The following is a 72,089-nucleotide window of genomic DNA, read 5'->3' on the forward strand; positions in this document are numbered from 1 at the left end:
TAATTCAAAAATTAATATACATATATATAGTGGAGAGTTCAAATGAGAAGAGATTACAAATTAAGAATAAAAATAATAAAGGGTACAAAGGTAATTAGAACAAATCATTTAATGAGTTTATCCTTTATTTTTGCTATTTAAATTAATGAACCTTAATCATGTAATAAGTCATCCTACAAAATAATTTTGTACCTTACACAATAAAAACAATCATGTACATGTTTTTACAAATTCAACGTTTTTCCTACACCATTAAAACAATGTTTTGGTGTAAGGTATAGAATGTGTAGGACCCGAACACTTTTAAATAATTTGTTAACTCATAATAAAATATGTGTAGGACGCTACACTTTTAAACAATTTTGTCACTTCTAATAAAATTGGTGTAGGACAGACACATTAATGGTGGTGAAGGAGAAAATTATGGCGGCATTAATAATACTTGAGTAACCCTTTATAACATTTATGAATATTCTAAATGAAAATGTCTATCCTACCCTTATTAATTAAATCATTAATTAAAAGTAGACAAAAATTATATCTTGATTCAAAACCATTGATCAAAAAAATAAAGGGCCTAGATTAATTTATTTTTCTTCTTATAAGAAGATTCTTCTCAAATGAACCTCCCCCTATATATATATATATATATATATATATATATATATATATATATATATATATATATATATATATATATATATATATATATATATATATAATTGCGCTAAAATAAGAAACATCTCGAGTTGTAAGAACCGCGAGAACCACACCATCCGGGTCGTCGTTTACCATGATTTTTTTTACAACTAGATGTGTGTATTATAAACACAGCCGTAAAAAAAATTTTAAACGCCGCGGCCGAGGGGGTAGTTTTTTACACCACAAGTTTGGTGTAAAAAAAAAAAGAAAAAAAAAATAAAAACACCAAACTTGTGGTGTAAAAAACTACCCCCTCGGCCGCGGCGTTAAAATTTTTTTTTACGGCTGTGTTTATAATACACACATCTAGTTGTAAAAAAAATCATGGTAAACGGCGACCCGGATGGTGTGGTTCTCGCGGTTCTTACAACTCGGGGTGGTTCTCATTCTAGCAGCCCCATATATATATATATCTATATATATATATGTATATATATATATATATTAATATACACACATACAGCAGTTCATCATCCCCAACAATCAGTCTTCTCTCTCTCTCTTCTCTCTCTCTATATAGCACCACCACCACCGCCACCACAACCACTGAGACTCCTACACTCCCTCTCCTTCTCTCGATTACACTCAAACTAGCAAACACAGGGACTTCATCCTCTTCACATGATAAAAAACCCCAGACCAAGAACCCTCTCGGTCCGGTGACGGCAGCCGGTGATTCTGTGAAGCCGGCGGCTACCGGTGGGCTCCTTCGACGAGCCAGACACACCCCCCTCGCATCCCCTCTTCATCACTTTCATGTACCCGTTCACGCACACATCGGAATTTAGAGAGAGACTGTTCGGAAGAGAGAGAGAGAGAGAGATCAGGCGGCAGTGGCTTTGGTCGCTTTTCCGGCGACCCACCAGAGACGACGTTATGATTAGCGATGATGATACGTATAGTAACACCCTTCTTCACCTCCTTCTTCCATTTTAGTCTCTATCTTTGTTTTATTTTATTTTTTTAATCTAATAATGATGATGTTGGATGAAGATGGTGGTGATGACGAAGATGAATCGCTGAAGATGAATCGCTGAAGTTGAATCGCTGATTCTGCTGATGTGTTTGTTGAGACATGAAAGTTTTAGATCTGAATTTGTGTTGATAAATTGCAAGATCTGAATTTGTGTTCATTTACAGGTTCGATTATTGCAGATTGTTGTTCTGATTAAGGAGTATAGTTTACAGGTTCGATCATGTGGGTTAATGGGTTTGATGCAAAATTAGGGTTTGAGTTATGTGAGGGTTTTTGAGGGTTTTGGGTTTGGGAGGGTTGGCGGCAGTGGGATGGTGGTGGTGGGGATGATGCGGTGGTGGGGTTGGTGGTGGTGGGGGTAGAGGTGGAGGTGTGGTGGTGGTGGTGCTTGTTGTTGTTCTGGCAGTGGTATTATTGTTGTTTTGGCAGTGACATTATTATTTATTAAATTTGAGTTATAATAAATCTAAATGATCAAAATACTCCTGAGGATAAAGACAAAATAGGGAGGTTTAAGTTAAGGAATCTGGCCAAATTTGAAATTTGGACCAAAATGGCAACAAAATACAAACCATAGAAACCCAGATATAAAAAGTTTGAAATTTAAACTAAAATGACAAAAATGCCTAAACCAGAGGGACTAAAATGACAGTTTACTAAAATCTAAAAGAATTCGTTGGAAATATATGATTTAGGTCATTAAATGAGTTTGTTCTACTAGATACGATACATTGATTCATTGAATTCACCCCCACATGCCTACAGCCGTCTTCAATTTCTCGTCTCGTGTATCTATCTATATATCTCCTTTACCGATTCTTCTGCAACTTTTGTGTGTGAACTGAACTGAGAAATGGCGAGAAGACCGGATGACGAGTACGATTACTTGTTCAAAGTCGTACTCATCGGAGATTCAGGCGTCGGTAAATCCAATCTTCTCTCTCGATTCACTCGAAACGAGTTTTCTTTAGAATCTAAGTCCACTATTGGCGTTGAATTCGCCACGCGTACTCTTCAAGTACTCTCTCTCTCTCTCTCTCTCTCTCACTAGATTTGCATTTGTTTTATTCGATTATTTACTTGACGTTGTTGCTGATCAAGCATTGGTTGATGTTTATTGTGGCTTTATTGCTTGATTTGTTGATTTAGGGTTCGTTTCAGTAGTTAAGTTAGTTTAGTGTTGAATCTCAGGATGTTACTATTGTTGAGTGTGATTTTAGACTGTATTTGGATATTAGAAACCTAATTGCTGTGTATTTTATTAGCCTATGAAGAACAAATGAATTCAAGATTTTAAAAAGAATGAAAATGAGATTTATTCAACTTCACATAAAGCTTTTGAATTGAAAATGTTGTTTTCTGTGTTCAGAAAAACTTTTGAAGTAACATGGAGTGATGAATTTGTTTTTGTTTATTTCTTTATGGTTACGTTTTTTGTTTGCATTATTTTATTTAACTAGATATATTTCTTATGCTCAAAAAATTTAAACTAATAGTTTATATATCTTTAGTTGTATATTTTATATTTGGTTGTTCAACAAAGAACTGATTTAAAGTAGAGAACTACGAGAGCCGCATAAGCACGCGTATGTATTGCTTTAACTTTGATGCGTAAGGTTATATGTGGTTAGCGTTGTGTACAACTGATTATGTGGTTGGGAAAACGCTTCAGACGGTGCGAAGAAGCAATATGATTATGTGAGGGACGCATGTGAGCCTCCGGTCATGTTAATGGCTTCAGCTTCCTCCAACTTCTGTTCCTCTTTTTCTTCCTTATCTATTCAGTATCTAAGTAGTTAATGCGGTAAAATATCGGATATCAGTCAAGGACCGATATTTGAGATATCGGTTATCACGGTGGGATATCGGTAATTTTAATATCATGCTAAATTTATATATATAGCAATTTAAGACTAACAATTGTAACAAGTAAGAACTGACTAAGACTTAAAACACTAACATTTAACAGTAAAAACTAACAATTAAGACTTAAAACACTAATAGCAGCAATAAGAAGAAAAATGAACAGTAGAAATAAGAAAAATGGTACTGATATTGGGAAAATCGGTGATTCATTGATCAAATAGCGGTCCTATATCGGTCAAATATCGGACAATATCGGACAATATCGCTGATATTATCGGTACCAATATTTTGTACTGCTATCTCGGCAGGGGATCGATATATCACTGATATATCGGTTGATATGTCGGGATATTAACTACATAGTTCAGTATTTCTCTTCTTTCACTTTAACTTCTCTCAAAACTTTAAGTAATATTGTTGTACATATAGCTCACACGGTTGTACATAGAAGTATCAATCGATGATACTTATTACGGTTGTACCAATAACTCAAATGATTGTACATAGAGATAAATATAGGTCCTGCTTTTTTAAGATTTGAAGGGGTATGGTCCCAAAAGTCGCGCAAACCTCCGCCCAGGTTGCGCGCGGAACCTACTCCTTATTTCAGAAAACTTATTAACAGTATCCCCACGCGACTCACACGCGTTGAAGTTTACCCCGCGCGAGGCAAGGCTCACAAGAGGCCCAGATATCAGCACTTAGCATAAAACAATGAAAGAAATGAGCCACTCAGTAGGGAAGCGCGCGGCTACCTACAGTGGTACATAAGGTACAAGTGGCAGTAAAAGGAGCCAATGAGCGTCTAGCAGGCTCTGGTCAATCGTGCGCCACGATCGCCTGACGAGAAGTACACAAGGACGCCTACATGGCACCAATCAGAGGACGGAGACAACTGTCCCACGATCTCCACTCGTCTGCTGATGACAGAAGGACAACAAGGCCGACAACAATGACACGTGGCTCCAATCAAGGTGCGCCAGCACCAACGAGCATCTAGAAGCCACTAAGCGGTCGACGCCAGTGAGACAAAGAGCATATCCGTTTTGTTGTCCGCTTCTGGCCCAAGGCCCATCAGCCCATAACCCCTCACACCTCTCCGGCTATAAATAGAGACCTCATTCCACAGGTTAAACATTCTATTCTCTCGGCTCTTACTCTTTACACTTAATCACTCTCAAAGCAGTCGCTTATTCTCACGCCGGAGCCTGGTTAAGAGGGAAACCCCCACATTCCCCTCTTAACGAGTAACGGTGTTCTGTTTTGCAGGTTAGATCACCAAGTCGGAGCTCAAATATCCTTAAAGAAGATTAACCCTCATGAAAGGAACATAAACCAATCTAATTAACTCCCTAATTAGATCACTGTTTCTTCATTGGCGCCCACCGATTTTTTTCATAACCACCCTCATCTTCTTTTATTTGAGCCTTTGACACCTCTTCCTTCCTTCGACTATGACTGGTCAAGGAATCATCCCAGAGTTCGGTTTCGGAACCAACTCTAACACGGCGTTGGGCGAAGGAATCCAAAACTTCCAAGCCCAACAAATCGAAAAAATCGGCGAAGTTGAAATCAACAATACTGGGGGTCCGCGCGAGAGTTTCACCCGCATCACCCAAGTGGTCACCCCAGGGAACGGAGAAGGACCTTCGAACACAGCGCCACCTCAAAATGTATCTGCATTACTTGGCTTACCAGAAGGCGAAACCCCAGCCTCATGGTATGCCAAGAACATCGCCACTATCAATGCAGCATACCAATCGCTCATCGCGCAGCAGGCAGTTTTGACGGCAGAACCGTCCTTGGTCACCCCTCAGAGTCAGGGGGTGCGCCAAAGGCCCCCACCAGCCAATATACAAGGCAGAACCAACAGGCCTCCCCCTACAAGACGTTTCAGCATACAAGACACGCGCGATACAAGAGGGGAAACGGATAGTTACTATGAATATCCGTCGAATCTTCAACGAGGCCCTGTTCACAGCCGGCTCACGCCGCGCAACATGAACAATGAATGGGAAGAAACGGACCCATATTATCCCACATGGGAAGGTGACGAAGAATCGTCAGTCTTTAATCGTTTACCAAAAAACCATGAGTACTACAAGCCAAGACAACACATTGGCTACACAGAAGAAGCTGAAAGAGATTTCCGCCTGGCATACAGACCAGCGGAAGCTGCGGAACACTCCAAGTTTATCCCGAAAATTGCACTCGCGCCGCTTTCACGAGAAAAGCTACCCCCAACTGTTGGGAAATTCAATGGGTTGACTGACCCAAACGATCACGTCAGAACATTCACGAGTGTGGGCTGCATGGGTGGGTGGAATATGCCCATGTGGTGCCACCTGTTCATTCAAACTCTTACCGGAGCGGCTCGCGCCTGGTTTGACAGCCTTCCGCCTGGGAAGATTAAATCATGGACAGATTTCAAGACGCAATTCTTAAGCTACTTTAGCCAACAACGTCGCTACCAACGCGACACAGCTGAAGTAGAAGATATTTGGCGAAGAGATGGTGAAGGTCTGGAGGACTTCATCACGCGTTTTAACAAAGAGTGCCTGGAAATTGGCGGCGTCAGTGAGCAACTCATGCGCTGTCACTTCAAAAAGGCTATACGCTGCGATAGTCTCATTAGAACCATCACAGGCAAAGATGGAATGCCGAAGGAGTGGGATAAACTGATGGAAGCCGCAAAAATCGTCGCGCAAACTGAGGAGTCCCTTGCTGGTGGAAAGGGCTACTACCCAGAAGATCGATTTTCAAGAGGAAGTACGCGCGACAACAACAACAAGCGTAACAAATACAAGAGTCATGACTGGAAGTCTGAGAGACCAAGAGGCCGTGACGTGTAACACCTCGAATTTTTGTGTCCAATGATGTGTTAACACGTGTCATTTGTTTACACGTGGCATCTATAATAAATAAAAGGACTAATTTTGACAAACCTTGAAAGTATATAAATTCGAGGGTTATAAATGTCAACAAGGGTAAATATACTGTATAGTATCCCTAAATAATGCTTAAACCTTCAAACGAATAAATTATAGATCGTACAAATATAAAACGCGGAAAAAAGTGAGAGATTACAAACTACAGGGGTTAACTATGTCAACATGTTTAATAATACCTCTGAGTGACCCTTTAACGTTCCAAAGACTTTGTAACGGTATTATACCCTCACTAAAATAATATATATAAATTTCGCGAAGTTTCGATATGAAACGAGAAAGTTACGATCAAATTCGTAGAAGAAGGATTAAAAGCGTCAACAGTGAAAGTTAAGGCTTTCCAATATAATTAATAAATAAACCGGGGACTTAATAATGCGGGTAATTAACACGAGGCCCCTATCGGTAAATAACCGAGGGCCAAACCGCAAAGTTACCCCTTCAAATCCGAAAGGTCAGGCAAATCATTACGAAAGATTTCGATATTAATGGCCGATTCTGTAATCATTATAAAAGATTTGAAAAATTCAGAAAATATAACCTCACGCGACCCGCGTAAGGTTTCAACATAAGTTGAGGCGGGCCGCGAGCCTCCTCAATAACGCGTCTGAACTTCTAATCCCAAGCGACCCGCGTAAAAGTTGCATGGAATGTCCATGCGGGTCGCGTAAAGTGCCCAGATGCAGAAACTTTGTAACTACTTGGCTTTTGCAAACTTGAACGATCAAACCACAAACAAAGAGGCATGGGCACCCTACAAATGACCCATATCACTTAGGGGACACCTACCATTACCTCTGGTCAGATGGTAGTGCTTGCAATGATCAACAAAGCTTGGCATTGGCTATAAATAGCATGCCTTAAGCATAACAATTCACACAACTCAAAAACACTTATATCTGATCATTCAAGAGCTCTCTAGCTTTCCCTTCTGTTCTCTCATCAAGAGTTAACTTCTGTAAGTCGTTCATAACCATTTTGGTTTCACATTTCCATAGTTATAGCCTATAAACGCAACCGTCGTAACTAACGGTTGTCATTGCAATGTCTTGCAAATGGTTCAGTCTTATGACGAATCAAAAGTAGTTTTGAGTTGGTATTTATGTGGGTATTAAACCTCTAAAAGGGTTCCCCCTGATCACCACTCTAACTATGTCAAATATCGAGTCAAACGTGCGGTTAAAAAGTCAACAGAAAGCTATTTTGGCGATTTATGCATAATCTGTAAGATATATGTTATGGAACCTGTTTTGATAATCATAAAACATGATAATAAGTATATAAACATGTTTGCGCTCGTTTGAATCGATCATTTACTATATAGAACCTGTTCGGAACCGAATATCGCAAAAGTTTGACTTTTGCTTTGACTTCAGTTCTGACCCGTTTTAGTGAGGTATAAAAATACCTTAGGACTATCTTAGGACCAGGTCACATGTTGGTATAAGCCTCTGTGGTCGGTTCATGAGTTATCCGAGTCTTTTAAGTATTTCCGTCATTCGCCTAAAAGTTGACCGTAACGGCCTTTTAAAATAAAAACGAGTATTTCGGACACGTGAACGGACCAAAACCTTGCTTATTAAATTATAAGCATGTCCCTAAAGTTTCACGTCAATCCGAGGTCTAGAACGAGAGTTATGCTAAAAAGCGCACTTTTAAGAAAGTTTTGTAATTAACGGCGCAATTAGCATAACGCCCATCTAACCCAAGTTTTCGGCACCAAAACTTTTACCCACTGTGGTAAAATAATATTTTGGGAATTTTAAAGATTTTTAATAATTTTTACCTTGCTCATAACCTGCGGTTATGGCTACGGTTCGGTAAATACCGAATATGCCCTTTTTGGCCAAAACGGGAGTTCTACAAGGTCTTTTGACCCGATTCCAGTTGCTACTGGTTTTAAATAATAAATAAAGTATTTTAAGCTTTATAAGCTGTTCGGGAAACTCAGATTTCCTGTAGAACTCGAAAATCCCTTTTAAAGTCTTTAAAATGACCGAAAAGCCCCTACGGGGCATAATATAAACTTAAACTCGTTACGGGCATTACGGAAGGTATCCTACTGATACCAAAATACTTTTAAGGCATATTGACTTAGGAAATAAGCGTAGGACACTTATGGTTAACCGTTTCGCCTATTTGCGCACACGGTACGGCCCATGGAACTAGTTTTCGTGCAATAGCCGATATGGGTCAAATTATATTATTTGAACCCCAAAATCCAGAGTATGAACTATAAACCCATATAAAACAAGTCACTGAACTTGTTGGGTCCAAATCATACTCCATTCTCGGTTTTCGCCTTTCCGTGCGAATTAACCATATCTATATATCGGAATCAACCGGTTTAAGCTACGGCTAATACAAGGACCGTTAGGATTCTAAGAGGTTAATTAAAACCTTCGTTCCAGATTAGGAGCCCCAGTAAAAGCTATCGGTGACTTGATCTAAATTAAGGATTAATACTTGCAAAGGTAAATACTTTTGACTTATTTCCCCTATATGGGCTTGGGTTACGGTATATTAATACCGCTTGATTGAGCATTATATACTTCCATCGCTTAGGTGGTTAATTGATTAAATATGATCGGCTCATTTAAACAGTTTTGTTGCTTATAAGCCTTTGGGGGGTTTAATGACCGTTGTCCCGGATATCCTTGGCATCATTTTACGAAATGGCCACGACCATCGACATCCCGGTGTAGGCGTACACCCGGTATAAAGTGTCGACATTAAAACTAAAAGACGTAGCCGTTGGTTTCTGTACTACGGTTTTACGCAAACGTGGTGTGTCTATAAATCTTTAACCCGGCACGACCCGGGCTACTGAACGCATAAAAGAACATGTAAAACGTTCACAAGATCATTATGAATTTTCCCAAGTTAAAAAAGAGTTTGCGCCTTGTGCATTCAAATCAATTTTAATAAACATTTTCAAATGTGTCAGTTGAATGTATTTACCAGTGTAAACTGACGTATTTTCCCCAAAAAGATTAAGTGCAGGTACCTAAACGTAATTGGCTGGTATTAGCTCCCTAGCGTCGGGATAAGCCTCGCAAGCTTGATTGCAGTATCTAATGGAACAATACTTTACCTTTATTTACGATCCACTGTGGATATATTCAACCCTGTAATACATTTTGATATTACAATCAGAGGTTGAAATTTATATATTTATCTTATGCTTCCGCTGTGCATTATATAATTGTGTGGTTTGACTATATTGTTGCCAACATCGTCACGGTAATCCCCCACCGGGCCCACCGGTGAGACACGTGGAAATCGGGGTGTGACAGGTTGGTATCAGAGCCAACATTGAGTGAATTAAACACAATAGGCATCGTGTTTAATCTCAGTGACACAATTGCACACACTTGAGTCTAGACCATAACTTAGGACAAATTCGGATTTTTACTCCTTTTTGTCTTTATTTTCAATTTGATTTTTAATAAGTTTTGGAGCAGGAAAATGCCACCTGTTATATTCCGAGGAAGAGGAAGGGGACGTAGAGGCCGAGGAGAAATCGTGACACATCACGATCAAGAAGCTGGACCATCTGGTACAAGACATCCTTCGATGACAAGGAGCGAAGAGCCACAGCGACGAAGAGATCTTTACGAACCAGCGAGGCATTCCACTTCGCACAGCTCGACGCCATCCTACCGGCACTCCTTTGGGCCAGATTCAGAAAATAATCCCAACAACCCACAACCTTCCTTCATACCTCTACAACGTTCGGTATCGCACCGAAACTACGACGACCCTAGTCCATACTACGTAGCTCAGTTTAATCCGGCTGACTACATACAGGAACCTTCAGGTTTTGTTCCACTAGGGCCACAAGACCATTTTTCTGAAGATCCTATGGAGGAAGATGAGGATCCAACTGAACCAGCTCGTGGTACGCCCACGCATCCGATAGAAGTATCTGATGGATCTTCATATCATGGTCCGCAGTATCAAGGCCCAGATAGCTTTATGGCCTTGTTTGACCGACCTGAGTGGTACAACACACCATCTCATCAGACATCGCAACCGAGACATCCACAGGATCCCTCTGGGGATTCACGCTTTGAGGCAGTTACGCCACCACCTCCGCCACCGGCACAACCAGTTATACCTGATCCGCCGAGGCGTAGGAGGACCAATGCTCGTATGTCTACACGAGGAGGAGGGGGAAACCACTTCAGCACTCCTCGACATTCTAGTAGTAGCCACTATTCGCCACTACATGAAGAAGGACCTTCAAGTCCTATACAAGAAGCGAACTCCGCACCTACTGCACGAAATTCGCCACCATTTGGGTATAACCAACCCATACCAGCTTACACAGGTCCAACGGCTTACAACCCGTTTGAACCGTCGCAAGCACAATACAACTACGGCTATGAGCGCGACCCATATGTGGTGTCGGCTAGATATAATGCGCGCTACCCTGACGGAGCACATGGAAACATGGGACCACCGGATTACTCAGCTCATGGGTATCCAATACCTCCCAGACCTCCCGTTCCGCATCAAGCGCAACAACCACGTTTTTCTCCTCCTGAACAGGAAGAAATACTCCATCGACTAGATCGTGTGGAGAGAGAGTTCGAGGAAGAAAAGAAAAGCCACCGAGGATTTCTCAAGGGCTTGGCGAACCTACTAAAGGGCAAAAAGAAGAAACGTGACCACTAGCCCTTAATAGTAGTATGAATGTAATTTCTATTTTGAAATAAGTCCCTGTGTGGACAACTTATCGTATTTCAGTCCCTACGTGGACTTATAATTAGTCCTTGCATGGACACCTATCTTGTATTAGTCCCTGCGTGGACTTGTCACTTATTTTAAAACCTCTATGAAGGTATGTATTATTTGAAAGACCCGTTTAGGGCAATATGTAACGGTATTTGTGATTTTTGGAATGTATGTTGTGAGTTTTGTTTTAATATATATAAAAATAAATCAAAACCATTCCTTTTATATTGATCTGCCTAAATAAAGAATCTTAAGGGGGTGAAACCTAGCTTGGGGTCTTTTAAGATCAGTCAAGATGGTACGACCTAGCTGAGAAGATTCTGATTCCCTGTTAACCTCTGTACGCATGTTAACATTCATGGCAGATGTGATTCGTTATAATCACGCACGTCATTCTTATACAATAATCCTTTGAGGATTTCAAAACCCAACTAAATGATATATAAATCGTGGGTTAAATCACCAATGAAGGTGATCAATATTATAAAGACATCCATTTAGTGATGCAATGCCTACGGGCCAGTACTATAAAGACATCCATTTAGTGATGCAATGCCTACGGGCCAGTACTATAAAGACATCCATTTAGTGATGCAATGCCTACGGGCCAGTATTACAAAGACATCCATTTAGCGATGCAATGCCTACGGGCCAGTATTATTAAAACATCCATTAGTGATGCAGTGCCTACGGGCCAGAATTATTAAAACATCCATTAGTGATGTAGTGCCTACGGGCCAATATTATCAAAACATCCATTAGTGATGTAGTGCCTACGGGCCAACCATATTAAAACATCCATTAGTGATGTAGTGCCTACGGGCCAACCATATTAAGACATCCATTAGAGGTGTAGTGCCTATGGGCCATAATAATTGTCTTACAAAGACAAAAGGCAGTGGTAGTCTATGACTCTCTGTCAGAAAGAGATAAAAGAACTACGGTTCAACTCTCTATGCCTTTGATTCTCTGGAATCTCGGCTAACATTATAAAACATCATCATGATTAGGCTTTATGCCGCCAATACTATTTATATAGTTGAAATAGGATATATTCAGATCCTAATATTTAATGAAATAATAAGCTAACCAAATATGGTCTCTGTACCATGGTTGACAAATTGTCATAAAAGACAATTATATAATAATCTCCTAAATTAAAATTTTGTTATCTTCTGTAACAGATTCAAGTTACAATGGCGGATCCCAATGGAGAGAACAGCCACACGAATGAAGATGACTATGACAATGCGTCAGTACATTTGACAGGCGCACAGCTAAAGGCTCTGATCAACAATGCTGTCCAGGCAGCTATTGATCGTCAACATACTGAGTCTCAAGGCAGATCTGTGTCAAAACCACCCTCTAAACCAAAGACACACTCCAAACCACCCTCTGAACCCAAGAAAGATGACGACAAGCATTCGTCTACTGAGCACAGCGTTCACCGCGATAGAGAATATACTGATGCGTCCAGTGCTAAAGGTTGCACCTATAAATACTTTGTGTCATGCAAGCCCCGTGAATTTACAGGGGAGAAAGGTGCAGTTGATTGTATCACCTGGCTGGACGAGATGGACACGATTGTGGACATCAGCGGGTGCGCTGAGAGGGACGTGGTTAAGTTTGTGTCCCAGTCATTCAAGGGCGAGGCCCTGGCATGGTGGAGAGCTCTGGTGCAGGCTTCAGGTAAGTCTGCCTTGTACAAAATGACATGGGGGGGAGTTTATTACCCTCATAAAAGAGAACTACTGCCCTCAGCACGAGGTTGAGAAGATTGAGGCAGATTTTGTCTCACTGGTGATGACAAACCTGGATTGTCAAGCTTATCTGACAAGCTTTAACACTATGTCACGCCTGGTGCCATATCTTGTGACACCAGAACCACGAAGAATTGCCCGATTCATTGGGGGCTTAGAGCCGGCGATCAAGGCCAGCGTAAAGGCTTCTAGGCCGACGACCTTCAGGTCAGTTACTGACCTCTCCTTGTCTCTTACACTTGATGCTGTCCGTCTGAGGGCACAAAGGAGCAAGGAGGCTGAGAAGCGAAAGCGTGAGGATGATACCTCACGAAAGTCCGGTAAAAAGCACCGTGGAAACGGTGAGGGCAAGAAAGGGTCGGAGGCAAAGAAGGAGGGGCAAGCTGATGGAAGACCCTACTGCAAGGTCTGCAAGAAACCTCACTCCGGGAAGTGTAGGTTTGCGTCTGGTTCACAGTCGCAACAAAGGACTCCACCCTGTGGGCTATGCAAGTCCAAGGATCATAAGACAGTGGAGTGCAAAAAGATAAAGGACGCAACCTGCTTTAATTGTAATGAAAAGGGGCACATAAAGAGTAATTGCCCGAAGTATGCCAAGAAGGCAGAAGAGAATAAGAAGACAAATGCGAGAGTTTTTCGCTTGGATGCAAAGGAAGCGGTCAAGGACGACAATGTGCTTACAGGTACTTTTCTCGTAAATAATATATTTGCAAGAGTACTGTTCGATTCTGGCGCTGATAAGTCCTTTGTAGACCAGAAATTTTGCCAACTACTAGATATGCCAATCAAAACCCTTGACGTGAAATACGAAGTAGAATTAGCAGACGGCACGATCGAAACCGTCTCTACTATTCTAGAAGGATGTGAAATATCCATTAGGAATCATTCTTTTCCTTTATCTCTACTTCCTTTCAAACTTGCGGGTTTTGACATCGTGCTAGGCATGGACTGGTTATCCCATAACCAGGCCCAAATCATATGCGGCAAGAGGCAAATAGTCTTAAAGACTCCGAGTGGTGAATCTCTTACCATTCGAGGAGATACGCAGTACGGGTTGCCTGAAGACGTATCTATGCTGAAAGCTTCAAGGTGTTTGAACAGAGGCTGTGTAATTTACATGGCTCAGGTGATAATTGAAGAACCAAAGCCGAAGATCGAGGATCTTCCTGTCATTCCTGAATACCCCGAAGTTTTTCCTGAAGAACTACCTGGTTTGCCACCAGATAGACAAGTGAAGTTCAGAATTGACATCATTCCTGGAGCAGCTCCGATAGCAAGAGCACCTTACAGACTAGCGCCAACGGAAATGAAAGAACTGAGGACCCAGTTGGATGAACTGCTGGCGAAAGGTTTTATCAGACCTAGTTCATCTCCCTGGGGAGCTCCTGTCCTGTTTGTAAAGAAGAAGGACGGATCGATGCGGTTGTGCATCGACTATAGAGAGCTGAATAAAGTTACCATAAAGAACAGATATCCTTTGCCAAGGATCGATGATCTGTTCGATCAACTGCAAGGAGCGAGCTACTTCTCAAAGATCGACTTAAGGTCGGGTTATCATCAACTAAGGGTCAGAGATGAAGATGTACACAAGACAGCATTTAGGACTCGCTATGGTCATTACGAGTTCCTAGTGATGCCTTTTGGGCTCACAAATGCACCGGCTGCGTTCATGGATCTCATGAATCGCGTTTGCAAGCCATACTTGGATAAATTCGTCATAGTCTTCATCGACGATATCCTTATCTATTCCAAGAATCAAGCTGACCACGAGAAGCACCTCCGTTGCATTCTCGAATTACTACAGCGTGAGAAACTCTACGCCAAATTCTCGAAGTGTGAATTCTGGCTACGAGAAGTTCAGTTTTTAGGACACGTTGTGAGTGAGCGTGGTATCCAAGTGGATCCCGCTAAGGTAGAGGCAGTCATGAACTGGCAAGAGCCAAAGACGCCTACCGAAATTCGTAGTTTCCTGGGCTTAGCAGGATACTACCGGAGATTTATTGAAAATTTTTCAAGGATTGCTGCGCCCTTGACTTCCTTAACCAAGAAGAAAGAAAAGTACATTTGGGGCCCAAAGCAGCAAGAGTCCTTCGAAATACTGAAGCAAAAGCTAAGCAACGCACCTGTGTTGACATTACCGGAAGGTACAGATGAATTCGTAGTTTACTGCGATGCATCACATACAGGCATGGGGTGTGTGCTTATGCAGAAGGGCAAGGTGATTGCCTATGCTTCAAGGCAATTAAAGGTGCATGAAAAGAATTACACCACCCATGATTTGGAGTTGGGTGCCGTTGTATTTGCACTGAAGTTGTGGAGGCACTACCTTTATGGTATTAAATTTGTGATTTATTCTGATCACAAAAGCCTCCAGCACCTGTTCAACCAGAAGGAGTTGAACATGAGACAGCGCCGTTGGATGGAAACCCTGAATGATTATGACTGCGAAATCAGGTACCATCCCGGCAAGGCGAATGTGGTCGCCGATGCATTGAGCAGGAAAGAAAGGGTAAAACCCATTCGAATCAATGCCAAGAGCATTGAAGTTAAAAATAATTTGATGGAAAGGATATTAGCTGCGCAGCGTGAGGCTGTGTTGGAAGCTAATTATCCAAATGAAAAGCTGGGAGTAACTGAGGAGCAGTTGACTCTTAGCAAGGATGGAATTCTTAGGCTGAATGGACGTATATGGGTTCCGATTTATGGGGGACTACGAGATGTTGTTCTCCAGGAAGCCCATAGTTCCAAATACTCAGTCCATCCTGGTGCTGACAAGATGTACCAAGACTTAAAGGCAAATTATTGGTGGATAGGCTTGAAAAAGTCTGTAGCCGCCCATGTAGCAAAGTGCTTGACTTGTGCTCAAGTCAAAGCCGAGCACCAAAAGCCGTCTGGCTTGCTACAACAGCCTGAACTTCCCGAGTGGAAGTGGGAATGCGTAACTATGGACTTCATAACCAAGTTACCCAAAACCAGGAAAGGAAACGATACAATATGGGTCATAGTCGACAGGCTGACTAAATCAGCTCATTTTCTACCCATCAAGGAGACGTATAGCTCCGATATGTTAGCCCAACTATATGTTGATAAGATTGTAGCCTTACACGGCATACCTGTGTCTATTATCTCCGACAGGGATACTAGATACACATCTCACTTCTGGAAGAGTTTCCAGCAATCTTTGGGCACGCGTTTAAATTTTAGTACGGCTTACCATCCTCAGACGGACGGTCAAAGTGAGCGTACTATCCAAACGCTAGAAGACATGCTTCGTGCATGTGCGATCGATTTAGGTGGTAACTGGGATAAAAACCTATCCCTGATCGAATTCTCCTACAATAATAGCTACCACACCAGCATAAAGGCTGCGCCTTTTGAGGCATCATATGGTAGGAAATGCAGATCGCCTGTTTGTTGGGCGGAAGTAGGAGAGGTCCAATTATCGGGACCAGAGATTGTATTCCAGACAACGGACAAGATTGTCCAGATCCGGGAACGTCTCAAGGCTGCCCGCGATAGGCAGAAGAGCTACGCTGATCCAAAGCGTAAGGATTTTCACTTCGAAGTGGGTGAAAAAGTATTACTTAAGGTGTCACCCTGGAAGGGGGTGATGCGTTTCGGCAAGAAAGGCAAACTGAGTCCGAGATACATAGGACCTTTTGAGGTCATTGAACGAGTCGGATCAGTTGCCTATAAACTAAACTTGCCTGAAGAGCTCAATGGAATTCACAATGTGTTCCACATCTGCAATCTCAAAAAGTGCTTCGCCGACGAATCGTTGGTGATTCCACACACAGATGTGCATATAGATGAGAGCTTAAAGTTCATAGAAAAACCTTTGTCGATTGAGGATCGACAGGTCAAGAAGCTTCGCAGAAAGCACGTACCGATTGTTAAAGTCAAATGGGATGCTCGTAGAGGTCCTGAATATACGTGGGAAGTCGAAGCTACAATGAAAGAAAAATACCCTTATTTATTTGAGTAAATCTCGGGTCGAGATTTATTTTAAGGGGGTGAGGATGTAACACCTCGAATTTTTGTGTCCAATGATGTGTTAACACGTGTCATTTGTTTACACGTGGCATCTATAATAAATAAAAGGACTAATTTTGACAAACCTTGAAAGTATATAAATTCGAGGGTTATAAATGTCAACAAGGGTAAATATACTGTATAGTATCCCTAAATAATGCTTAAACCTTCAAACGAATAAATTATAGATCGTACAAATATAAAACGCGGAAAAAAGTGAGAGATTACAAACTACAGGGGTTAACTATGTCAACATGTTTAATAATACCTCTGAGTGACCCTTTAACGTTCCAAAGACTTTGTAACGGTATTATACCCTCACTAAAATAATATATATAAATTTCGCGAAGTTTCGATATGAAACGAGAAAGTTACGATCAAATTCGTAGAAGAAGGATTAAAAGCGTCAACAGTGAAAGTTAAGGCTTTCCAATATAATTAATAAATAAACCGGGGACTTAATAATGCGGGTAATTAACACGAGGCCCCTATCGGTAAATAACCGAGGGCCAAACCGCAAAGTTACCCCTTCAAATCCGAAAGGTCAGGCAAATCATTACGAAAGATTTCGATATTAATGGCCGATTCTGTAATCATTATAAAAGATTTGAAAAATTCAGAAAATATAACCTCACGCGACCCGCGTAAGGTTTCAACATAAGTTGAGGCGGGCCGCGAGCCTCCTCAATAACGCGTCTGAACTTCTAATCCCAAGCGACCCGCGTAAAAGTTGCATGGAATGTCCATGCGGGTCGCGTAAAGTGCCCAGATGCAGAAACTTTGTAACTACTTGGCTTTTGCAAACTTGAACGATCAAACCACAAACAAAGAGGCATGGGCACCCTACAAATGACCCATATCACTTAGGGGACACCTACCATTACCTCTGGTCAGATGGTAGTGCTTGCAATGATCAACAAAGCTTGGCATTGGCTATAAATAGCATGCCTTAAGCATAACAATTCACACAACTCAAAAACACTTATATCTGATCATTCAAGAGCTCTCTAGCTTTCCCTTCTGTTCTCTCATCAAGAGTTAACTTCTGTAAGTCGTTCATAACCATTTTGGTTTCACATTTCCATAGTTATAGCCTATAAACGCAACCGTCGTAACTAACGGTTGTCATTGCAATGTCTTGCAAATGGTTCAGTCTTATGACGAATCAAAAGTAGTTTTGAGTTGGTATTTATGTGGGTATTAAACCTCTAAAAGGGTTCCCCCTGATCACCACTCTAACTATGTCAAATATCGAGTCAAACGTGCGGTTAAAAAGTCAACAGAAAGCTATTTTGGCGATTTATGCATAATCTGTAAGATATATGTTATGGAACCTGTTTTGATAATCATAAAACATGATAATAAGTATATAAACATGTTTGCGCTCGTTTGAATCGATCATTTACTATATAGAACCTGTTCGGAACCGAATATCGCAAAAGTTTGACTTTTGCTTTGACTTCAGTTCTGACCCGTTTTAGTGAGGTATAAAAATACCTTAGGACTATCTTAGGACCAGGTCACATGTTGGTATAAGCCTCTGTGGTCGGTTCATGAGTTATCCGAGTCTTTTAAGTATTTCCGTCATTCGCCTAAAAGTTGACCGTAACGGCCTTTTAAAATAAAAACGAGTATTTCGGACACGTGAACGGACCAAAACCTTGCTTATTAAATTATAAGCATGTCCCTAAAGTTTCACGTCAATCCGAGGTCTAGAACGAGAGTTATGCTAAAAAGCGCACTTTTAAGAAAGTTTTGTAATTAACGGCGCAATTAGCATAACGCCCATCTAACCCAAGTTTTCGGCACCAAAACTTTTACCCACTGTGGTAAAATAATATTTTGGGAATTTTAAAGATTTTTAATAATTTTTACCTTGCTCATAACCTGCGGTTATGGCTACGGTTCGGTAAATACCGAATATGCCCTTTTTGGCCAAAACGGGAGTTCTACAAGGTCTTTTGACCCGATTCCAGTTGCTACTGGTTTTAAATAATAAATAAAGTATTTTAAGCTTTATAAGCTGTTCGGGAAACTCAGATTTCCTGTAGAACTCGAAAATCCCTTTTAAAGTCTTTAAAATGACCGAAAAGCCCCTACGGGGCATAATATAAACTTAAACTCGTTACGGGCATTACGGAAGGTATCCTACTGATACCAAAATACTTTTAAGGCATATTGACTTAGGAAATAAGCGTAGGACACTTATGGTTAACCGTTTCGCCTATTTGCGCACACGGTACGGCCCATGGAACTAGTTTTCGTGCAATAGCCGATATGGGTCAAATTATATTATTTGAACCCCAAAATCCAGAGTATGAACTATAAACCCATATAAAACAAGTCACTGAACTTGTTGGGTCCAAATCATACTCCATTCTCGGTTTTCGCCTTTCCGTGCGAATTAACCATATCTATATATCGGAATCAACCGGTTTAAGCTACGGCTAATACAAGGACCGTTAGGATTCTAAGAGGTTAATTAAAACCTTCGTTCCAGATTAGGAGCCCCAGTAAAAGCTATCGGTGACTTGATCTAAATTAAGGATTAATACTTGCAAAGGTAAATACTTTTGACTTATTTCCCCTATATGGGCTTGGGTTACGGTATATTAATACCGCTTGATTGAGCATTATATACTTCCATCGCTTAGGTGGTTAATTGATTAAATATGATCGGCTCATTTAAACAGTTTTGTTGCTTATAAGCCTTTGGGGGGTTTAATGACCGTTGTCCCGGATATCCTTGGCATCATTTTACGAAATGGCCACGACCATCGACATCCCGGTGTAGGCGTACACCCGGTATAAAGTGTCGACATTAAAACTAAAAGACGTAGCCGTTGGTTTCTGTACTACGGTTTTACGCAAACGTGGTGTGTCTATAAATCTTTAACCCGGCACGACCCGGGCTACTGAACGCATAAAAGAACATGTAAAACGTTCACAAGATCATTATGAATTTTCCCAAGTTAAAAAAGAGTTTGCGCCTTGTGCATTCAAATCAATTTTAATAAACATTTTCAAATGTGTCAGTTGAATGTATTTACCAGTGTAAACTGACGTATTTTCCCCAAAAAGATTAAGTGCAGGTACCTAAACGTAATTGGCTGGTATTAGCTCCCTAGCGTCGGGATAAGCCTCGCAAGCTTGATTGCAGTATCTAATGGAACAATACTTTACCTTTATTTACGATCCACTGTGGATATATTCAACCCTGTAATACATTTTGATATTACAATCAGAGGTTGAAATTTATATATTTATCTTATGCTTCCGCTGTGCATTATATAATTGTGTGGTTTGACTATATTGTTGCCAACATCGTCACGGTAATCCCCCACCGGGCCCACCCACGTGGAAATCGGGGTGTGACATGACGACAGGCCGCGCTACAGAGAAGATGCGCGAGAAACGATTGACCGCATCGGTTACAAGAAGGCGGTCAGAGACGACAATCGTGACAAACACTGGACTCCGCTCACGAAAACTCCAAAGGAGGTATTGATGACGGAGAATGTCGATTTCAAGGCGCCAAGGCCAATGACAAACAAGAAAGGGCAAGACCCTAACTTGTACTGCGATTTTCACAAAGATTCAGGGCACCTGACTGACGACTGTTACAGCTTGCGCCAAGAAATCGAGAGAGCGCTCAAAAGCGGCAAGCTAAGCCATTTAGTGAAGAATGTACGCAAGGAAACCCGTCAACTCCAGCGCCACGATGAAGAGAACCACAAAAAGGTCCGTCGACTAGAAACTCACATGGTCAACAGACCCAGGTACAGCGCGAAAGAGAAAGGCAAACGCCCTTATGAACCTTCTTGGCAAGAGCAGCAAGTTATATTTCCAGTAGTGCGTGGCGGACCTCGCGCCACACGTCCTGTGGTCATCACCGGCATAATCGGGCATTATGAAACTGACTACATATTCATAGACCCGGGGAGTACTGCCGACATTATTTACGAACAGTGTTTCAATCAGTTGGATGAAGAGGATAAAGCGCGACTCGAACCTGTCGATTATCCTTTGTCTGGATTTTGCAACGAGATGGTTTTTCCTCTCGGACAGATCAGTTTCCCCGTCACGCTCTCTGACGGGAAACACTCAAGAACAACAAATGTGAACTTCATGGTAATGCCAGTGAAATCGAGGCATGATGTGCTTATTGGGAGGGAAACACAAGGCGAGCTAAACATGGTGACTTCAACGCCTCACTCTGCGATAGGTTTCCCAACCAAGACAGGAGTAGCAATCATATATGCCAAGAAAGAAGTAATGTCAACTGAAGAGCTGCGCCCAACAAAGGCGGCGAAGGTCTCCACGACCGAGCCGGAGAAATGGGTTTTAAACCGAAAATACCCCGAGCAGACTGTGACAATTGGCCACGCCATTTCGTCAGACATCAGAACACGTCTAAAGCAACTGCTGTTTTGAAACATGGATATATTTGCCTGGACACCGGCAGACATGACCGGTGTCCCGCGCAACATCACCGAGCATTGCTTAAACACGTACCCATCTGTCGAGCCAAAGGTCCAAAGAAGGCGCAGCCTAGGGGCAGACAAGACAAAAGCAATGAACGAGCAGGTATGTGAGCTGCTCAAAGCCGGGATCCTGCGAGAGGTAAGATATCAGAGTTGGGTGGCGAACCCCGTGATGGTCGAAAAATCAAATGGCGGATGGCGCATGTGCGTAGACTACACTGATCTCAACAAGGCGTGCCCAAAGGATTGCTATTCCTTGCCTGAGATCGATAAAAAAAATAGATTCTCTCGCGCCATACCGGTGGAAGTGCTTTTTGGATTGCTACAAAGGATACCATCAAGTGCAGATGAAGCTAGAAGATGAAGACAAGACAGCGTTCAAAACGGATCTTGGAATCTTCTGCTACACAAAGATGCCTTTTGGCCTGAAGAATGCAGGCGCGACATATCAACGCTTGATGGACAAGACCTTCGCAGGTGACATCGGAAAGCATATTGAGGTTTATATCGATGATCTAGTGGTTAAAAGTCCTGAGGAGGACCAAATGTTGAAAGACATCGAGAAAACGTTCAACTCATTGCGCAGCGTAAATATGAAGCTAAATCCAGCCAAGTGTTCCTTTGGCATGGAAGAGGGGAAGTTTCTAGGCTTCATTGTCACAAACGGCGGTTTCAAGGTGAATCCAGAGAAAGTACAAGCTATTGAGCGAATGCCCTCACCGAGAAACATCAAGGAAATGCTACGACTAGCCGGCCGGCTGGCCGCGCTTAATCGTTTTCTCTCCAATCACGCCGCAAAGTCGTATCCCTTCATTAGCACGTTGCGCAATTGTGTGAAGAAGCAAGAGTTCAAATGGACCCCGGAAGCCGAAACAGCTTTTCAACAAATGAAAGCGTGTTTGATCGAACTCCCTACCCTGACTGCACCATTTGAGAAGGAGCCCCTCGTACTGTACTTGTCCTCCTCGGATAAGGCAGTAGGGTCAGTGTTATTGGTCGACAGAAACGGGGTACAAACCCCGATCTACTATGTCAGCAGGGTACTCACTGACCCAGAAACAAGATATTCCACAATGGAAAAGCTGGTTCTTGCACTGCTACACGCCTCCCGAAGGTTGCGCCGATACTTCACAGGCCATGTGATAACTGTGCTTACAAATTTCCACATTGGCACCATACTACAGAAGCCTGAGACATCAGGCAGGTTGGCAAAATGGGCCACTGAACTGGGCGGCCACAACATCTTGTACAGACCGCGCCCGGCCATTAAGGGGCAGGTCCTCGCCGACTTCATCACAGAAGTGCCGGCTGATAAAATCAAGGAATGCGAGATGATAGAGACTCCCAAGGAAAATACAACAGAGGAGACTTGGATGCTTTACACCGACGGGGCATCAAATGAAGATGGCGCGGGAGCAGGTTTACGCCTAGTGAGCCCAGAAAAGCACGAGTTTACTTACGCCATTAAGTTGGACTTCAAAAACACCAACAACGAGGCTGAGTACGAAGCATTTCTGGCAGGCTTACGCCTCGCCATCAAGATGGGAGCAAGAAACTTGCGCGCACATGTTGACTCACTCCTGATAGCCAGTCAAGTAAACGGCATATACGACGCGAAGTGAGAAGTCATGGCTCTATATCTGGAACAAGCGAAAGAATTGCTCCAACAATTCGAAACTCACGAGGTTATACATATCAATCGCTCAGAAAACAAGCCTGCCGATGCCTTGAGCAAGCTTGCCTCGACTTCCTTTCAACATCTCGCCAAGGATGTAAGGATAGAGGTACTCAAGAATCCATCGGTATTACTGCGACAAGTGAACGTGATCGAAACAGGGCAACCATCGTGGATGACTCCAATCATCCAATACTTGCAAGAAGGGGTGCTCCCTGAAAACAAAGCGGAAGCAAGAAAGATCCAAAACAAAGCCCTACAATACGAAATAAACGGCGGTATCTTGTACCGAAAATCCTTCCTAGGGCCACTACTGCGCTGTGTGGACCCCCAGGATGCGAATTATCTGATAAGGGAAATCCACGAAGGGATTTGCGGCATCCACTCCGGACCACGGATGGTTGTCGCGAAGATCATGAGCGCCGGTTACTACTGGCCTGGTATGCATGTTGACGCAATGAAGGAGATCCGCAAATGTGACTCTTGCCAGAGGCACTCTCCAAAAACGCTGCGCCCTAAAAATGATCTTATCCCCGTATCCACCGCATGGCCCTTTCAGCAATGGGGAATTGACATGGTGGGACCCTTCCCGGATGCTCCCGGTGCCGTAAAGTTCATCATAGTAGCTGTCGACTACTTCACGAAGTGGGTAGAAGCCAAAGCCCTTGCATCCACCACAGCCATGATTGTGCGCAAATTCATATGGGAGCACATCATATGCAGATTTGGCCTCTCGCTCAAGATCGTGACTGACAATGGCACCAACTTTGCTTCGGACGATCTTAAGAAATGGATGAAGGAGATGAACATCGAACACACTTTCACATCCGTTGCGCACCCACAAGGCAACGGACAAGTGGAAAGTGTGAACAAATGCATCGTCGAAGGGATAAAGGCCAGATTAGGAACAAGGCGGCGCGGATGGGTTGATGAGCTCCCAAGCATTTTATGGGCTCATCGGACCATGCCAAAGACGAGTACCGGCGAGACCCCTTTCAGCCTGGTCTATGGCTCGGAGGCGGTTATCCCGGCGGAGATTGGCCTACCCTCACCACGTATGACAGCGGTCAACTCAATTGACAATGAAGCAGAAAGGCGTCTAGACTTGGACCTGTTAGAAGAAAGACGCGAAATCGCGAGAATCAGAGAGGCCAAATACAAAACCCAGCTGGAAAGGTACTACAACACAAGGGTTCGCATTTGTACCTTCAACCCAGGGGAATACGTCTTTCGCGACAATGAAGCATCAAATGCGGAACGTCCAGGGAAATTGGCACCTAAATGGGAAGGCCCATATCTGATTCATGAGGTCCTGGGCAAAGGGGCCTACAAATTGCGCACCCTAGATGGCCACATCTTACCAAGAACTTGGAATGCGCAACAATTGCGCAAATGTTACATGTAATCTATTTCGGCCTTGCGCCATCTTTCAATTCACTACGCCGGCTACAAGCCATTAGCAATTATGTATGAAGGCCTAAGCGCCCATTTCTGACTTGAATGAAAACATACGACATGTTTTTCTATTACATTTTTTCGTTACAAATGCATGCTAAACTTTTGATTAGCGCGAAAACGCTCCAGCATTTCAGGGTTGTTCAAACCACCTCCAAGGTCCTCCGCGAACAAAGCGCGAGACCGGGTGGATACCTTAATACTTAAAAAACGCTTCCATTTATTCGAGCTAATTTAACATAAAGTTTTTATAGCAATGCAATAATTGCAACGGAAAAAACCAAAATGTTTCATTTCATTTAAAACGTGCGCAAATGCGCAGCATTGTACATAGAGTGTCCGAAGAAATTACAAAGGCACAAATGCCTATCAACCACCTATTCAACAAACTATCCTATTCATCGCGTCGATCATCACCATCATCTCCGTCATCTTCACCATCATCATCGTTGCCATCATCATCACCATCGCCGCCATCATCACCAGCTGGCTCCTCGTCGGACAACTCGACGGTAACTGGTGGATCGAGGACTGCCTTAAGACGCTGGCACCAGTCGTCTTTCTTCAACGATTCAACAACCAACTCCATGATAGGCAAGGAAAGGTTGTCGTAGGAGTTTTCAGCACTTGCCAGTGCAGCATCAGCATGTTCCGTCACTGAGCAATGACTTATGTCAAATTCCTGCCCAAGCATCTGCTCAACGTGATCGGCACACTCCAGGTAGCCTCCCCGATGACCCACCGCACGTGCCGCATCTGTCAGAGCCGCTACGGCGCGGTCTAGCTCGCCCGCATTCAGGATGGAGTTGGCAACCTTCACAAAAAACAAAAAGCATTAAAGATAAAACTCTCAACAAGAAAAAGCATAAGACAAAGGCACTTACCAGCACTACTCCACGAGTGCGCATCCATTCAGCTTCTGAGACAAGCGTATCGACGATGCCTTGAGCCTCGGAGTAGTTGGTTTGGGCCACATTCAGCGCAGCAGTGCTAACAGCACGCGCCTCCTCAGCCGTAGCAGCCTTAACCCTCTCGGCTTCCAGGTCGATCTCCAACGACTCGCACCTGTCAATTTGCTCGTTTAAGCGACGTTTGAGCTCCGCAATCTCAGCGTCCTTGGCGTGGAGATCTCTGTCCTTGCTGGACAGCTGTAGTTTGACCTCAGACAATTCAACCTGAAGGCCGACAAAACAACTTAGGCCGATGTATTAACAAAATAGCAAGTATAAAGGAAAACAAATAGACTAACCTCCACCTGCTGTTTGGCAGCCTTCTCTCCCTACGCCTCCTCTACCTTCGAGGTCAAGTCAGCAACTTTAGCCTCAAGATCAACTATTTTCTGTCGAGCCGCATAGGCGCGCTCGTTGTCTTGGGCACAAATACGTTTAAAATCGGCCTTCTCCTTGGCCAGTTGCTCTTCAACATTGTGGAGTTTTTTCTGCAGCCCCTCGCGGCCCCACTCTTCAGCCTTCTTGTCAGCCTCAAACTTGGCTCTCTCCTCACCAAACGCGGCTTTAGATTTTTCAAATTCAGCAATACGTTTCAGCATACGCTCGCGATAAGCCTCCCAGTCGGGCGCTCCCTAACCATCGTTCGCCATTCGCGAACTATTTGATGGTTGGCAGCACGAGCGTTGGCCTCGCCAAGGATATAAGTACGATACAACATCTCGTGAGGTTTCGCCCTTTGCCGATTGACTTCAGCAGGTGTAAAGGAGTTCAAGAACCACTCGCGCGCAGGGCTGAACTCAATGAAGGTATCTTTCTGTTTTAAACTCCAGGGGGCTTGATGAGGAGCGTCACCACGTTCTTCCTCATTGTAAGTCTTGTAGTAAATATCCCCAACGGTGTCCTTCGCACCTATCACATTGGGGTTATAACCCCCAGCTCCACCAGAGCTAGCGCCGCTTGAGGAGAAGCGGCTGGAACCCTTGGAAGTAATAACAGGACCGGTGTTGGTTGGTTTGGTGACCTCAGGACCTGGAGATTTAAGAGGCTGATCCATAGCCTTTTTCGCCGTTAGCTCCTTCTCTAAGGCCTGCTTCCTCACCACTTCAGCCAACCTCTCCTGTTCCGCCCTCTGCTTCCTCTCCTCCTCCTCTTTTCTCTTTTTCTCCTCCTCTATCTTCTTCCTCTCTTCTTCTTTCTTTTTCTTCTCTTCCGCAACTCTCTTCTTCTCCTCCTCTCTCTTCCGATCCTCCTCCACCTTTCGCTGCGCCTCAGCAGCCTTCGCGGCATCCTGAGCAGCAGTGTCAGTGGACTTGACGGTAATCTTGGGCCTTTTCGCCGCAGCCTCACTGAACGTGACACCCTTCTCAGGGGTTTTCTTCTTGATTTCTGAAAAATAAAGCAAGTGCATTTGAGTAAAGAGAAAAGTATTAAGAAGAGAAGCGAAGAACTTACCAGGAGAAAATTTGTATAACGAGCGCAGCTTGCTCGTTTTCCCAACCACGGGAATCACAACAGATGTAGGGGCGGAAGCCACACCAGTCGTGGCTTCGCTCCTACCCCTCTTCCGCCCAATAAGATGGGCACCAGCATCTTCCTCTTCTACTTCTTCATCTTCTGGGAAAGACGGAGTCGCGCCAGCTTCAGGGTTGCGAGAACCCGCGCTCCCAGAACTCTTAGACCCACCAGCACCGGTCTTCCCCTTAGCTGCATGTGATAAACCTTCATATGAGTCACTGATTATCACATAGTCGTCTAAGTCACGTTGACGAAGGCGAAGAGTACCTTTGACAGCAGCAGATGTTGCGCGACTAGGGCCAGTGCCCTTACTGGTCACCTCAGGCTCCACCTTCTTCTTCCTCTTCACCGGTTTCTTCTTCTTCTCCTCGGGGTAAATCCCCAGGTCGCGCAACACACCTGCAAAGATTTTAGACCAAGAGCTTAGCTCGCCGCTGGAAGAACCTACGGACTCCTCGCTGGAAAGATAGAAAGTCTCTTTCCCAGCGAGAGTCACAGAGCGCAATGGACGAGGTTTAGGGTATTGCGCACCTTCAGTAGCGGTCGGCGGTAAAGCGAAAGCATCAGCAGCAGGAAACATGAAGTTTCCTTTAATCTGGTCATACCAGCTTTCCTCGTCAACGCGCAATGGGCGAACGCCCATCGAGCCACCAAAGGTAGAGAAGGCAGCTTGGTAGAGTTGCGCTTCTACAAATGGAGATAAGTAAGTGACAATTACAGAAATCCTACTTAGAAACAGAATCAAGAAGACACTAACCTTGATCGCCGATCTTCAAAACCGGAACCTCCCTGCTGCTAGGTAACCACTGGTCACTCATCTTAGCAGCAAGTAACACATTTTCCCCAAACACCCGATTTGGGGTTGGGGTTAGCTGCTGGTACCACCGAGCAGTTTTTGGGATGGGAAGATCTTCCTTCGGTATGGCCTCGGTCCAGTCCCTAAAGGGCATGGCAATCGGCAAGACTTCTTCCCTGATGAAGAAGAACTTGGGTTTCCAGTCGTGGAAACTCTTAGGAGGATTCAACAAGATCTTCTTTGCCGCGCCCCGGCTTGCAAACGAGAAGAACCCCATCGTTCTCTGCAACTGGTAGAAAGCACGAAACTTATCTACCGATGGCTCGACGCCATGGGAATGACACAAAAATTCAAAGTGTCGTACCCTCACCATCCCGGGAGGGCTCATCTGAGATATATGGAAATTGTAGTAAGAAAGGATACTGCCTAGGAAGTTGGTCGCCGGCAGTCGGAAATTACCCTGAAGAAAGAAGTCTTCATACAGGGTAATGTAACCGGGTGGTGCATCAGCCGCGGTCTGGCCCTGAGCCGGATACCGGGCATCCCACTCCGGTGGGAATCTGAAGCTACGAACAATCTGCTCGAAGAGACCCAAGTCCCATTTAAGGACAGGAACTGGTCCTTCCTCACTAACAGGAGCCTCTTGGTGTTCTTCACTCATCTTTTTAGAAAGATCTGGAAAAAAGCTTGAAGAAAAGTTTGAAGATTTGAAGAAATCTTGAAGAGATGAAGAACACTTTGAAGATTCAAAGAGTTTTTGAGAGAAAAGTGGAGAAGAAACGAAGAGAAGTGAGAATCTCTCACCTTCTCTTCGGATATATATACCCATCGCATTTAATGCGATGGGTAACCGTGCCGCGTTCGCCGCTAGGCCAACCAACGAGAGGTTGCCACGTCAAGCGGAAAACCAGGGGTGACGGTTACCACGCGCGCGTGGGCCTCACTCTCCTGACATGAAGTGCAACCGCCGCAGGCGGCATGATGACACCCGTGCCAGGGGTCAACTCAAACGTCGCCCTCAGCGACTTATCTCACCAACCTGTCAGAAGTTCAAATTTCGAAGTTTCCCGCCATAAAAGTTGCAAGTAACTTCATGCAGAAGTTACATGAGCCGCGCCAGCTACATATCACCTCCAATAAGCCCGCGCGCCTGATCAGACAAACGGCAATCTCTAAAGTCCTGCATTGGTACTTGCGCAATTGAGAAGCAGCATTTTTCATATGCGCCACACCAATCAGGATCAAAAGAACATTTCCCCTATTACACTTATTTCTCCTAATTTTATTAAGTCCAGAGCTACAACCACTTGCGTTGCGCATGGTGCAGCACTGGACTGGGGGGACTTGAAGGGGTATGGTCCCAAAAGTCGCGCAAACCTCCGCCCAGGTTGCGCGCGGAACCTTACTCCTTATTTCAGAAAACTTATTAACAGTATCCCCACGCGACTCACACGCGTTGAAGTTTACCCCGCGCGAGGCAAGGCTCACAAGAGGCCCAGATATCAGCACTTAGCATAAAACAATGAAAGAAATGAGCCACTCAGTAGGGAAGCGCGCGGCTACCTACAGTGGTACATAAGGTACAAGTGGCAGTAAAAGGAGCCAATGAGCGTCTAGCAGGCTCTGGTCAATCGTGCGCCACGATCGCCTGACGAGAAGTACACAAGGACGCCTACATGGCACCAATCAGAGGACGGAGACAACTGTCCCACGATCTCCACTCGTCTGCTGATGACAGAAGGACAACAAGGCCGACAACAATGACACGTGGCTCCAATCAAGGTGCGCCAGCACCAACGAGCATCTAGAAGCCACTAAGCGGTCGACGCCAGTGAGACAAAGAGCATATCCGTTTTGTTGTCCGCTTCTGGCCCAAGGCCCATCAGCCCATAACCCCTCACACCTCTCCGGCTATAAATAGAGACCTCATTCCACAGGTTAAACATTCTATTCTCTCGGCTCTTACTCTTTACACTTAATCACTCTCAAAGCAGTCGCTTATTCTCACGCCGGAGCCTGGTTAAGAGGGAAACCCCCACATTCCCCTCTTAACGAGTAACGGTGTTCTGTTTTGCAGGTTAGATCACCAAGTCGGAGCTCAAATATCCTTAAAGAAGATTAACCCTCATGAAAGGAACATAAACCAATCTAATTAACTCCCTAATTAGATCACTGTTTCTTCAAGATTGTACACCTAAAACCTGTATAATTGCGCATAGAGACCTTTTATGCTTGTACATATAGCTTGTATGGTTACACATTAAGATTAAAGGGTAGGTCATGCTATGGTTGTACATAGAGCTAAGAGTAATATATTTATATATTATTTGTGTATTTTTTGGTATCTTTTTTTACGTTAGTTTCGGTGTATATGTTAAAGTTGCTCCGATATAAGTTGATTTATAAAGAAGTACGCCTCGGTACATCATGTGTGCCCTCTTGCCTCGCGCTTTTAAATCATAGTTTAACATAAAACAATTTCATTAAGTGTCTATTCTCCATCCAGGATCCGATCTTTCCAACACTAACATCATCTTCTTAAAGAGTATAATCTTCTCCATCCAGGATCCGATCTTTCCAACACGACATTTAGTTTAATCTTGATGTAGGAATCTGTATACATATATTTAAAGCATACATTATTACTATGTTAAAATGTATATTCAGTCAATCATGAAAGATGTTTGGATGTGCGTTTTGAAACTGATAATACTACGTTTATAATGTTTGAAAAAACAAAAACAAAATCTACTTCTAATGTTGTGATTATTCACAGATCAGATAATTAATTGCTTCACAGGAATGTCCTGTTTGTTCTTTTCATATAATAATGTCTGTGTGATGTTTAAGACGTCAATTTTAGGTAGAGGGAAAGACAGTGAAGGCACAGATATGGGACACAGCAGGGCAAGAACGATACCGGGCCATAACCAGTGCTTATTACAGAGGAGCCCTCGGGGCACTTCTGGTATATGATGTCACAAAACCGACTACTTTTGATAACGTGAGCCGGTGGTTAAAAGAACTAAGGGACCATGCTGATTCAGACATTGTGATCATGCTTATTGGCAACAAAACCGATCTTAGACATTTGAGGGCTGTTGCAACTGAGGACGCTCAAACGTTTGCTGAAAAAGAAGGTCTTTCTTTCATTGAAACATCCGCTTTAGAAGCGGTGAATGTCGAGAAGGCGTTTCAAGGGATTCTAGGTGAGATTTATAGGATAATTAGCAAGAAATCTCTTGCTGCAGCAGGGAATCCAACAGCTGGTGCTAGTGTGAAACAAGGCGAGACACTTGTGGTTGGAGCACAGGATGGGAATAATACCAAAAACAGTTGTTGCTCTTCATCCTAATTGTTTCTGTACTTGATTCTTCTTGTTGAATAGAAATTTCTGGCCTGGTTGATTTAATAGCTTTTGTAGATGAAAATTTTGTAGATTTTGAGTTTTGTTGCTGGTGAATTGTGATTGTCCAACAAATTATCCGCCTCATCACCGATCAATACCCGTCATCAGTGGCGAAGCTTGAGATTTCCGACCGGGGGCGGAAGTCACCGGACGTAAAAATTTCTATAAAACCGGGGGGTCGAAAATGTATATACCAAAAATTTCTATACGAAAACTACATACTCTCCACTACTGAGCGAAAAGTTCAAGGGGTCGGCCGCTTCCTCCTGCCCCTTAAAAGCTTCGCCCATGCCCGTCACCTTGTATGTTGTAAATGTTTGGTGAATTGATGTTGTTTGGCGGATCTAGAAAATCCTTATAGGGGTAACGTTTCAAAAAAAAGGTAAAGAAATCAAAAAAACGTAAAATTTTTCTAAAATTTACACTACCGTCGGAGCGTCAAGGGGTAGCGGAGGCTACCCCTTATTATAAGGTAGGTCCGCCACTTGTTTTATTGTATTTGAAAAACGAGTATTAAATGTATGTTGTGCTAAACGTTTTACTGTCAACGTAAATAAACATGAAAAACGAGTATAGTATGTTTTAGTTCTAAAAACTATGTATCTACAGATGTTTGACCGCTGATAAAACGATTAATTAAGAATTAAACCACAAAAGAATTAAGAAGTAGAGACGCATAATTATATGGTAAGAGTTAATTGGTTGGTAAACCTTATGTTGGGCTAAGCATCTTAGTTGGGCCGGATGAAAACTGAGCCCGTGGCAAGGTCCACTTGGACTATTACTTTCGTGAAGATAATATTTCGGATTTGTATCAAGAGATGATTTCATAAGATAATAATTGCATCGTTAAGAGATTTGTTTTTTTTGCCTAAGCTTGTGTCATGGGTTGCCGACGACGAGTCTTCTTCTAGGTTATAACCCGTGAATACTCACGGGTTGTTAATCTATCTTTCTAAACAAAAAAATATATACATATATATTAATAAACGAAAAAATTGTATGATGAATAAGATGTATAAATAAATGACATGTGTATGCTTCTGATATAAATGATTTATGTTAGTTATCAAAAACGGACTGTAGGGATAAAATTATAATGGCAATCTGAATTTATACTCAAAACAAACGCATTGTACCACAAACGTAAATAAAGGGGGATCGAAAGTAAATGTAAGATATATGTTTTTTCGGGTTTTAAATAAAAACAGAAAGTCTAGTACTGTAGCGCTTCTGCTTGCTGGAATTTCGTAACCAATAACTTGGAATTGGTTTTAGACCAGTTGAAAAAACAATCGTCACCTAAGGAAATATGTTCAGCTTCAAGTATATCATGCCATCCAACAATACCGTACCTATGGTTGATAAAATATGAAAAAAATTTGTTAGTAATACATATACAAATAGGGTAAAAGATAAATATTAAATAAGATAATAAATTGATTGACAAACCTTCTTTGACCATCAATATTGTGTGTACGAAGATTCTTAACCCAAGTAATTCCTTTAACAACTTTGATCTTTACTTCAGAAAACTCATTTAAACCACTTAAGTCAGTAATCATTTTGGGAAGAATCTACATTTTGTAAGAACATTAAAAATATGTAAATGTTATTAAATGAAAAACACTAAAAATTAACAAAAAAAAAAAAAAAACATAAAACAGCATAGTATAATACCAATTCATTAGTTACTGTCATTGCGAAAAAAGGATAGTTAGGATCGTCACTAACTTGTCGATATCCACATTGCTAATATGTTCATATTCTTGCTCAATCAAAGGAGCGTTGTTTAACAAAACTTGACGACCGTGTTTATTGAATATGGTAATATTAAAATGTTTCACGTCGTTTATTTTAAAACACAAAATATCACCAGGATTTAACCTTAGATCTTCAATAAATTTAAACCAACCATCAGCAAAACAATAATTTGAACCAATCTTTCTAATACGGACTTCCCATTTATGATTCTCGGATACGTTAAGTATAACCTTGTTTTCCGGTAAAGGATAATCATAATGTTTTGAAAGAAAAGTATCTGGTAGAACCTGTAAAAAAATCAATTATTACAAATTTATGAGTATTATGTTTTTAATAAATCGAGATAAAAAAAAATAAAAATCTATAATAAATTACGTACCATTGGACTTTGTAAAGGATTTTGAATAATTTTACAAAACGGTTTCCGCCACTCTTTATTTGGATCATGACAGAAGAGCTTGAACTTGAAAGTACGATCACCAAGATAGTTGAAAATAATGAAGAAAGATCCGTGGCCAAAGTAGTTTAAAACCTCAGACCATCCATCCGTAAAGTAGAATACATCTTCTATTAATTTGATAACAACACGCCATGAATGCTTTTCATCAAATTTAAGACTAACAGTTGAGGATTCTAACTTATTCATCCATATAAATCTACTCATAGATATAGATATAGCCTGAAAACCAAAAAAATATACGGAAAATTTCTTTCGAATAAAAGATAAAAAAATACGAATCATTAGTTTAAAAAAAATAATAACGAAAGCTATGTACCTGTTGAAATGATAGTGGATCAAGTATAGTTATGATAAAATAAGGACCATGACGATACATGTTAACCCAAACACGAAAATTCAGAAAGAAGAGTAACAATTGAATATTACTTGCAAGACATAGAATGAAAGAAAAAAATTATGATATGTATTTATAAAAGAAAATTGATAAATTATTTTTAAAAATACAATAGAATCAAAACTGATTTTAACTATTTATTTATGTAAAATATAACATATAACAATAACAAATTGTAATACTTTCATTAGAGTACATTCATTTTTATTCGTTACTATACTTGTAAATTTATTGGGAAATATTTGATTTAAATTAAACATTGAACAAAAAGGTAAACAAAATAACATATATCTATTTATGTAAAATATTGACATAAATCATTGAAAAATAATTAAAGATACAATTATAAACAGCATTGTACCGACTTAACTTAAATATTATATTTAAATTTAATACAAAACGGATATAGCATATACAATATTATAATAATTTTAATAATTATAAATTATTAAATCTAATATACAAAGATAACATATCAACTCACCTTCAATCAACCCTATCACCCTCACTCACAAGGCTCAAGAAACCATAATCGACGGTTGAAGAAATTGGTAAAGTTACTTTACCGACTTGATTTCCGATCACTTGAACGGCATTCTAAGGTTTGATTTACACACTTATTTTCTGATCACTTGAAGAGCAATTTCGGTTTCAGTTACTTTACCGACTTGTTTCCGGCGATGATTAACAAATTAGACGTGAAATAGGGTTTTAGAATTTCATGAAATTGAATGTTCTTTATGTTAGGTAAAAAGTATAGAATTCTGGTTAATAATGTTTCCGGCGACTTGTATGTAATAGGGATTAGATTCTATTGCATGTGTTTAAAAGTATAGAATTCCGATTAATAATGTGATTTGGTTGATATATTTGTGGATCTTCTTCTGAAAAATAGAATTTCTGGTTTAAGATTGTTATTTGATTGATTGAATATCTTATAAGTATCAAATAAAACTTAAGATTGACCATATTTTTTGTTGACTCGTAAGGTGTTTATTTCCGGCTATTATTGAAAATTTAGACGTCAATGCTGTGTATGTTATGTGTATCTAAGAGGGATTAGATTGTATTGCATGTGTTTCAAAGTATAGAATTTTGAATAATAATGTTATTTGTTTGATATATTTTGTGGATCTTCTTGTGATAAAATAGAATTTAATTGATTAATATTGTTATTTGGATGATTGAATAGGTTATTAGTATGACATAAATTTTAAGATTGAGAATATTTTTAGTTGACTTATATTGAAGTAGGATTACATTGATGTCATACACTATTGTATTTCTTTGTATATAAGAATATATGATCAACTAAATGAATCAATGAAATTGAGTATATATTTACTTACTTGAAATCAAATACATTGATCTGATTACAGTTCCTTTGTTGTTTAAAGTATACATAGACAGATTTTATATACATTATGAATTACGATTATTATTGGTATAAAGAAATATTTATAAAATAGTGTGTATCTAGTATAGCTTAAGACATATATGTATGCATTCAATTTGAATACTAAATGTTTATAACAGTATATGCTATGTTGCAGGTATATAAAAATGAGTTCGTCATGCTTAACTGTGTTAGATGAAGATTTCTCGTTCAAACTGGTATGCTACAAATGGTACAAGAAAAGTATATATAAATTGTGTTACATAATATCTAAAACATAAATTTAACAACAGGTGCTGCCAATTGACTTTGTTAAGAGTGTGTATGGTGATTATTAGCAAAGAACTAAACTAATGATAAATCATGAAAGTCAAAGAAGTTGGACAGTTTATTTGAGAAGTATAAGCGGGGAATCTGTTATCACTGACGGATGGAGTAATGTGGTAAGGGATCTTCATTTGACAAAGCAGACGTTCTTGCGCTTAAGGATTATGGAAGATAAAAATATTGAAATGGATTGTTTTGTCGAGAACATATGTGGTGAATCTTTGTTAACAGTAAACCGTTATGGCGTTTTAAAGATAATAGTAAGTATACTATATATATGAATGTATTTCTTTATTATAGTTGTAAAATAAATGCTTTACATATATACTTGAGAATAAAATGCTACATAATATTTCAGGTGATTCCAGAAGCCTATGTGACAAAATATTACTCTTACACGCCAGTCAACGATTATTATAACATATGTGCAGCAGGTCAGATTTGGAAAGTTGAGACGGACAAAATAAATGATAATTATGTGTTTACAGAAGGTTGTCCGAAGTTATTTCATGATCTTGGGATAGAAGATGATGATATATTGTTGTTGATGAAGACGGACAGCAAAACATTTGACTTAAAAATTTATCGTCGAGGAGTTGAGGTTGTTTTGACCAACAAAGAAGAAAGTGAAGATGAGTCTCTACTGGAAATACCTAAAGACACATACTACAAAAACATTCAGTTTGTAAGTATTTTCAACTAAAATATAATGGTTTACTAATAAATACAACTTATTTACGTATGTTATTATATAACAGACATTCTGTGATGATGATGACTCGATAGATCAGTTGATTTCTGAGGTACTAACTTGACATTTATGTAGAATAAAATACATTACAATCAGATTTTGTAATATTATTAACTATCATACACAGATTCATGAAGGTACTAACAAAGAGGAGGTGAATAAAAACATTGCTGAAAAAGAAAAGTCGAAGGAAGAAACAAAGATTTGGATGAGAGAAGAGACAAACCAAACAACAAAAGATGATGTAATTATTTCAAACATAATAATAGATGTTTTGTTTAATTAATATATGTAGACATATTTAGTTAATAATCGTTATCTATTTTTATCTAAAGTTAGTGTTTCTCTTAACAGCTAAAAAAGAAAGGAAAACAGGTTGAGGCATATTGTCATGCGGAGGACAGTAAGGAGCTGATATGCGGGACATAAGTTGAAATGCCAAACGTCTCAACAGTTGGACAGAGAACTCGGAATCGGTTGGTAAGTATATGATAAGATAACAACATTGATTGATCAATAGTTTTTATAAATTAAGATATTAGTCTAAATATAATGTATGTCTTCAAAAATAAGGTAAACGAAAAAAGAAAGAGAAATGATAATGCTTTGAAGATAGTGGATGTTGAACGAAAGGTTGTTGCAAGGAAAAAAACTGTTGAGGGAAGTGGTAAATATGAATTCACAACAAAAGGAGAAAACCGCATGGTATATCTTTTTTAACATAGTCAATAATAAACAGAAATACTATAACATGCATAAGCATAATTTACTTGTTAATTATGGCATTCATGCAGAGAATGCCTGCTAATGTTGTAAGATTTGCCGGATTCAGAAATAAAGTGCATGAGTTAAAAGTGACAAACATGAATGGAAAAACCATCGATATGAATCTTAGGCGACAGAAGAATGGAGATCGTGTAAGGTATGCAATCGAAGGTTAGCCGACGTTCATGAGGGAGAATGGCCTTAATTTGGGTGATACAATGCATTTCACATTTGTAAGTTCAGGAAATCTCCTGATCTTATCACACGTGGATGGGGTTAATGCAGGTTAACAACTACTCTAATGATGAAGGTTTTTGTGTAGAACAATCATGACTCTTTTATGCTACTTATTTTATGTTAATTTTGTTTTGAACACGTAAGCAGTGGTTATGATGTTTTATTTTGTTACTTGCTAGTTTAAGTTTAAAGACAATTAGTCTTATATCATCAACCCAGAAACCATATTTTTGTATGTAAGTAACGTTGGTATCTTCTATAAACGGTTGTTGATTATAAATGTTTAAGTAGATATATTTACATAATAAGTTGTTGATGTTTATATGTGATTCGGATTGTTTATATAAGTTGAAAGTAAGATGTACTAAATATGTAATGTAACAAAACAAAATGAAGTAAAAAATAAAAGATGACTATCGAAAAAAAAATTCAACGAAAACAAATACAGTTATGTATTATATTTTAAAATACTCAAACTGTAAATCAAACTATCTTTTTGTTTTCTAGTACCTTAACATGGTTGATAGATACTATCTTTATGTAGTTTCAACTTCTATTATGTAACCGTGTTTATAAATATCTACTTGGTCTACTTTTTGTTTATATCTTATATTTAATACATAGAAATATCATCTTATATTGATACAACTTGAACATAATTAAACATAAATTAAAAACATATATGCATATAAAAATGATAGAAAATTACCTCTAACAAAATAATCCGGAAGTGCTGTTGAATTTGATTTCTTATTATCAAGATATTGTTTTCTTAACCAACGTCTATACTTAGCTTCGTCAGCTACAATGAAAAAAATAAAGTAAAGAAGTACAAAGAAATATACAATTGATAATGCAAGACGATGTAGTTGTTAAACATAAAATGTTTTCGAAAAAAAAATCAATACTATTTACTATATTTGAGATAAGATTAAAAAAACACGTACAATTATTACCGAAGCCAGGGTGTGGACGTTCAGAAGAATATGAATTAAGTTGTTGAAACGTATTATGCATTTTTTAACCACCACAAAAAACTACAACAAAAAACAAATTACTTTACAATGAAAAACAAACGAATGAATAAATAAAATTATAACGAAATACATAAAAACCTACTGGAAATGTAAAGAGTGATCAAAATAATTTCTTCCACCGTAGAAGGAATTTAAGAATGCAAATTCACATAACAATAAAGATGTTTGAAAGTCTGTGAAGTATTTGAATTTATAGACCTAAGGTATAAGTTATTTATGGAAATAATAATATAGATTACTAAAATGAATTGGAACCAAGTTAATTACATTAAATATGAACACAATCTTAAATTTATTAGTTTCGAAAATAAAAGATAGTGTTTGATTACTAAAATAGAATTTCTAAAATTAGGATTTTTCTATAAATAAGTTTAAAAATGTAACTGAATAGTAAAAATTGTAATAATTACCATATTTCTTAAATTAAATTTAGAATTGTAACTAAATAGTAAATAATATTTAACCACAAATGGTTAATGTTCAATTCATGAAAAGTAATTAAGTAATCAACGTAGTCTCGTAAAATAAGGAATATAACAAAACATGATTGGCAATTTAAAATATTATATCAAAACTCAAAATGTTATAATAAATATGGCAAAATATAAAATGTCTTTAAACATCAAAAACTCAAAGAATACAAATAAAATTCCAATACTCAAAATACCAAATAAATTGTTTTTTATTAAAACCACCATTTGCCATATCCCGTTTATCAATTATTGCTTAGATCTTCGTCAAGAGCATTCTTCTCAACACACATGCGAGGCTTACTTGCTGACGACCCCAATCCCTCTTCATTCAAATAAACATCATCAAGGTTACGCTTAATATCAGAAGATGATTGCTTCAAGTCACCCACATAATCCTTTGAAACAGGTGTGGTGTTATCCCCAGTGTAAAAATCAGCATTCTTAAAGAAATAAACAAATTATAATAACAAAACTATTAAAAGTACATATAAGTTTATTTTTTAAGTTATACCTTAAAGCATTCACCACCAGTAATTTGGAGCTCAGACTGAGTCATACCAAAAGAATAAGAGAAATCAAGCTGAAAAAATATGGAAAGCAAAAGAATATTAGTTCAACATATTCTAAACGGTTATGAAAGTAAATATATATATATATATATATATATATATATATATATATATATATATATATATATATATATATATATATATATATATATAATAATCGCTTACTTGGTCAATTTTAAATTTTTTGTTAAGCTTATCCAAGATGTCATCATCAGTGATAACAACTGATATTCCATAATTCTCGACAGCATTAACAATATTAAAGTCAGATACTTTAATCACAAAAACACACTTTAGGTTAACCAAAGATTCAAATTCAACTGGATATTCTACCGGAATCTCATTTGACTTCACTAACTATACATTACAAAATATAAAGTGTAGTTAGAATAAATATATAAAAAGTTAATTAAATTAAATATAAAGTATAACTAAAAATAACCTCGTCCTGAATTTGTATAAGTTCCTTTGCAGTTTTCCCAACAAACTTCAACGCCTCATGGTCAAACAATGTAAGTGTCACCGTACCGGTTGAATCTTGAACACGAACAGGTATTTTAAACCTTTAAAATAGTAATTAATTATTTAACAAATATATATATATATAAACGACCTACGTTGTTGTTGTTGTATGAACAATAAGTAGAACTATGAATAACAAACACTTTACCTGGACATTGGGAAAACATCTTTTCCATTACAATCCTTGTTAGAACATTGATACAACTTCTCATCTCTAACATCACTTGTTCCATCATCCTTATCATAGGTTTCAAACTTTTGCTCAACTTTGGACTTGCAATAGTTACACCCATCATAATACCACATCTTATCTGAAACGATTGCTACGATGGTTCCAACAACCACAACTTTCTTTGGCTGTTTACATAATAAAAGAAAAAAATTCATTAAAATTTTGTTAAAATTTAAAATATACTTCCTGAAATGTTAACGAAAACCTCTATGATTGATCCAAGATAAGCAATTGGTGAAAAAACATCGTTCTTTAAAAATTCATCTTCCACAGAACACATCATATGTGACCCAGCATGGCTACTTGACTCAGTTGAAGCAGCAAGTTTTGCAAGAAACCTATTGAACATTTTAAATAAAAAAATGTTTAATTAACAAAAAATACAAACAATACGTAAACATGATAAAATTTAAAAAATATGTTTACATACTAAGACTTACTTTTGCTTGAACAATAGCATGTCATCAAAATTGTCGTTAATGAAAAGTCGTGAACCATCAAAGTTATTAGACAATCCCCATTTACCTATTGTTAGGTAAAAATAAATTAAAGAATAAATAAAATACATATAAAGTTACAACATCTACATACATTGTTGGGTAAAAAATGTACTATGAGTTAAATACCTTTGTATGTCTTTACAGCACCAAAATGGACAACAACGACAACATGTGCTTCACGCTTTTCACTAACCATGTAAGAATACATGTCCTTAGCGTAATCATCCCAAAGAGTTAAATCGATCTGAACATCTCTACAATAGAATATAAGAAAAAATTATAAGTTTAACAACATTTTGTAAATTTGAAAGAATAATATAGAAAAAAAATCAAACACGATTAATAAAATGTATTACTCAAGATCTTGAAGTTTAAGATTAAGGCGTTTTCCTTTACTACCATCCTTTTTGTTAGTCTCCTCGATGTTATAACAAACACCAACATAACCAATGAAATCTGGAAAAAAAATATAAAATACATGTCAGCATATATAAGAACATAAAAAAAAATATGAAATCCACAAACAAATATTATGGTATATAAAGTTTGTAAATGTAAATAAAAACTAACATACCTACTGTCGTACCCTCTTTTATTTTCTGTGAAAGAACAGCATTAAAATCAACAAAATTGAAAACATACTGCGGACCTTCCCATTTATTGCACTTTTCCACAAACGTATGATAGTAAAAAGATAGCTTCTGATTGTTAGGAACAATCTTGAAAGAAGGAGTGTTCGCAGCAAGAGATGGCCGTTTTATGATAAGACATTCATCAACATTAAGATGCCTCTCAAACTTTGAAAATAGCTTATGCAAGCAAAAAGCTTGAATCTTGGTACCTTGTCGGTAAATACAGAATAACATGCAAAGGATATGTTAAAATGCAATCAAAATCAGTATAATTAAAACAAAAAAGATTAAATCATTAACTTACCATTTCATCCATCAGTATCATGTCTATACGATACGTCTCTCTTTCATTACCTCTCATCTTCTTCCTCCACAAACTAACAATTTTAACCTTGATAGTGTAGTTTGTGCTAAGAGCATCGATATCGTTCAGCAAGGTGATCTGACCTTCATTTTCCATTGTAGCAACAAAGAAATCAAATAAATGAATACACTGTTGGAAAAAAAATTTGATTGACTTAAAAAGAAAACAAATGATCTATTTATATAAAATTATAAAAGTTAATATTTTTAGTAATATATTATGAATATTTCTAATCAAAATAAACCTCCTTTTTAAAATACAATAAATAAGGAAACGGTATAATTTATAATTAAATAAAAATAATTAACATAAATTCAACTTTATAAAAAGGGAGTCTGGACATATTAATTATATAAATTGGGGTTCACTTAACGAATTTAAATATTATTTATCATTATTAACGTAAAAGTTCATATTTGTAAAATATTTTATATTTATATAATTGACTACCTTTACTAAAATATAAAAAATATATTTTTCTAAATTTTTATGAATAATCAGTTTCCATAATTATCAGTATGAAATTGCAAAGTAAGGACGAAATTTTATGACTAATCATTTGCAAAGTAATAAGGAAATTTTAAAATTGCAACATACTAAGTGACAGTTGATTTTCTAAAATTAAAACTAATATAAAATGGGTCATTTATGTTAAATCTTATATACAAACTATATAATGTAACATCTAAAAACTATAACGTAAGTTTTAAAAATGACAATCATAGTGTTATGTATATAATCTATATGTAGTACTAAAGGTTCATAATACTATCTTATAACAATAACAACACTATACTCTTGGTGCAGAAAAGAGAAAGATAAAAGAAAGAATGGGATCCGAATTATTTTAAATCATGTTAAATGTTTAATTGATTAAAATAAAATTGTGTTTAATATGCTTTTTGAAGAAATTACTAAATAAATAAAAAGTTAACAAATGTCAAAACCATAACGAATATAAAAAAACAACAAAAACATATAAAAATTTAATATCTAACATATGAAAGGGAAATAACATGAAGTAAATGTCATAAATTCTATCAGCTTTCATAACTAATGACTACGCCTAACGAAAGGTACAACCAGTTCAACACTCAACACCTGCTCATTTTCATCAAAAGAATAGTGAACCCTGTCACGGACATTAATTCTAGCAGCTTTCATGAACTTCTTCCAACTGGTTAACGCGTATCGCCAACCTCCGTCGGTTTTTCTTTCACGTCTGGTACCGTTGGTAAATTCATGTGGCAGATCTAGATGCATAAGCCTAACGGTGATATCTTTTAAACCTTCATCAAGTCTAGCCATCCGTGAAACAAGATCAGGAATCCTCTGTATTGTTGTAAAAAAAATATTAAATAAGAACCTAAAAAAACAATGTTTATTAAGTAACAAAAAACTGTAACACCTGTTTTTTAGCGGTTTGTAAAATGATATTAAAACTTACAAAATAACGATCACCAGCCATACGAACAAAACGACGAACACCACTATGTATTTGTTCATCAACTTCATTTTCAGCATGGATAGGTGCAACATCAGCTTGAAAATTAAATATATAACATGTATTACATTAACATATATAAAATATACAATTAAGTAACAAAATATAACTTACCTCATCGACATCCACATCTGAAAAATTCATTTCAACACCATTTTTTCCAAAAATTTTTAAATAGAAAAAATTACCAAAACCTTTTGTAAATAACAAAAGACAACCAGCCTTCAACTGTAAGTGACTAACAATTACGTCAATACCAACGGTAAAACCGACTTTACCATCAGACGTTTCAGTGGCAACTTTATATGTTTTGTTGTCTACTATTACAGTAGAGATTACATCATTTGAAGAATAATCATAAACGTTTGGCAAGATACATTCAGAAATGACCTGTGGGAATGATAAAAAAGGAAAAAATATTTAGATTTAATAAAAGTAAAGAAATACATCAATATATTACGAAAAATAAAAATAGAATTTATCTTACATAAAAATGAGATGATGGAGGGAGCAGATACGTCCAGAAAGAGCCACGACTAACCCCATCAACGAAATATGTTAATTTAAACGTAGTAGAATCTAAAGGATTAAATACTACCAAACAACCTCTGGTTAGTCGCAAATGTTCTACAACTTTGGACCAACCATGAAAAAAGAATAACTTTCCTTTAGCAGCGCTTAAAGAAACATTAAATAATCTGCCATCTTCAGTGTGTATCATACCATTTGTAGGGCCTTTATCTACACCCCATAGTTTGCACGCAGCGTCATTTGGAATGGACTAAAAAAACAAACAAATGCAAAATTAATTATAATTATAGTGAAAAGATATAAACAATAGAATAATAATAAACTGTATTTAATAATAAGAAAAACAAAAGAACAAAAATAACTTATGTAGTAATTTATAAACATACCAGAATAACTTCGTCTGCTACATTCATTTGCCTACAGAACCATTGTCGTCTGAAACTGATTTAAAAATTACGATGTTAATAAAGAGTAACATGTAAAGGTTAGTGTGAGAAAAAACAAAAATATGAAAAAATAAACACAGATTCTGAAAATGAAATGTTACATAAAGTAACTAAATTAACAAAAATACCTTGATGAACTTTCAGCCATATGAAATACCTACAAAAACAGGTTACATAAACAAACCACATCTAATGAGTTATTAAAAAATATTAATAACAACAAAAAAACAATGTGAACGACATGTTATAATAAAATTGATATGTAACAAACCTTATGAAAAGTATCTTTTATTCAAAAATTTATAACAAATGGAGGCAACCGATGATATAACATTATGATACATCAAAATAAAAAATCATGTAACCAAATGATTTACACTGACAATTAACAAAATTTAACACTCCTTAAAATATAGAATAATATTATCCTATTATCAAATACAGATAAAGTGTCCTAAAAAGTTATTAACAATCACAATGAAATAAAACTTATATTACATCAATTCAAATAAAACTTAAGACATATATTCATAACAAACGGATATAGAGATTCGTAAAAACTATAGTGAATAAATAAACATTAGAAACAATCAATATTCTGCATCAAAATAGATTTTAGAGTTTTGCAGAAACAACATATACTTTAACAAAACCATATTCTTAAAAGACAAAAATGAACATATTTTTCAATCACAGACGGATTTAGAATTAAGTAAACATAAACATAGTTTAAACAAATTAAATAAAAGTGATAACACATGAATAAAGAAGGAATTTAAGAAAAACAACTTACAGATTTGTAGAGCGATATGTGAAATTCAGAAATCGATTCAAGAAAAAGTGATGTAGATGAAGACGGTCAAGAATGTAAAACCATCTATGTATGTAGATCTAGTGAAGTAATGCATTGTTATATGGAAACCGATGGTATTCTTGGAAGATGATTGGAGGGAAATTGAAGAGTTGATTGGAACCATAACTGCAAAATACGTAAGTAAATATATTTTAAAATATAACGGCAACCTAATTATAGAAACAATGTCTAATTACAGAAACAGACTTATAATTTCAAATTCATAAATTAAGGTTAAAAACGTTACTCTGTTTATAGAAAAAAAACATTTTCCTATAATTAGGTTAAAAACATTACTCTAATAACTTAAAAATCAAATTATAATATTAAATTTAATAAGAATAAGGCATAAGACAGACTATATATATAAAAAAAACAAACAATATCAATTATATTCAATTAATATCTTATTAATTAAAAAAACCATAACCCATAAAAGATTCATAATATATTATTAATTAACAAAAAACCTGAACAGAAAGCATAAAATTATATATACAAAATTTAAAAAAATATATAAAAAAAATTATAAGATTTAACTAACCCCTGTTGCTTGAAGAATGGTGGGATTCCGATGGTTATGACGGAGTTAGGGATTCACATGAAAAAAAAATAAAGAAAATTCAGTAAGTGCGATAAACATGCTCGGATCTACATAAATCAAGAAATATTAAAAACTTTATTTTGTTTGAAACAAATATCAACAAAAACCTTGATTTTGTTTCAAACTCCGATCTTGATTCAGAACATATAATGAAAAAAAACCCTTGTGGGTGTACTTTCAAGCAAATAACAATCACAATAATGAATTTGAAACTCTTAATTAGAACTCTTACCGAGAAGAGTGAGGGATCCATCGAGACCTTGAAAATGAATCAAGAACAATATACATGTCATAGAAAAGAAGACGTTTAGGGTTTGTAAACAAAAATAATGGCAGTCAGAGATAAAAGTAAACTCATACCATAAAACAAAATTAATAACATTACCTAGTGTTTGCAATTTGGGGGTGTTGGTAGTCATCTTTTCTTACACAACTATCCCGAACAACTTTGGTGAAGCCATCAGCAAGAACAGGGCCCACATCAGTTTTTTTCACTCTTATAAACTATAACTTGTTACCATCAACAATCTTAACGGAATCTTTGTAAGGTGGTTTGGTCTCCCCAAATCATTGAAGCAAAGTCATTAGGTATTTGCTATGAGTTTAAAACAAAATAAAAAAATAAATGTCAGTTTACTTAAAATATGATTAGTAATTAGAATACAAATAAACGTACCAAAAATATCGGGTCATCTTCGTCAATAAGCTTTAAAAATGAAGGACTGTTGTGCAAGGGATCCATTTCTGAAAATTATACATCAAGGTTTTTAAAAAAATATAACGGTAAAGTATTTATAGCAAAACAATCAATATTGCCAAAAAATAAAAAGTAAACGGTTTCAACAAAATTTAAAAACAATTTATTTTTAGAAACACACTAAATATTCCAAAAAACAAAACATTAGAACAAAATGAAAACATAAACAAATAAACAAAATATTTCATATGATTGGAATCGAATAATGCAACATCATCAACAACAACAAATAACGAAAAAAAAAAGAAAAATCATCAAAAAATTTTGTATTTTTAAGAAAACTTATGAACATCAACAACAAACTAAACAACTGTAAAAAAATGAGTAACATGAGAACACAATCAAAACATCAACAAAATATCACTTCATATTATTGGAATCGGATAATGCAAATTCATCATCAACAACAAACAACGGAAAAAAAAAAAATCAAAGAATTAAATTTTGCTTGAGTAAAATAAGAAAAAGAACAAACATTACAAACTGCGAAAATGGTTTTCAACATCAAAGACTAAACTTTTGCTTGATCTACAAAAAAATAACAACAATAAACATTAAGATATGCCGAAAGGGTTTTGCACAAAAAAAAAATTCATATAAGATCTAAAAACATATAAACGGTACATTTACCTATGATTCTTGAAAGATTAGTCACTAAAAAGGATGATCAGCAATAGTATTTTGTGGAATGATCTACAAAAATAAACAATAAACATTAAGATCGCCGGAAAGGGATTTGCACAAAAAAAAATCATATAAGATCTAAAAACATATAAACAGTACATTTACCTATGATTCTTGAAAGATTCGTCACAAAGCAAAGGATGATCGGCAATAGTATTTTGATGATCGGAGTTAGGGTTTGTAATGGAATATATTAGGTAGAAGAGAGAGAACAGAGAGAGAAAGAAGAGGATTCAAGAAGAAGGTTAACTAAAATAATTGTGTGAAATCAATTTAAAGGATCCGAATTCAATATGTGTTATTCAGATAACCCGAAAACCGCCCCATTCAATTCCGGATCCCGCGTTTGTTTGCTTATTTGGTTTGTGTTTTGTGAAAATTGCTTTGTTTATAGAGAATTCCCTCCCAAAATCAAAGTAAACTAAAGCAATGGTTGCCACATCATCAAAATGGCTTCACCATTCAAGGACACATAGCCTACATCATCTCATTTATTAATAGATATAGATATAGACTAGGTTATAACCCCGTGTATTACACAGGTTGAATAAATTAATTTTATATACCAAATAATAAAACATTATCTTTTTAAAAGCCTCCTTTATTGCACGGAATGAAGAAATGTAATTTTATATATTAAATAATAAAATAAGTTATATCTATAAGAACCATATATATTGTACGGGTTGAATAAATGTAATATTATATACCAAATAATAAAAAAATTATATCTTTAAAACCATTGTATTACACAGGTTCAATAAATGTAATATTGTTTACCAAATAATAAAAAAAGTTATATTTTTAAAAACCCCGTGTATTTCATGGGTTGAATAAATATGATTTTATATACCAAATAATAAAAAAATATATTTTAAAAACTAACGGATTTTTTTTATTTAAAGTAGGATAAGATTGAATATTAATCTGAACTAACGGATTTTTTTATATTTAAAGTAGGATAAGATTGAATATTAATTTTTATTTATTTAGTTAATATAAGATTGAAAAATCATATGATTGAATACGTGGGAGGTTGTATGATGATAAATCGGTTAACCGTACTGAATGATAAAGATAATAGTGACTGTTGAACAAATTAATTAATCGAATTTAACAGAAATATTTGTGATGTTATGTGGATTTTTTTTAATTATTTGAAAGTTAATATCAACTTTGGAATTCGTATGAATTCTTATTTGATTTGATTAAATATTATTGATAATAAAAATTTGTATTAGATTAGATTTTAGATTTGATTAAATATTTTTATAATAAAAATTTGTATTAATTTAGATTAAATATTATTATTATTATTATTAATTTTAATCAATTAAATGAGAGAATAACAAATATCCCAAAACAGGTTTCTTTTATTATATAGTATAGATATATATAATATCCGATACTCTCTTTTTATGAGTAGCATACATATACTCGAATGACAAGTGAATTTTGAAGAGCAAACATGTGAATAAATAAATAACAAAATCAAGTGACTGAATAAATAACAAATTCTAAAAAAAAAACTTTATAGGTACGCCACTAGTTGTCGACGATATTGTATTTAGACGATGTGTAGTCGTTAGCCAAATAATGCCCCTATCATGGGGCGTTTTCTGCCATGTGCCAGTCCAGACAGCATGGGGGCATTATTGGGCGTTATTGCAAAAATGCCGTAGTGGGAATAATGCCCAATAACGCCCATGCAATCATTACACAATTATTTATTTTTTTAAATTTAAAACTAAAAATACTTCATTAATTTAAAAAAAATTACACTACTAGAAATTAAAAAAAACATAATAAAAAAACGGAAATAAAAAAAATAAAGTTAAAAAGAACGATGAAGATCTAAAGTCCGTATTTTTCCCGAATTTTTTGGCGATGCATTTGCGTAAGGATCAACGCGTCGCCTTGGAGGTGGTCGATCTGTTTGGACAAAAACTCAATGTCCTTTTCCATTTGTCTCGCCTCTTGCATCTCGTTAAACTTTTTGGTTTCGGTGACGCGTTCTTTTATTGTCTCCAAACGTTGGTGGCCGAGGTCTCTAATGTCTTGGAGATGACGGTTCATCTCCTCGAAATCTTCCTTCAACTCTAGATCGGAAGACGACTCCACCGGTTTTTTCCCGGTTCGCTTATCTTTTCTTCTACCGGGCGGTCGGGCCAACTCTTCTTCAACTTGCTCGTCAACGTCCACAACAACATTTAGATCGACATTGCGGGAATCAGAAGTCGGTGTTTCAGGGTCAACAGAGGATGATGTTTTTGACCGTTTAGCTCGACATCTACTACTCGACGACATGGTCACTACGCCCGCCCACTTTGGACTTTTTCGTAGTAGTTCCCAACACTTATAGTACGGGAAAACGCTTTTTGTTCTCTCGTACTCTTCCATAGCCCTCGTTAAAACCCCGATGTCACCTTCTTCGCTCGGGCGATTATCGTAGTTACGTTGATACACTTCTTGGAAGGAGTGACACTTGTTGTTGATGTCGGTCCATTTGCTAGAAATGGAATCTTTGTCACGATGTTCGCCCTTACCCCACGTGCTATAAAGAGTGCACGAATCCTATTCCAAAATTCGGTGCCCGTTTGAAAGTTTGCTACAAATTGAAAAATAAAGTTGTACGTTAAAAATAAAATAAACTAGACGTGTACGAAAAAAAAGTAAAAAAAAAAATATAAAAATTACCAATATCGGGGTCCTCCGAAACATCAACCCACGCCCGAACCAACGTGTATTCCTCCTCCTTCGTCCAACTAACGTAAGAATGCTTACGTCGAGGTTCGTTCGCTTCCTTCTTCTTATGCGACCTTTTGCCGCGTTTGGATGTCTCTCGCTCCGGTTCGGGTTGCGTCTCCGGCACGATATCCACATCGGGTTCGGCTTGTTGTTGTGAAGGTTGCGAGCCGCCGGCTTGACCAAAGCCGAAAGTAGGTTGCACGAATGGAGTAGCACCACTCAAGAAAACCGCGTACGATAACATGTTCGGGTCCATGTCTTGAAGGTTAAAGGGTTGTTGCGGTTGGGTTGTGTTCGGGTTCACGGGTCTTGAGGGGACACCAAATGGGGGTCAGAATGGGTTCATATTTTTATAAATTGTAGAAGTAGTAGAGACAAAGTTTGATGGTGTGCGAGAGTTTTTTTATAGAAAAGTGTATGAACTAGTGGGTATTTTATAGTGTATTATATTGGATTTAAATAAATAAATAAAGAAAGTTACCGTTGCCCAACGTTCAACTCGTCCCCCAAAGCAAAATTTAGGCGTTTTTTAAAAAACGCCGGTGGCCCTTTTTTCGCGAATACCGCTCAATAACACCCACGGGGGCGGAGGCCGGGCGTTTTCCGGCGTGTTTGGCGAAATTTAAAGAAAACGCTCCATTACGGGCGGTCTTAATGAGAGGGTGTTTTCTCCTGTTTAGAGTATTAGGTGTTGCTCTCTTTTTTTTTTAAATGTGTTCTGTTTGCAATTAAAAAAATTGGATATGTTGAAAGTGTAATTAGTTCAAAAAGTAAAATCAGAAAGTAAAATGTTTAAAATAAATAAGATTAGTTTAGGATCAAATACAAAGGATAAAATAAATAAGAAGGGTAAGAAGGTTTCTAGTCCATGATCTTAGATTTGGAGGGTTGAGATTAGTTGTAGGGAAAAGAAGATAATAGAAGGGCATAAAGGGAATCCTATATTTATGGATTTTCTCTCTCCACATGCAAGGCACATGCCAATTCCCCCATCGATTTAAAACGGCCATAACTTTTTCATACGACATTTTAAAAAAAAATCACCATAATAACGAGCGTTTTTTTTATCTTTAATATGAGTACCATATTATCATATAAAAATAAAATAAAAAATTTCATTTTTACTGGGTTTTTTCACATTGTGTTAAAGGTTCAGTTCATTGTGTCTTTTAACTGGATTTTGGTCATTACGTTTTAGTAGAGTTTCTATACATTGTGTTATTATCAAAACCTACAACACAATGTCTTTTATCTGTTGTCATCAATTGAGTTTCTATTTAGTCTGATATTTATTGTGTTATACGTTATGGTCATTGTGTTTTAGTATGTTGTCCATTGTGTCTTTATCTGTTTGTCATTGATTGTGTCTTTGATCTACTTTACATTGTGTTTACATCATGTCTATTGTGTAATATGTAACTGGGTTTCTATTTTTTTTTTTTTTTTGAAAAATATAACAATATGGTACTCATATTAAAGATAAAAAAACGCTCGATTTTATGGTATAATTTTTTTTAAAAACAAATGAGTATAAAAAAGTTACGAACGTTTAAAAATTAGGGGAGGGGGGGGGAATAGCATGTGACTTGCATGTGCATATTCTTTTTCCTCTTGTAGACAAAATTACCATTTCCATTTAATTACTCCTAGAACACTTGTCACTCTATGGTGGCTTCTTACCCTTCTTATTTTTAAATCCTTTGCATTATAACTCAACCCAGATGGGATGATATATATAGATAAGAGATTATGTACAAGAGATATTTATTGTATGAAGTATAGGAGACAAGCTCAGCCATTGATCTCCTAAAATTAATGGCTCAAAACTAGGAGGGGACATTTGTGTAAATCTTAGTTTCAAATAATTGAAGAAACAAATAGAGAAACAGTATTTTGGTCTTTTCTCACTTGAACTCATTCTCTCATTGATTTTCAAACGGTTATAACTTTTTTATACGTTAATATTTTTTTTAAAAAAATACATTGTATTAACGATCATTTAATTCGAGCAGCCTAGTGCTATAGTTTTTTACAAAAAAAGTAACATGATTTTGAATATCCTTTACGTGATTTTGAATACCCAACACATGACTACGTGATTTCGAATACCCATTACGTGCTTACGTGATTTCATTATAGTATGTGTATGTGAAACCGCAGTAAGTGATTAAGTAATTACGTAACAATAGTTGATTATATATTTATTATACGTAATTTTGAATAGTTATTTCGTAATTACATGTTTTTATTCTGAAACCATTTATGTGAAACCAAGAAGAAAGAGACAAAAAAAAAACTAATCAGTGCACTAAATATTGGTCAATAGATATATTAATAATGTACAGCTTATTTTGTCCGATAGATATGTGAAGCACTCTCGATTTGACATATTAGCTGATGACTGATGAGTTGTTTTATATGGTAGCATGAGCCAATAATACACCACACGTAACCAAGAGGCCAAAAGGAGCAGGACAGTGTCAACATCTCCATACCTTGCAAGTTTTGATTATTGTTTTATTTTACTTTATCTTGTCTTGCATATTTAGTTTTATCTGTATTTTAATATGAACTAGTCTTAAGCCCCCTGCGTTGCGGGGCGGGGGCGTAAAGCTGTGTTGCCAGCGTTGTCGGGCTGGAGGCGTAAACCGTGCTAAGTAACAACTGAACTACGATCAAAAAGGGGAAAAACATAATACAAAAACACGAATTTTTAACAGCAAGTGACATACGTGACGTAAAAACTACCAAACATCGTGCTAAATAGCAACCGAGACCTAAGGAACCAAATATGACCACCAAACACTGTGCTAAGTAGCAATTGAACGACGACCAGTCCTGGAAAAAGCGTACAACAAAAACTAATAAAAAAACTAAGTTTGTTTAACTTTCTATGACAAAATTTTAAAAATAAAAATCAAACTTGTAAAATAAAAATAAATAAAAAAACCCTAAAGTTAAAAAAAAAAAAAAACCATAAAAGACAAAACTATGCACTATTCATCAAAATCTTATGAATTAATACATATATATGAATTTTAGTGAATAAAAAAATTGAGAATTCAATACAATATATCTTAATTTTGAAGCATACTTCATTTATATTATTAAAAACTAGATTTTTCATGCATAATTATGATTTTCGGAACAAAATTTTAATATATCACCCAGCCTAAAAAGTTGTGAGTTTAGAGATTATTGAAGAAATCGGTATTCAGAGTGCTAGGAAAAAGTGATTCGAAGTTGTATTTGTATATATTTCACAAAGAAAGGTTCTCAAATGTCAGAGTTATATGCAGAAGCCAAAAACAAAACTACTAAAAAGTAGCTAACCGACCTACTAAACCGGTACATGATAAATATGCAAATAATAATAAAAAAAACTTAATAAATAAACTCCTATGCTCCCCCACAAGTTGGAGAATGGAGGTTCGGAATGCCCAACATCGCGAGTAAGAAGCTCAGTTGTTGTCCACCCAACGGTTTTGTTAACAAGTCGGCCATCTAGTGATGCGACTCAATGTGCATTGGGGAGATTTCATTGGATTCAACACGTTCTCGGACAAAATGACAATCCATTCCCACATGTTTGGTCCGTTCACGAAACATTGGCAATGTGAGGAGCTGCTTCATTATCACAAAACAACGGAGTCAGACCTGCTTGTACAGCATCAAGTTCAGTGAGTAACCATCGAAACCATAAGATTTCACTAATGGTTGTAGCCATTGCCTGATACTCAGCTTCGGCATATGATCAAGAAACCACCGATTGTTTCTTTGATTTCCATGAGAAGGAGGTATCCGGTGCGAGAGTGTCTGGTAAAAGAACAACCCATTAAGTCTGAGTCTGTAAGTGCATTCCTGTCGGGTAACTATCGCTTTATCACTGCTGGTCAACCAAAGCAGAAATCCAAGTCAAAGTCAACGATAATGAAAATTATCAAAAGTTCCGGTTTATCAGGCGTTCCGAACTACTTCTAATGTTCCGGGTTATCCAGTATTCTGGGTTAATGTTCCGGATTTCTTAATATGTTATTGTTTCGGAAATATGTTGTTCCAAATTATTGTATTTTTTTTGTGTCCGGACAATGTGTTTTGTCCGGGTTTAGGACCAAGTTTATATATATGTGTTGTATACTTGTATAGCATAGATTATGGCAAGCTTTGTGCAATCTTTCAAAGCCTCCTGGGTGTGCACATTCTAGTGAGAGAGAGACTACGTGTTAGTGAGAAAAAGATAGGGTTTAGATCTTTGTGATATAAACCAGCTTATAGAAGATGATTTATACTTGTTCGGTATGTAATATGTGTTAATTGTTATGAATGAATTAGTTTCTTCTATATCTTCTTTTCCATTTTCTATGTTTATGTTGTTTCACGTCTTGTTCAAGTTCAATGTTGATGTTCGTCATCGATCCAGTGCTTTATAAATGTTTTCGGGGGTGGAAAGATATGCAAATTTTGCAAAAGCATACATTATTTCGATGAACAAAATTACATATTTCTAAACCATGTTACAAACGAATTCCAACTAATATAAATGGTTTATGAAAGGTTTAGGCTAAACATACCAGTTTTACAAAAACATACGCGTTTTTTGAAACATGCATGAGTTTCATGACTAGTGACGGGACTGTCCTAGTTACAATTAGGGACTGGATTGTCCTACATACACACGATGGGACTCACTACTAGAAAATTTGGCAATTGTCACCAAAATTTGCTACAAAAAAAAATCGGTGGCAAATTTAGCCACCTATTTCCCACGGATATTTAAATTAAGCGTACTCAGCATCGTTTGGTAGCAAAGCGGTGGAAAATTTTGCCACCATCTATTTTTGGTGACAGATTCGTGAAACAATAAGAATAACTTCCCTACGTTATCCTAAATATACGTGTATTTTTTTAATTGCTACCATGTTGGCGGTGACAAAATGAAATTTTAAGCCCAAATTTAACTAGGCGGGTTAATATCCCGCTCATTATTTAGGGTTTTGATTGAACATTCAATTTGTTGATTATAACTTTCAATTTGTTTTAAACAGTCACAATCCCAAACAACAAACCCAGAAAATGCTACAACCAGCTCCGCCTATTCTCACCGTCGTGTGCATCACTCATCGCCGTGACGCCGAGTAAATCAACCGGAGATCTTCTTCTTCTTCTTCTTTCTGTGTTATTCAACGCTTTCATCCAGTTAGTTTTAATTTCAAAAATTCTCTAAAAATATTCAAAATGTAAAACTTAAATCGTGTTTTACAAGAAAATTTGTTGTTTACTAGTTCAATCTCGCATCTCAAAACTTGTATAGCGTAATCATACTTGTTAATTTAACTGAAATCATCATTATGAATAATAGATTTCAGATTTCGTTTATGTTTTATGATTGACTGACTGATTTAGGTATATAGCTCTCTGTGCAAGCTAGGGTTTCAGTTCGGTGCATACACTATGACTGGAATTAGGTTTCTGATCACTCGTCGGATGTATAATACTTGTTCAAAATCGAACAACCGTGTTTATCAAGTTAAGGACACTGTAAGACCATCTGTGAGTAGCATAGGAGTCATAGGACTTGACTATATAGCCAACAAAAGTACTAGAAGTAACAATGTGGACATAGTTTCACCTACACTATCGAACCTTCGCCTTTGAACTACTTCTCCTTTTCTAGGAACGACGTATTTGTTGATTCATCGGTTATATTCATCATCTGCCGGTAATCGTCGAGAGGATATGGCGGTTTCGGGATCGAGTGGACCGGAAGGTGTTAATTCTAGTGGATCCAAACTCATCACCTCCTTCAGATCTAAGCGAATCGTGTAGGGTTTGGAGGCTAATCTCTTTTTGTTCAGAAAATTAGGGCTTGAAGAGCATCAGACAATGCCTTCGATGCTTTCGCTCGAATTTATTATTATTCCTCCTTTGGCTACCTCTTCTTATTCCGGTCGTTCGTATTCTCATCGTCTTAAACGTCGTCGTGGTGGTAATCTTATTAGTTAACAATTGCTTTGTTTTTGTGTTTTTTGTTGTCAAATTAGTATCTATTTCTGCATCTGTCGACTTTTTTCTTCATCATCGTCATCGGTTTACTGTTTTTGAGGCGGTCAATTAGTTGTATCTGTTGAATTAGACATCAATCAAGAGATACGAGATTGTTTGGATTGGTTTCAGTTTCTGCGTGGTTGAAATTTGGTCAACCCTAGATCTGATCTTGCTAAAAAAGTACTTTTTTTTTATTTGATATGAATATAGTTTTGTTTTTGTATATTGATTAGGGGGATCTTGTTGATGTTGCCTTACTTGATAGATATATGCATATATTGGATGCTGCTTGGAGAAGGATGTATTTTGGTTTTGATTATGAGTATATGTTTGTTAAACAAACCTTATTGTCGATTTTTTTGTTGTGTTTGTATTAGATGCTTTGATGTGGATAATGTTATTTTGTTTTGCATTTAAGGATTGTAACTTGTAAGTAAACATTTGCGCATCGAATGGGGGAAAGTGGCATAACTCAGCTCTTTACTGATACATGTATAAATACAAATGTAGCCTGTTGGCTATGTATTAGATTCTTTGATGTGCATCATGTTATTTTGTTTGAATTTAAGGTATATAAGCAAACATCTGTGGCATAACTCACTTATTTACTGAGCTGTAATACGATGATACATAATTACATATATAAATTCACGTATATTCTGTTGGCTTTGTATTAGATGCTTCTATCATAATGTCGTTTTGTTTCTCATTTAAGGATTATAAGCCAATCTCTGTGTATCAGAGGGGAAAGTGGCATAACTCAGCTCTTTATCGAGCTGTTATACAGCGATACATATATAAATGCAAATATAGTCTATTGGTATGTATTAGTTGATAGCTTACTTGGGTTCAATAGTAATCGAAAAGGTAATGGGGGGTACACATGAAGCGATGGTTTCATCGTGACTACCTGACACCATAACTATTGCATTTTTAGCCTTCTTTTAATTAGCTTCTGTAGTCCCAGTCCCGTCTCTATTTTTCGCAAGGCTTCTTTTGTTTTCTATTATTGTTTAGTATAAGTGTTTCAAGTTCTCTTCTGTTGGCTTCTATTCCAATCTTCTGCTTATTGTGAGCAGTAAAACATCTCCCTCTTTCTATCTTGCCCAACAATTATTTTTTTCACTTCCTTTTATGAATTTCTGTTTTCACCCGTTCTTTTTCTATATTACTTCCACTTTCCATGCCCAGCAATTTAATTTTAAAATCCTCATTTACTTGCATTGTAATTTAGTCTCCTAATGTTCACCACAGTAACACACTATAATTTTCACTTTCTCTCATATGTTGAATGATACAGTTGGAACATTAGCAAGAGGTAGATACGACAACAACGACATTGCCATTGCTGTAATTATGGGTACCGGTACAAATGCAGCTTGTTGAACAAGCCCAGGGTATACCAAAATGGCACGACCCGCCCCCTAAATCAGGAGAGATGGTGAGCCACTTTTGGTGTTGACCACAATACAGCCTTTCTATTAATAAGTTTGGTGAATATATCTATATCGAACTTCATTTGTTGTGTAGGTTATAAACATGGAGTGGGGTAACTTCAGCTCGTCACATCTTCCGTTGACGGAGTATGATACTGCATTGGATATAGAAAGCTTAAACCCAGGTCAACAGGTGATTGTTTCTGCATATGCTTTTCCTGATACACCATATATGTTGTTATTAACTCATAATATTGACAGATGTATAAAAAAAACGATTTCGGGGATGTACCTGGGAGAAATTCTTTGTAGAGATGTTTTATATTTTTTGTTTAGGTGTAAAGATGGAAGCCATAACGATAACGATATGATGCGTAGAGAGCATGCGTGTTCATGAAACATTCCACACATATTCGCTTTTGTTTAGCGTGCATTGTTACTTGGTGTCTTGTTTGAGCCGACTATCTGTGTTTTTTATGTTTTAGTAATCAACAATTCACTTAAAGACTTCGCGCAATCTAAGTTATTGAAATTGTATCCAACCTTTCTTTTTTATTTTAGGCATATTATACATGTTGTAAACTCATTTGACAAGTTCATATTTTTTATATACTTTTGAAAACGAGATGTTTTATATAATTTGGGATTTTATTAGACTTTTTTTACATTATTTGTAGTTTTATTGATATGTAATTTTGATGAAATTAGCTGGGAGAAAAAAAATATTCCAAACCAATATTCTAGTAATTAGTAAATGGTAGCAAATAAATGGTAGCAAATGGTTGCAAATAACTATACCAAGGCGGTCACAACTCCGTCGCAAATTGTGTAAAAAATGGTGGCTAAATGGTGGCAATATCAGTGGCTAAATGGTATCAAAACTCGCAAATTGTGTAAAAAATGGTGGCTAAATGGTGGCAATATCTGTGGCTAAATGGTGGCAATATCGGTAAATGGTGGCAATATCAGTGGCTAAATGGTATGAAAACGTGCCACAACTTGGTGGCAAACTCGGTGGCAAACAAGGCGGAGTGTAGTAAACATGAAGCGGTGACAAATAATTTTGACCAATTTTGTGGTGGTAAAAATAAGGTAGCAAAATATAAAAATGGTGGCTATTTGGTGGCATTAGGGCAATTGACACAGGTGTTTTTGTCACCGTATTTTTGGTGGTAAACTGGTGACAAGGAAATTGCTACCATTTTGTAACAAAAAATTACATGATAAAAACCATGTTTTCTAGTAGTGACTGGGTTGTCCTACATACAAATGATGAGACTGGGTTGTCCTACATACAAATGATGAGACTGGGTTGTCCTACATACAAATGAAGGGACTGGGTTGTCCTACCTACAAACATAAGGACTGGATTGTCCTCTACTCAACCTTAAGGGTCGTAGGGTCCTTACAATTGTATAGTGAAGTTCTCGCTACATTTCGGAACTATAACCGGCTGCTAGTCTACCGTCTTGAGTATACGGTTTGGCGAGGCACTCACTAGCTCGAGGTTGGTTCCAGGCTCATGCGGTCATGTTGTCTTTGTCTTACATGAACAACGACGGTTTACAAGTACAAAGTTTTCAAAAGATATGCCGAGAAAAGTGGTTTATTAGGTTTTCTCAACATTATGTAAACCGGTTACCAAAAAAATTTATTTCAAAATCTTTTTCAAACAAACTATGAATTCACCAACTTTATGTTGACTTTTTAGCATTTTCTTTCTCAGGTTTCACATATGAACTATGGCACGGTTGGAATAGGAGAACCCTTTGGGATTCGAGTACTTAGCAGGCGTTCAACTTATAGAAATCTTAGCATTATACTTCTGTTGTGCAATGAAGATACCGGTCATTAGTTGTTACGCCCAACCCTGATTTTGCGGGTGTGACAGAAATTGATGATGCGGTCTCTCAACAAGGTAATTTTTAAGTGCGGGTTGATATGGGTTGGGTTGGGCCAACCCGCAAATGCATTTTTTATCCATTTACAAATTCATAAAAAGATAATATGCTAAGCAAATAAATTTCTTATCCATTTTTTAAATTCATAAAAAGTAATATGCTAAATATGGCTATAAAAACTGTATTATTACAAACTTAACTTTTTATTATTCAATAAAGAAATTTACTACATTTCTATGCATTTGAGTGCACTTTGAACGAATATCGGCGTGTTTGACGTGTTTGGCTCATTTGACACATCTTTTTTTAACTGATTTCTTAAAAGTTCGAAGTTTAGTTTTTACATTGATAAATCACTGGATATTTTGTTTTGAACCTGTTAACCTGACATAATTGTTTTCTATGACAAAAAAAAAAAAAGGTATAAATGAAGATAACTAATACAAGTATATTTCGACCCTTTATCCATTCAACTAAATATGTGTGTATTTGGTGCATTTAGAGGGCCTATGTGTGTATTTGGTGCATTTAGAGGGCCGGCTCGAAGGGTGTGCGGGATGGGTGACGGCTCAGGGCTTAAACCCATCGGAGACCTAAATTTTTTTGTTTATGTATTAGTTTTACACTCTAAAGTTAGAATATATACATAATGAATCGGAAAAATATCATCCTGAAGCACTTGGTGGTTTGAAAGTCACTTTAACAATAAGAAGACACGGGTTCTAATCCAAAACGTCCTCAGTTTTGTTTTTCTTTTTTTTTTTCTTATCTATTTATTAAATGCAAATGACATTAATTGCATAATTTTGTCAACTTACATTAAATGATTGGTGTTGATTCAATTGACATTAATTCATTTTTATATATTTAAATATTTTTTTATATATATTCTTTTTAAAAATTTATATTTAACAGGCCTGTATTTTCTGTTCGTAGAGGGCCTAAAGATTTTCGAACATTTTCGGAGACGGCCCTGTGCATTCGCATCTTCCAGTTGAACTGCTAGAATGCGTTGGTCCAACAGAGAATTTGGATTTGCAGCTTGGAATCACTGACTAAGCTTTTCCACTCCATAAGTATATACTTGACAGTTTTGGCCCTTACACCAGTGAATGGGTTGCTTCTCGCTCCAGGTCATGCTAACATCTCAAATTGTTAAAAAAGTTAAAAAGAAACTAGCTAAGAAAGGAAACGGGTCAAAAGTTGTCGAATTGTAGGTTTTATGCATAAAACCACCAAATATCTTTTTATTATGGATAGCTAAATAATATACATTATTTAAAAAATTATAAATTTTGGCCAACAGCTTTAGGTCAGTCCAACCTCATCGACCCATATTAACATGATACACAACCGATCTTGCTACTTTTTTTTATTTTCCCACGTGGCTTAAAATATGGTTTGTACATGTTGTAGCTAAAACGTTGTCGTGGGCGGGTCCGGAAAAGGATAAAATTGGTATGCTTGCGTATTTGAAGACGCTCGAGTTTGACCCAGTGAATCAGGCTGCAAAGAAAGCAAATACATATGATTTCAATAGTTTATAGTTGGAAGGGGTAGTATAAAAAGGATTGTATCTTTTGTTTGTTATGTTGTTGATCTGCCCTGATTAGACACTACATTAGAGTCTATTGGTATCTCATTGTAAAGTGGTGATTCAGCCTTAGGGGTGTTCAAAAAACTCGTGGCTCGCAGCTCGCTCGAAAAAAGTTGGAAAAAAGCTCGGCTCGAAATTGGCTCGGTTGTAAACAGGTTAGCTCAGCTCGGTTTATAAATGAGCCGAGCTCGAGCTTGGGCTCGCTTGGCTCGTGAGCTGCCTCGATAAGGTTTACATTCTTCATTTTTTGTCCCATATCGCTAAGAAGACAAAAACTAAGAAAGTATCTCATCTATAAAAGAAGGTAAAGACAATGTACAAGGTGAGCTAACTAATTATACTTGCGTATTTAGCCATTTGCTTAAATTAAATTGCAATTATGGCCCTTAGTCTATGAAGATATTTTTTAGGGCTTTTTAAGTAGTAAATTTTGTGGTTCTTTGTTAGTTCAAGCCGAGCCGAGCTAGCTCGAATTTTAATCGAATCAAGCTCGAGCCTCAACTGTAACACCTGCGTCCCTAGACTTTTAGCTATTGTCAATTTTAGTCCCTAAGCTACGTGATACTTGACACTTTTGATACTTGTGATGCTTAAATCTAGATTCTTGATTCTTAATACTAGATTCTTGATACTTGAAACTTGATTCTTGATGTTTAACACTATGAGACTTGATTCATGATACTTGATTATTATGGACTATGATTCTTGATACTTGATACTTGGAAACTATGATTCTTGATACTTGGAATCTAGATTCTTGACTCTTGATACTTGGGTGCTTGACTCTTGAGACTCGTGAAACTTGAGACTTGGTTGAACGAGAGTCTGGAGACTTGTTGTGACAACCCGGGTTTCAAGGTCCTTACTCGACACGTTACTTGTTTTGCATAGTGTTTTCATAATTCGTTGTATGGTAACTTGTTCATGCTTGGTGTATGCTTGGTGTTTTGTATTATTGTTTGGTTAAGACTTAGATAGACTTATCACATGCATTCCCTGTGTGACGAAACTCTAGAATTTTGCCATTATTCCTCTTCGGCGATGACTTTCGTCACTCTCTTCAAAGGACGAAACACTGGACTTTCGTCCAGTGGGGTTGTTTCGCCGGAATAGGCTTTTGGCCCATGTGAAGCCCAAAGGTGTCTAGGTTATAAGAACGTGTATTCGCATAACCGTATGTAAGTTGAAAGTTAGCAAAACCCTAGAACTACTCACTTGCTTTCTGTCGACGGTAATTATACTCTAGAAGCTTGCATCGTCGATCGATCGCCCCAACATGGTTAGTAATGTTATTTTGATTAGAGTAAACCTTATGTGATCTTGTTTATGTGTGTGCTTGATTAACAAAGAATGTGTACGTATGTTCTAAGGTGAGTATGTTATGTGTATGAATGTGAATTTGGATGTCGCTATTACGATGATTATTTGTGGGCCGATTAGCCTGTTAAAGGGGTGGTAGTGTTATATATGTGTATGAATAGATTCGGGTATTTTGTATGTGATTGGTTATATTATGTTTTTGATTTAGGGTATCATTTAGATGTTGGTTAATCCTGATTGATTATTAATGATGGACTTCATGTTAAGTGCGATTGTTCGATGTGTTGAAACTGTTCATTATTAATGATTGTTGAAATTGATTGATATATGATACATGTTGGATTCGATGTTAACTGATGATGAAAAGTGCTAGTGAATGACTAGGGTACATGATGATTGCATGTTAATAGGGAGCTGAATGATCTGGTGCAACTTAATAGATGATTCGATGATAGAATAGGTTGTTGTTATGGTTGGAAGTTGATTAGGGTTCATAAGAATCATTGAATAACCTCATGATTTGATCGAATAAATGCATAAACGGAAACTGTTTGAGTGAGTAAATGGATTCCCTTAATTCCTGGTAAATTGTAACTGTTTCAGCAACTGATGAGGGCGACGAAACTTAGTAGTATTTCGTCATAAGTGAGCTCGATGAAACATGCCGACGAAACATATGAGTTTCGTCATAACCTGGCCCCGACGAAACGTATAGGATGTGTATGATTTTCTGTCTCGTCACTTGTGATTTTCTGTCAAGGATGCTTGGTCAGATTAGTTAATGAACCATATAATGTGTATGATGTTAAGTGAAACTGTGTAAGGTAGAATGAAACTGTGGTGAATAGGGTAGTTGGAATTAGAAAAGCCTATCTGTTACATGGTAATAGTGTTAACCTGGACTTAACCTGTATGAACAAACAGTATATATGTGAATGTTGATATGTGTCATAAACATGGGGCGTGGACTGGCTTGGAATAAAACACTCGTTATGTGATTTTACGATAAACGCTATAGAACAATGGGTTGCATGTTTAACGGTTATGACTTGTATGAGAACATGTGTCTTACCTGTCTGCTACTTGTGCAACATGTACGTTAGATACGTGATATGTGTGAACACAATACTGATTGTCTTTGGTAACCACGGTAGGGTTGGTTGACCGACTTGGAACGGGTGAAGTAACTTGTTAAATACCGAGAAAATCTAAGGTGAGTTCACTACTCTTGAGCATGCGTCCCGATGGTTGGGACAGTTAGTGGGTATCCCAGGGAGGGATAAGTCTTTTGGGTAAAACTGCCGATGTTGGATAATAATCTCACTCTATCACTCTTATGTCCCATCTTTTTGTTACCGGAGAGGTAGCGGGGTATTAGTTGGTAGCGCTACTTAAGTTTGGCACCCTCACCCCGTACGGGAGAGGACGGGTGTGAACTAATGACCCAGTCATGCCCAGTGCTTTGATAGGAGCACTAGGGAACGGGCAAAACATACATCAGGAGCCATCTTGTTCAGTATCGAGATATTATCAACATTACTTTCGGATTTGTTAACAAACTGGATTAAACACTTGGTAACTAACGTTTTCGAAAAACTGTGAACTCACCAGCATCGTCTGACACACTTGTCTGCATGCTTGCAGGTCTATAGGGTTATAGCATTGGGAACTTGCTGTCTGGAAGGCTGGAGTGGTCATGGGTCGACATACATGGAATTGCAACACAAGTCTAATGGTTTTTGAACACGTGGTTTATGAAACGCTTAACAAGTGATTTATGCTTCCGCTGTATACAATGAATTAAGTTTAACGTTTTGTAATACTTTATGTTATTGAATGAAAGTTTTTATTTAAGATATTGTTATGGGTTAAATGTGATTGGTGGCTAGATCCTGGTACGTCACACGTCCCGCGGAGTTTCCGCATGTGGTATTTTGGGGGTGTGACAGTTTGGTATCAGAGCCACTGGTTATAGTGAACTTGGTTTTAAAAACGTTTTCATAAAACCAGACTATAACCGAACAGTTCTGAATACGTGAATACGACCATGACACTCAGCTCCAGACTGCAAGGTTCGTCTCTCGTTTACTTGTTGCGCTGCATAACTAGTGAACACTTACGTATGAAATTGCATGGGATTGCACGTTTAGCACAACAATATGAATTCATGTATTACTTGCATGTGTTATGTAATTGATAGTGTGGTATTTCCCTAGACATTCATGACTCATGTATTGTGATATTCCTTGTCTGACATCTGAGTTTAAGGAACCATTTGACATGAGTTATGAGGAATCACTGTGAGTATACTCGATCCTTTTTTGTTTTAAACTTTGGGATGCAACATGTATTCTATTAAACTATGAAACTTGATACTTTTGAAACTAAACTCTATCCTATGTGTATGTGAAACTTGTGATTCTTGATTCCTGATTCTTTGTGCTACGTGAACGTTTAATCCATAGTGTGTAGTTCCGCCTTAACAATAGTAGCGCTATAGGAGATGCACCTCCCCATTATTCTCGGGGGTATTGTTAGGAGGATTCTAGTTTTCCTTGATTCTTAGGAAAACACTAAAGCATCGGGACACTTGGGCTATCACTTGGACTGCGAACACTAGCACGGCTGAAACTATTTTGTTATCATTTACATTGTGGATATGAGTCTTTTGAATCTATTATGCTATATACTCAAACTTGTATACTCACCAGTACATTTTTGTACTGACTCTATTTTAATAGATGTTGCAGGCTGACAGGATGCTAGGACTCATGAAACTTGCTAGGATGCTGCTTAGAAGCACATCTTAGTTAAATCTAGAAACTTTGAAACAATTTTGATGATGTACTTGATATTTACTTATGATTGTGGATTTTGTTAGACTATTTTGAATCAATCTATATCTATTGAAATATCTAGTGTTATGGAATCTCATCAGCAATCTGAATGCTTAGTGCCGCACCTCGATGTTTCCGCCATCGGTTGGGGTGTGACAGATTGGTATTAGAGCCATAACTATAGGGAATTAGGATAAGTAGGAATACTTGCCCTAGTCTATTGTTCTAGGAATCTTGATTCTTATCTGTTGTTTAAGACCTATGCATTCTACCGTATCTGCTTCCTAGCAGCACATTTTCCTGCTAAGCTTACAATGCCTTTCCTAAGGCTGATACAATATACACTTGATACTTTGAAAACGTTGTTAACCAGTGTTTGCATTTTGCACGAGATTTACCTTCAAGTCAGGAGTGACATCCGAACCTTGATGGGAAATTTCCTTATTATATTCTAGTAGGTCTTATCTGTTGATAAGTGCCGATGCTATTAGGGTACGATGTTGTCAAGATAGAGGTGAAACTCAAACCTTGATAACTAGTCCCACTCTTTGATATTTTTAGGTCTCGCGAAAGTCTCAAAATTCCCAAACAATTAGGAACGTGAAATGACCAAAAGGACGAATATCGTAGGCCTAACATCGATGACGTATTTGTCTAAGTAGGTCAAGACACGTTGCCTCAATTTGAAAGGGGTTCGAATCGCTTTGGTTAGTCACCGTTCCTCTACCCGGAACAATCCTATGTTTTATGAGCCAATCTTTCATGTTATCTCGATTTTAATGTGTGGTTTTAAGCTTGATTCTTCGTTTATTTTGAGGCTTTTTACACGAATTGCATGTATGTCCGCAATCTAAAACATTAATTCTAATCTTAGAATCAAACTAAATTTATGAAGCTTTATTCATCTATGTGGGAATCTTGATCGACTATGATACTATGTGAAGCTATTTGAGGAATCTTTGTGTTATTATGGTTGTAAAACACTAAATGTAACATGGCATAGAAATACGAGACAGAAGTGACGTGTCTGAAACATGGTGGATACGCCGCTGGTACTTCCTATATATAAGGGTTTCCGACATGTTACCAACTTTCGTACCACGTGCCATGCGAAACTTAGTGTTTTGCAGACTGGTGATAAGGTTGTTGAACTCTAAAACTATGGGAAACTACTTCTGTAATCTATGTGGAATCTAAGTGTGATCTATGTGTACTCTAGCGTAATCTATGTGTAATCTATGTATATGATGTTTTGAGTAACAAAATACGAAACGTAACCTAGTGCCGAAGACGAGGCGGACGTGGCATGTCCGAAACATGGTGGATACGCCGCTGGTACTTCCTATATATAAGTGTTTCTAGCATTTTACCGAACCTTCGTACCACGCGTATAGGATCGGGGATTCGATCAAATGAGTCGATCAGAAGAGTTCTAGACCGAATCAGAGGCGGAATTCATTGATTTGATCTTCATTGCAGCTTGATATATGCTTAGAAGTAGATTAAATGTCGTTTGTATTGATTTGACATAGTTACATGAGCTGGCGACACTTCGGCAGAGCTTCGCTACCGGAATCAGAATGTTACAAATGAAGACCCAAGACTCACTATATATAGGAGAAGCCAAGTCGCACGAACCAGTCTGGTCCAGGTCGCACGAACTGGCCAGGTCGCATGAACCTGCTGGTTCAGACCTGTTTCCCGTTTCTTTCGTATAACGTGTCTTGGTCTATCTATCTAGTTACATGACTCGATACAAGACGAAGTCAACAGACATATGCACTAACAAACTCCCCCTTGGATGATGGCGAGTCTTCAGTGTATTGAGTCTTCAGTCTTGATCAGTCTTCTCGCTCTTTCCAAAGTATCTCTCTTTGTAAGCATCCTCATCAATCTCTATCTTCTCTATCAGAATCTCAACCTGGCTCTACTCTATCTCTAATTCTCTTGATCAGGTCTCTTGATTCCTTAAGTTTATCAGCATCAGCAGCTTCTATCTCGAGCTTTGTTCCAGAATCTGACTCTGGCTTTTATGTCTTCAAACTCCCCCTTTCGATAAGCTGGGATTGCAGTCTGGAATCTTCTATCTACAGGCTTTCACAGGTTCAGGAACGTCTCCTGGCTCTCCGTAGCAACAGCATCAGAAACCTGGCTCTAATCTGCATACGCTTATGCGGAAAATCCTCAGGAGTCGAAGCCTAACTCTTTCAAAGCTTTTTACCTGCACATACTCTACCTAAAACATAAGGTTTTTTATTTATAACAATTTTAATTTATGTTTAACCACTTGTATTTGTAACACTCAAATTTGGTTTCAAATTAATGAACCATTTAATCATTTCAAAATCATTTCTCATTTCAAACAAACTCCTCCAACCCTGTTGTCGTTCATCATGTTTAGCACTTGGAATTTTTACAATCAGCTTTTCAACATCAGTTGTCAAAAATAAGATGAAATAAAATCTTTTTGATTTTTCAAAATTTTATGCTAAAACACATTCTTTTTGGATTTTTGTAAGATTTTCAGCGTGTTAAAATGCAATAAAGAATTATTTACAGACAATATTTTTGTGAGTTTGTGTAAGAGGATCATATCAGTTTTTCGAGACAAATCACTAACACCGTTGATCTTGATTTAACTTTAAGTTTTAAACAAATTCACTTCTGATTATCATTATTGTTTTCCACTTAAACTTCTACATAAGTTTCAATTGATTCGAGATACGAATTAGTGTTTTAAGGACTTAAACTTATTCGCGTGTCCCACCTCAGAATATACTCCCGTATCAAAATTCCCAAGATTAAGTCTTACAGGTGAGTATATATAACAACCCTCGGTAAAACCGACACCCTCATAATAATTTTGACACCCTAATATATCTTAAAATGTCTCAACATATCTTTATATGCACCCCATATATGAAAACCGAGCCCAAAATAGATAATAATATATAAAATAAATTAAAAACAATAAATAATAAGTTGAGGCGGGCCGCGTAGGACCTCACCTCAATTTTACGCGGGCCGTATCAAAGCCCATAGTTGGTTTCGGTGAAACTTAAGTTCAGGCGGGCCGCGTATGATCCCGTCTAAGTTCATGCGGGCCGCGAGCGACCTAGAATGTGGCGCAGCCCTGGGCCGCCACCTGGCCCAACACCCGGCAAGCCTACATAGTGACCCAGCTAAGCTACGCATTGACCGGAGGTCAATGTGGGCCGCGTAGGCCCTGTGCTCATGGTACGCGGGCCGCGAGAAAGACAAAATCAGGCCCTATAAATAGAAGGCAACGGGCCTTCAGTCCGATCGTTCATTCTTTCTTTCAAATCTCAATTTCTGTAGTGGCGTTATTATACCCGGGCATTATACCCCCTAAAATAGCGAGGTTCTGCTACGATGTAAGTATTATAACCCCTGGAGACGTATTAGATACACTGCCCGATTGATCTAGGGTTCCGTAACGGCTGTCGTGGTTCTGCCCGACGTAGTCGTTGGAATGCCGTCTCGGGGAGGGTATTACTAATGTTAAAATGGGTTATTATACTAACACACGTGCATTTGTGTAAATTATAGATATTCACCAGGAAACCCTAAAGGATAACCTAAAACAGCAATGTGAGTTGATCCACTTTTTGTAAACCTTTTTGGTTACTGTTTTTACAAAACCTCACTTAATTAATATATACAAAGCAGTTATTGAGTATTTGTAAGAATACAATTATCGTGGGTATGTTGGGGTTTTGTATACAAAATTTGTTACCACCTGGTTAAGGAGTAACATTTCCACAAGTCAGGTCTGACAGTATCGACGGGTGATAATTGATATAACTTGGAAACAAATGTAATTGCGGGATGCGCCCTCAATACTGTTCACTGTGAAATAATTTTAAACTTGATTAAACTGGGATTCACTCACCAGTATTTCCCACTGACAAAATGTTTTTAAAACGCGTTTCAGGTAACAAAATGTGAAAGCCAAATAGAAGCCAGCTGGACAACACTGAAGGCTTGGAAAAGTGGCAATAAAGTTACTTAAGAATAAAATAGATGTTTTTATTAAATAAATAGGATTTATTCCTATGAAATGTGTGTATTGAAAACTTGGGTTTTACCCATGTGTTTAATGTTATAAAACATGGTGGTTTACTCTGATTAAATATTTCCTAACTGTAACACCCCGTGTTTTCCCAAAAGTCAAAGTCAAAGTCAAGAGTTGACTGTTATTGGAATTAAAGATCAATAAAGATTAATTTCATTTTAGTTTCATTTTGATTTTCATATTATTTGGAGTAAGTGTTGTATAATCAAACTAACCGGCCGATAATCGAACTGTGAATCAACGACCGACTGTGAATGATAGGAAGTAACAATGCAATAAAGCTAGTCAATCAATAATCAAGCTGATCAAATCAATCATCGAACTCAAGTGTGGATAATTTTAATGCTTTTATACGTGTGTGTGTGCCTTACGTGTTACTTGTGCATGCTTACTTTATGTTAAAGTGTGTGGTGAATCAATCAAAATCAATCAAGTATCGAAGGATAATCAAACTCAATCGAAACCGACCTTGAAAATAGGTTGTAAGGATGCTTGTATGTTAAATATAGTCCCGACTACTGAAAGTAATTTGAATAGAAACTCTATCCTACTCTACTCCTCAACTATCGAACTCGAAATATCAAAAATCGTCGCGAAACACTCAAAACCAGGCAAGCCGATCGAACAGGGCAACCTGATCGAACAGGCTAGCCGATCGAACAGGCTGTTCGATCGGGCAGCCGCTCGATCAGGGATGCTGTTCGATCAGCCAACCCTTTCCACTTTTGGAAGCCTATAAATAGGGCTGTCCTTGTCAAGCTTTCCACTTTTGGAAAAGCTCTGACCGACCAGCCTTCTATTCTCGCCATTTCTCAGATTTCTCTCAAACCTGTAAGTATTTCACTCCAATCTTTGTACAATCTTGTTCATTAATCGATTCTCCATCTTTCTATCTTTCAAAACTTGGATTTCAACCGCGAAATCACCAAGATCTAGGTGTTCTTGGATGATGTCATCATGGTGTTCTTCAAGAACACTAAGTTTTGACATCATTCCACCATGAATAGCTTAGATCTAACCGATTTCCACATAAATAACCTAAAATCTACCAAAGATCTTAACATTTCACGGTGGAAAAGGATTGGAAGATGAGTTTTCATCTATCTTTCAACTCTTTTACACTCAAAACGGTGAAAACGAGACTTGAACCGATTTATAAATCAATCTAAACAAACACTTGGTTCAAGACTCGGGTTCTACCGAGAGATATACCGATTTCGGGTTAAACGTTAAACTTAGGTTCCAAACCGTCTCTGACCGAGCTTGGGTGATTCCTGCTCGAGTCAGTAGACTAAGTAGGGGCTTCAGCTTTGTGGTTCAACTCGTAGTCAAAATATCTCTAAAACATCAACAATTAACGGGAATAACCAAGTGTTAAGTGATAGGTTAACCGAATCGAGAAGCTGGCCGAACGGCTAGGCTGTTCGATCGAACAGCCCAACCGAACGACTACGCCAGCCGATCGGCTAGGCTAACCGATCGACTAGCACCTGGACCCACCAACTCACAAAGTGTAGTATTGACGAGGTACTGTTCGATCGACTACGCCACTCGATTGAACATTACTGCTCGAATCATGAGATACTATACTTCAACACTTAACCTTTTCGAAACATTGGAATGTCACTCGATCGAGCATGCCACCCGATCGAGTGACACTTTGCCAACCCTCAGCTGCTAACCGATCGGTTGGGCTAACCGATCGAACAGCCCGTTCGATCGGCCAACTTGAAAGGTAATGCTGCAAGAACTTCAAAAGTTCAAACCATCATACACAAACACATCTTTCTCATCCAAGGAAGAAACAATCCACTTGAAGGAACCAGCCGATCGAGCCAGCCGGCCGATCGAATGGATGTTCGAACGGACTTTCAAACCAATCGAACAGCCCACTCGATCGAACTGCCGTCCGATCGAATGGCCTACTCGATCCAAGTACATTGTTTACTTTTTTTTCCTCGTTACTCATCGTTGTGTTATCGAACTATTCAGGCTAACCTATTCTCTGTGCTCCTTTCAATCCACAACCAACCACTGTGAGTATACTCGATCCCTTTTTGCTTTCAGCACTTTTGGGTGTTACATACGTAATCTATCAAATTCACAAACAACACAAACTATTTGAACGCTAACCTACTCGCATGTATTACTTGTCTAAATGATTGCTGTTTATTATGTTTACACGTGGAGTGCTATCTGCCTGCTTTAGCAACGTAGTACTATAGTTTGGACTCAGCACCCGTTCACACGGGGGTTGCTAAGGACAATTACTTGCATGGATTACAGTGGTAATCATGTATTGCGAACTGTCTCGGACAGTCAACTCGAAGTCGTTGGTATCGATGGTCCCATGTTGATAATTTACATGCATCGTTTGCCCTTGTGTACGTGCTTGGTTATGCGTAAACTTTCGAACTTTATATGCTATATCAAACTTGTGTACTCACCTTTACATTATATGTATTGACTTTTATTTTAACGTATGTGACAGGTGTTTAAGCTACTAGCGTGCTAGGGAAGCGAGGCAATAATAAGCTTCTAGGAGCCTGTGACCTTAGGACAGTGTCCACATACCTGCTCCAGGGCCATAATTATCTGTAGATCTTGTACTGGCACCTGTAGTCAGTAAGATCTACAGTTAGTCGTCTAGAAGTCTTAAAACAATATTTAAATTCGGTCTGTAATAATTAAGAATCTGAGTTGTCGGAACAGTTCCCATATTGTTTAGTTGATTTCTATGATAACTTGTTATTATTTGGGACACGGTATGGGACGTGTTATATAACTGAATTGTATGATAGTTGTTGTGGAAACTTCTGAACAATCTGTTTCGCTCAGTGCCGCGCCCCGATGATTCCGCCATCGGTTGGGGTGTGACAGATTGGTATCAGAGCCATAACTATAGGGAATTAGGTTAGACACGATCTAGTCCGGATCGCTGTCTTAGAGACCTAGACTATAGCTAGGAACCAAGAGACCAAGTTTATGTGCTTATTTTA

At 37.7% G+C, this 72,089-nt stretch overlaps 1 protein-coding gene and 1 long non-coding RNA gene across 5 annotated transcripts; both read left to right on the plus strand.

Annotated features, from left to right (window-relative positions):
• The first annotated feature begins 2,408 nt into the window (after positions 1-2,408).
• LOC110866798 (ras-related protein RABA2a) lies at positions 2,409-31,342 on the plus strand. The gene is made up of 2 exons (XM_035979321.1): positions 2,409-2,696; positions 30,763-31,342. Exons 1-2 carry the CDS (start codon positions 2,532-2,534, stop codon positions 31,252-31,254), a joined length of 657 nt encoding a protein of 218 aa, XP_035835214.1. The 5' UTR covers positions 2,409-2,531; the 3' UTR covers positions 31,255-31,342.
• Positions 31,343-54,862: 23,520 nt separating this feature from the next.
• LOC110868300 lies at positions 54,863-57,903 on the plus strand. Of its 4 annotated transcripts, none has more exons than XR_002552345.2 (4): positions 54,863-55,054; positions 55,270-57,344; positions 57,434-57,532; positions 57,601-57,903. It is a non-coding gene; the product is annotated as an uncharacterized LOC110868300 (long non-coding RNA). The 4 variants fall into 4 exon arrangements; XR_002552343.2 differs by having other exon boundaries at positions 54,874-55,054; positions 57,204-57,344; XR_002552342.2 differs by having other exon boundaries at positions 54,872-57,344.
• The last annotated feature ends 14,186 nt before the right edge of the window (positions 57,904-72,089 follow it).

Source organism: Helianthus annuus, chromosome 11, assembly GCF_002127325.2.
Source record: "Helianthus annuus cultivar XRQ/B chromosome 11, HanXRQr2.0-SUNRISE, whole genome shotgun sequence".
Lineage (NCBI taxonomy): Eukaryota > Viridiplantae > Streptophyta > Magnoliopsida > Asterales > Asteraceae > Helianthus > Helianthus annuus.

Bases quoted from the DNA above. Each gene is read 5' to 3' on its own strand.
- LOC110866798 (XM_035979321.1), top strand. From the start codon at position 2,532: ATGGCGAGAAGACCGGATGACGAGTACGATTACTTGTTCAAAGTCGTA. The intron at 2,697-30,762 runs GTACTCTCTCTC...CGTCAATTTTAG, and splicing joins TCGCCACGCGTACTCTTCAA to GTAGAGGGAAAGACAGTGAA.